The sequence below is a fragment of the Eptatretus burgeri genome, chromosome 1 (assembly GCF_056783735.1).
Source record: "Eptatretus burgeri isolate ZD-2024b chromosome 1, Ebu_testis_v1, whole genome shotgun sequence".
Classification (NCBI taxonomy): Eukaryota; Metazoa; Chordata; class Myxini; order Myxiniformes; family Myxinidae; genus Eptatretus; species Eptatretus burgeri.
In genome coordinates, this window is record NC_140961.1 from 155,748,825 (window position 1) to 155,809,772 (window position 60,948).

The 60,948-nt window shown below is 38.9% G+C and overlaps 1 protein-coding gene and 2 long non-coding RNA genes across 5 annotated transcripts in view; all 3 read left to right on the forward strand.

The window, feature by feature from the left end:
- LOC147035812 (uncharacterized) overlaps positions 1-14,338 on the forward strand; it is a 48,300-nt gene extending 33,962 nt beyond the window's left edge. Inside the window, exon 4 of the long non-coding RNA XR_015062763.1 lies at positions 13,651-14,338. This is a non-coding gene — a long non-coding RNA (uncharacterized LOC147035812). The remainder of the gene's footprint in view (positions 1-13,650) is intronic.
- Positions 14,339-22,806: 8,468 nt separating this feature from the next.
- On the forward strand, positions 22,807-25,324 carry LOC147035813 (uncharacterized). Its single transcript, XR_015062765.1, has 3 exons — positions 22,807-23,808; positions 24,870-24,922; positions 25,216-25,324. It is a non-coding gene; the product is annotated as an uncharacterized LOC147035813 (long non-coding RNA).
- A 4,247-nt stretch (positions 25,325-29,571) lies between these two features.
- LOC147035814 (extracellular calcium-sensing receptor-like) lies at positions 29,572-60,661 on the forward strand. Of its 3 annotated transcripts, XM_085847579.1 has the most exons (6): positions 35,589-35,947; positions 45,304-45,583; positions 45,705-45,978; positions 51,003-51,128; positions 59,008-59,131; positions 60,523-60,661. In XM_085847579.1, exons 1-5 carry the CDS (start codon positions 35,652-35,654, stop codon positions 59,088-59,090), a joined length of 1,059 nt encoding a protein of 352 aa, XP_085703705.1. In that variant the 5' UTR covers positions 35,589-35,651; the 3' UTR covers positions 59,091-59,131; positions 60,523-60,661. The 3 variants fall into 3 exon arrangements, with proteins under 3 accessions (XP_085703694.1, XP_085703705.1, XP_085703685.1); XM_085847568.1 differs by lacking the exons at positions 59,008-59,131; positions 60,523-60,661 and adding an exon at positions 29,572-29,740 and having other exon boundaries at positions 35,888-35,947; positions 51,003-52,189; XM_085847559.1 differs by lacking the exons at positions 59,008-59,131; positions 60,523-60,661 and having other exon boundaries at positions 51,003-52,189.
- Positions 60,662-60,948: the final 287 nt, after the last annotated feature.

Below are 60,948 nucleotides of genomic sequence, written 5' to 3' on the forward strand. Positions count from 1 at the left end.
AGAGAATTTAGTGATGTCGATGTTAATAGTAGTAGTTGGAGAGAATTTACTGATGTCGATGTTGGTAGTAGTAGTAGTAGTAGTAGGCTACTTTCAAGTAACGTGTTGCAAAGTGTGAACAACGTTCGTGTAGCATGCTTACAAAACGTTACTCATAGGTTAGAAATAAGTTTCAGGTACGCTAAACATTACCTCGACGTGTTTCGACTTATGAGTAACTTACAAGTAACGTGTTTCAACGTGTGTCAACGATCGCATAACGTGCCTACAGCTTATGGCCATCGTAGCGGAACGTGCGAGTCATACGCCGGCATACGTCGTCAAATTTCAAGCATGAGAAAATTCAATGAAAACCCAAAAGTTCAACATTTAAAGCCAGCGTACAACGACTTATGGCAGTGTTTTTCAGCGTGCTCTCAATGTTATCAAAACTTACCCATAACGTATTCGACGTGAACCAGCGTTTTAGACAAATTTTACAAAAATCGGCATAAGCTGGCTAAAACATCAAGGTGTGACTGGGCCTTTAGGCTGGGAATAACACAAACGCTACACTCGTGAATGATTTCTTCTGGAAAATGTTTGATAGTGTTCGTTTGTACATTGGAACACAAGAAGTTGAAGCGGTTGATTATGTCTCTGCTGTATCTGAAATGATGAAATTTACACTATATGCATTCAGTGATAGAATGGGAAAGGGGGCTCCCGAAGGTTTTATTTTTGATATGTGAACAGGAACAACTATAGACCTTGGATATGCTCAAAAGAAAGGAACGTATACTGATGATACAAAAGCATTTAATAGTTTTACTGTGGCAGTTCCTCTTAAAGGTATATTTGGATTTTGTGATCAGGATAAAGTTCTATATGGTCTTAAAATTAGATTTCAACGACAAAGGACTGATAATTAAAATAGATTACTTTTTGGTCTTGCTATTGCTTTTGGTGATCAGAATAAATTTGTAATTGATGAAATGAGTTGGTATATTAGTGAATATACTCCTAATCTTAAAACAGAAGAGATGTTGAACAGAATACTTAACTCAAAGAAACCACTCAGTGTATCATACCTCAAAAGAAGATGTCTACAGTTGAACTAAACCAACCCACTTACACGTGGAATTTGGGTGTTCTGGAAGGAAAGCCACGATATCTTTGGATCATTTTAGAAAAAAAACAGATGGTGATACTGCCACTGATAAGAATAATGCATTGAGCGATAATGCTAAGGTGAAACAACTTTGTGTTTCTCCAGATGGAACATTTTATCCACGAGATAGATTGGAAATTAATTGGGGGAAAAATGATTATGCTAAAGCATACAAGTCTTATCAAAAGGAGTGTGACAGCAATGGAAATAAAGAACCTATTTTGGATATGACAGCATGTAAAAGTTTGTATACAATCTATGCGTTTGACCTGAGTGCTCAAAAGGAAACTATAAAGTCTAATAAAGTGGATACTTCCCTATACATTGAAAGAGGAGAGAGTGAAGACATTGATACATATTGTTTGCTTTTGGAAGAAACAGAATTACAGATTAATACAGATAATGGTGTTATCATTTGTCTCACATAATTTTTTGGTTAAATAAATGAGTGGTGAAGTACCAACTGGGGTATATGTTAATCAAATCTGCAAGAAGGCTTCAAGAAAATTATCATTTCTCTGTCCAAGCATACCTTCAAGAAAAGGGTATTCGATATTTTAATAAATATGTTCTACAACATAAGAATGATGTATTTTCAATAAAAGATTGGCGTTATGCTGACATTGATAAACCGACAAATTAAATTTAATTAAAATGTTAAATAATGAAAAAATTATGAAGTTAAGAAAACGTTAATTATGAAGTTAAGCTCTTTTAGAAATGAAAATAAATTTTATTGGTTTCCTGTTGTAAGAAAAATTATTTCGGATTCAGGAATAACAAGAAATCCCGATGAATATATGTATGATATTCTAGAGGGTGTAAGTGGTTCAGGGGATAGAAAGGGACGAGGAAGGAGTTGAAGAAGAGAGAGAAGAGGAAGAAAGGGAGAAGGAGGAGAGGGAGAAGAGAGAGAGGAGGAGAGGGCGGAGAGGGAGGAAAGAGCGAGAATAAATAAATATGAAAATAAGGAAACCAGTGAGATTAAAAAAAAGATAGGGGGTATTACAGAAAATATATGAATCTCAACACACCGAGGAGCAAAACAAAGAATTGACAAGTCTATTCGCAATATTTTCGACAAGACTATTGACATCGTTTTCAAGGGAAAGATATTGACGTTAATTAAAGTTTTTCATTTTTTTTTCTTAAATAAATGGAGGACAGAGTGAAGACATTTCTGAGGATTCTTTATATTTTAAAAATTAAGAATCAAATGTGCATCTTGGAAACTAAAAAGGTTTTTGCACTCTTTAGGAATTTTTCTCATAAATAAATGAGTTATTGTCTCAAATGTTTAAAGAAAACTAATACTAAAATATTTCATATTTTAAAAGGAAAAATAATAGGGTCATACAAAAAGGTACATGTTCGGTGTGTGGTTCAAAAAAAAATCAATTTATCTCCAAACACAAACTCGGAGGAGATATACAAAAGTTTTTTTCAGGAAGTAAATTTTCAACTACTGGAATACCAGGGGAATTACATCTACCAGGGTATTCTTTCTGTCGTCCAGGCACAAACTTGGATAAAAGATTAGATGAGGCAGACAATCCTACACCATGGAGTAAACCCATCAATAGGGTTGATGAAGTGTGCATGAGGCATGATATTGATTATGGGAATACCACAACTTTGGAAGAAAAGCATGAAGCTGACAGAGAAATGTTGTATAATTTGTCTCTGATACAAAATCCCACCTTGAGAGAAAAAGTTGATAGGTTCATCGTGAAGAAGATGATCAGTGCTAAATTGAAACTTGGACTAGGAAATTTAAAAAACTTACAGGCTCGAATGATGTCATTAAGATTGAAGAGCAATTAGCTGATGAATTACATAAACCAATATTCACAAAGTTTCAGAGAAGGAAGGTTTATTCCAAGGAAGTTCATTATTTCTGGTCAGCTGATTTGATTGAACTCAATAATGATAAGGGGTGCAAGTATGCTTCAACCGTTATTGATTTGAGGAGTAGATATGCGTGGGTTGTCCCTTTAAAAAACAAAAGAGGTAATACTCTTATGTTGTCCTTTCAACAGATATTTCATAAAAGTAAGAGAAAACCTAAAAAATTGTGGACTGATGAGGGCAGAGAGTTTTATAACAAGATATTTATGAATTTTCTAAAAAATAACAGTATTACATTATACAGTACCTTTAATGAAGGAAAAGCCGTTGTTATTGAACGTTTTACTCGTACCTTAAAAGAGAGACTATATAAAAAAATTCACACAACTCTGTTCACAACAATGGTCAATTTTATTCAGGATATTGCAGATAAGTATAACGACACAATTCACACATCAACGAATATGAAACCATCAGAAACATTTACAAAATTAAAATATGAAAAAGAGATTAATATCAAAAAACCTAAGTTCAAAGTTTTTGATTATCATCAGAATATATAGAAATCTCATTTTGAAAAGGGTTATACAAAGCTGTGGACAAATGATCTTTTTAAAATTGTTGATGTAATAGATACAGTTGCATGGACTTATAAGGTATATGATTTAGAAGGGGAAGAGATTTTAGGTTCATTTTATTCACAGGAATTACGAAAGACAAAATTAAGCACATAATACTCATGGGAGCAATAGGTTGGCGCTTCACTCCCCTCAACTATACACCTTTATGGACACTCGAGGACCAAGTCTGAGGTGTATAACAGGGATAAATTAAAAAAAATATATATGTATATATATATATATATATATATATATATATATATATATATATATATATATATATATATATATATATATATATATATATTGTGTGTCAAGGGGGACGTTCTTCGATCTGTGAACCCAAACACAGAATCCTCAACTGAATAGTCAAGGCTTAACTTTTGTTTGTTGGTGTGTGCGCAATCAGGTACGTTCTAAGATCTCTGAACCCCAAACACAGTATCCTCAACTGAATATTCAAGGCTTAACTTTTCTTTGTTAGTGTGTGTCCAATGGGGGACGTTCTTAGATCTGTGAACCCCAAACACAGAATCCTCAACTGAATCGTCAAGGCTTAACTTTTGTTTGTTGGTGTGTGTGTGTGTGTGTGTGTGTGTGTGTGTGTGTGTGTGTGTGTGTGTGTGTGTGTGTGTGTGTGTGTGTGTGTGTGTGTGTCTGTGTGTGTGTGATGATATAACAGGGAGCATAATCAACCCTTACCCTCACATTCAAAATCTCAACCCCAATGCAAACCCGCCCTAACCCTCACATTCAAAATCCCAACCCCAATGCAAACCCGCCCTAACCCTCACATTGAAAATCCCAACCCCAACGCAAACCCACCCCAACCCTCACATTCAAAATCTCAATCCCAACCCTCACATTCAAAATCTCAACTCCAACCCAACCCTCGCCCAACTTCTTATCTTTTATTTAAATACGTATTTCAATAATATATATATTTTATGTTTTTTTTCTCTTCTTCCAATTCTGTCTTTTAAGGCTTTCAGGTTTGATAAAGTATAAAGGGGAGAAAGAACTTTCCTGCACTTTCTTCCCAGAACTTTCTTGATTTTGCTCTCATCAAGCACCATCCTACAAGGAATCACATCGATAGGTTGAGATCCCCAAGAGTCTTGGTAGAAACCACATTTCAAGTCTCCAAAATAAACCCAACTTTCCAATTCTCCAAGGTATAACCACATTCCTGTTGAGTTTCCAAGATATTTATCACATTGTGAGTTATCAAGCCAGAACCTACATTTAAAGTCTCCAAAAATATAACCATCTATCCAAGACTCCAAGGTAGAACCACAATTTCCAGAAATATTGTGGGTTTCCGTGATAACTCTCACATAGTATAACTGTGGATCATCAAGGAAAACCCCATTATTCCAATTTTATGGGTTTCAGTGATAGATCTCACATAATATAACTGTTGATCATCAAGGAAAACTCCATTTTTCCAATTTTTATGTTGTTCAGTGATTGATCTCACATAGTATAACTGTGGATCATCAAGGAAATCTCCATTTTTCAAAATGTCTGAAATTTGTGATTCTCCAAGGTAGGTTTCATATTTCGAAAAATCTTGGCAGAACCCTTTTCCCGAGTCTCCAAGGTAGTTATTTAAACCACCAAGGCAGATCTCATTTACTGATTTTTTTCAAAATTTGTGAGTCTCCAAGGTAAAATTGTGTTCTGGCTCATCAAGGTATAACTTGTTGAGTGGGTATTGTCTTGATAACTCGCAATGAGTACTATTTCTGTAAAACTCTTTTTCAGGATTTTGCTGGTCTCCAAGGTATAACTCTTTGGTTGGGTCATCAAGGACGAGCTCGTTCTGTGGGTCTTGGTCGCTCATAACGTCTTCAACCAAACGAACAATTTCGTCCCAAGTTATGGCAAAAGCAGTGTTTTCATTTTGTAATTCAGATACAATTTCCTGTGAGAGAAAATAATATTGCATTAATTAATATAAGTGATTTAATTATGAAATGATTATATGCTAAAATCAAACTCTGTAACTAGGAAAATAAAATCTTACCTCAATAGTTAAGAGGTTTGAATCCAGTTTATCAACTTGAAGGTTTAGTTCCATACAAGTAGTAGAACTCCAAAGTCATCCCACTCAAGCTCAGCACAGCACTCCATTCTCAGTAAAAGTAAAAACATACAAGCTGACTAACATATCTTGCAAAAACTTCATTTTGGCAAGATAAATATGTTTATAATGGAGTCTGGGTTTGAAGCTTTTTCGAGAAAGACTGGTGGGGGTGGTTTCCTTTGGAAATTCCCTGGGCAAGCCCAAGCAAACCTCCGTTGGGAAATTTTTCTAAAAACATACCATTCTAAAATTTTCTAGTGAATTCTTTGTGAGTCAGAGATAAACTGGAAATAATGTATGAGTAGGTGGGGCTTAGTAAAAGTGGGCGGAGCTTAGGGAAAGTGGGCGTGGCTTATAAAAATTTCTCATGAAAGTGGGCGTAGCTTAATAAAAAGTGGGCGCGGCTTATGAAAACTTGGCGTAGCTTGGGCAAAAAATAATCTGAGGCTCAGGTGGTAGTCAAACAAGAGCATTAAGAGAAGTTTATCATTTCATAATGACACAAAAGGGGTATCTTGAAAAATATAAATATTCAAACATTTTAATTTTAAATATTTTAGATGGGATTTATTGTGCAAAGAAAATTAAACTATTGAAGGAATTTGAGAATGAACAAATCTTTATAGGTTCAATGAGTGAGCTAAACAATATGCATTGTTTTTTTTAAAAAAGTGCTGCTGGCTTAAAGGGGAGGCTATTAAAATCTCCAACCACTTACATGTTTTAGATATTTTAACACTAAAGAATTCAACAGGTTGGGATAAAAAGGAGGTTTATTTTTTTAGGGGAAAAAAATATGAATCGCTGAGAATCCCCCATTCATTAACATGGGGGAAAGTGAGCCAGAATCAGCATATCCACCCTACTATCATCAATTTACATCCGATTAACTTGAAAGTTGACCAGGATTTACAAAGTCCATCTCTGAATTGGGAATGCAACTCTTTTTGAGGTCAAAGGTCAACTCAAGTTCAAACTTCGAAAATCATCAAATTTCATCTGAAAAATCATCAATTTATATCAAGTTAACCAGAACATAAAGCAGCAATTGCATAGTGCATCTTGGATTTTGGAAGCCATCTATTTTGAGGTCAATAGGTCAAAGGTTAACTCAAGGTAAAACTTCTAAAATCATCAATTTCAATATGAAAAATAATTAATTTTCATCCGATTGACCTGAGCTTTGATTAAGATTGCCAATTTTAATCGAATGAAATGTGCAATTTGATGCATTCATGGAAACCTTTGGAGAGGGGGGTGGATTTTGCAAGTATTGTGCTGTGCACTACGTCTTTTTCTTGTTTGTTACTTGCAAAATCTAAAATTTTTCAAGTATATTGGTCAGTCGATTTTGTTATTCTATCTTTTTGTCTGTTTGTCTGTTTGTTGTCTACAGGTCACAATTTTAAACCAATCTTCACGAAACTACACCACATGGGAGAGTTCATCATACGGAAAACGCATATTGTTTTTAAGGTCAAAGGGTCAACACAGGCCAAAGGCCAACAACTTTGGTGAGATTCCTAAAATCCTCAATTTTCATCCGATAGACTTGAAAGTTGAAGAGGATTTATATTTCAGGTCACTCAATTCAAACAACCAATTAATTGTGAGGTCACCATGGACTATAAGGTTAACCGAGGCCAAAAGTCAACAACTTAGGTGGAATTTTTAAATTCTCAATTTTCATCCTCTTGAGTTGAAATTTGAAGAGGATTTATATTTTAGGTCACTGATTTCAAGCAGCGAATCATTTTTGAGGTCAACATGGACCAAAATGTCAACATAGGCCCAAGGTCAATAACTGAGGTGGTGTTTCTAAAATCCTCAATTTTCATCTGATTGACTTGAAATTTGAATAGGATTTATGTTTCAGGTCACTGAATTCAACCACCAAATATTTTTTCAGGTACACATATTCCGACTTTCTAAAATTGTCAATTTTCATCCGATTCACTTGAAATATGAAGAAGGGTTGCATATTTTGTCATTCAATTCAACCCCCAATTATTTTTTTAGGTCAAATTTGTTTTCTTGATTTTGCAAGTATGATGCTCTGCACGATGTCTTATTCTTATTATTCTGTCTGTCTTTTTTACTTCTTGCAAAATCAAAGATTTTTCAAGTATGCTGGTCAGTCGATTCTGTTGTTCTGTCTGTTTGTCTGTTTGTTTGTCTGTCTGTTTATCGCCTACAGGTCACAATTTTAACCGATCTTCACGAAACATCACCACATGGTCGAGTTTGGCAAAATGAAGATGCCTATTGTTTTTGAGGTCAAAAGGTCAACATAGGCCAAAGGTCAAAAACTTTGGTGAGATTTCCAAAATCCTCAATTTTCATCCGATTTTCTTGAAATTTGAAGAGGATTTATATTTCAGGTCACTAAATTTAACCACCAATTATTTTGAAGTCCTAATAGGCGAAAAGGTCAACATAGGCCAATTTTCAAAAATTGTCAATTTTTATCTGATTCATTTGAAATTTGAAGAGGAGTTGCACAATTGGGTATTGAATTCAACCACCAATTATTTTTGAGGTCAAATTTGTTTAATGGATTTTGCAAGTGTTGTGCGCTGCACGACATCTTCTTGTTACTTGGCGAAATCTTCGATTTTGTCAAGTATGTTGGTCTGTTCCGTTTGTTGGTTTGTTTGTTTGTCCAGTCGTCTACAGTTGTTCTTAAATTTTTACACCTGATAAGTACACAGGTGTACTATCAATCCTGTGTACTATCAATCCACCTGAGACGGTCCGCATCCAAACGCCGTCTTAATCGGACTATACGTCGCAACGTGACGTCACACAACATGAAAACACATTTTTGGACATAACTCAGTGACCGGAAGTCGTAGCGACTTCCGGTTGACGCCATATTAAACTGCATTCAAATATCTAAATTATTATCAAATGCATCTTATTACAAATTACGCATAGTTTTCGCAAGCGTATGACGTAAAATTTTTGCCTATTGGCATCATTTAAAAAAATATATATTTACGATCATGTGCAGCCGAAACTACTGAAGCAATCGTTCTCAAATTTTAACACGTGATAGCCAATCTTGCTGAAATAGTCTGGAATCAAACCACGTCATAATCACACTTAATGTCACGATGTTACGTCAAAAAAAAGGTGAAAACAAGTTTTTGAACATAACTCAGTAACCGGAAGTTGTAGCGACTTCCTGTTGATGCCAAAGCAAACTTCATTGGAATATCTAAGTGTTTTAAAATGCATATTAGTACAAATTATGCACAGTTTTCACAAGCGTATGCGGTCAAATTTTAGAGCTATTGGCGTGATTTAAAAAAAGTTGTATTCATTCTACAGCTCACAATTCTTAACCTATTTGGATGAAATTTTAACAGCTGATAGAAATCCACAGGACAAAAAGATGTTCAAAATCAAGATCTGGATTCTGCATCACTTTATATTGTTACGTCTGGGGGGGGGGGGGGGGTATGCATTCAAAGGGTAATTCGGATGTTTAATTAGGTATGCCATGCTGTTCGAGTTTACCAGGATCTCAATGTAATAAGTAGCAATTCAGTGGTGATAAGTTGTCTAGTAAATGTCCATTTCTTCAAGGGTGAAATGATAATTGTCACGTAATTAGATAGGAGACGTGATAGGGTAAGTGTGTCTGCGTAAACCCTGTTAGTATTCCCTGAAGGCTTGCCGTGACGTCACAGGACAGTGCTGCGGATGGCTCCGCCCCGTGATCACGATTGGCGGAAGGCGACGGCGGAGGGCCAATAAAACGGCTCGATTGGAAGTGATGAGGACTCGAGGATAAAAAGGTTTTGTTCGGGAAAAAGGGGTGGAAGGGAGAAGATCGGTAAAGAAAAACCGTTTTGGTGTAGGCTGTTGTGCTGGGAGCGTGCTGTTTTGTTGCGCTGATTCGATCCTGGATTGATCGTGTCTCGTGGCCGAGCTGTGCCTCGTGCCTCACCTCAGTTGGCTCTGGGGTTCTGCTGGCTCGGAGTACGGGGTCGAACGGCGGACAGACCTGCCTCCCTCTCCTGCTCGCAACTTGACGCCAGAACTGGCTCCCTGGCGGCTGTAAGCGGACTTGCGCCGACACCAGGAGGTAGACAGCACCACGGTGTCTCCTGCCCCTGACGAGCGCAACGCCAGCTCGTCCGACGCCAATCCCGGGACTGTTGTGTCTACACCACGGGCCAGCCTGACCACAAGGACCAGCTACGTTGTGTGTGTGTGTGTGTGTGTGTGTGTGTGTGTGTGTGTGTGTGTGTGTGTGTGTGTGTGTGTGTGTGTGTGTGTGTGTGTGTGTGTGTGTTCACCTGGCGCCTTAGAGGGTTTGAGATTTGTATATCCATTGGAATTGTTTGTGTTTTCCCCACGCCCGAACCCACACCACCATCCTGTCGAAGCGCCCCGGATCCCTCCTCTTGCCGAGTCTTATTATTTCTGATTAGAGAAATAAACGTTATTAACTCAGTGAAAAGCGACTCGTGCCACCTTCCTCGTCCCGTTTGCGGTAGAGCGATTAAAACCGCCAACTTTGGGTTTTATAAAAAATAAACCGCCTCCATCGTTTCGGCTCATTCTATGTTGGCGGGACTGTTCAAGTCCCGTGGACGTCACATTGGTGTCAGGGTGTTGGATGTTCGAACCCCTCTAAATTATAATTGGTATCGGGAGAATATACCAGGACTGAAATCTCGCCACAAATTGGAATATAAAATTACGACAGAAAACCGCGCGAGCGCGGGAAAATTTTGGCGGGAGTTTTCAAATTAAATTTAATTGGTGGCAAACGGGACTTCTGCACCATGGCGGATGTGCAGATGTTTGAGGAGGAAGGCCACGTGTCTGGCAGCGAGTCGGGAGAAGAAGGGAGAGACGGGGGTAGGATTGGAACCTCCCCCATTCCAAGCGTGGACCGTGCTTCATCGCCCGTAACGGGGCCGGCAGCGCCGGAAACCGGTGCGATGACGATCCAGACAATGTTGGAACGTTTAATAGCAGACATGACAGCACAAATTACAAATCAATTCGTGACACAGAGGGCAGAAATGAGAGATCAATTGGGGGTAATGGGGGAACAGTTGGGTGCACGGATTGATTTAATGAGGGATGAATTGGGGGAAAAGATGGAGAAAATGAAAACTGAGATGCAGGAGTGTGTGGATGTTCAATTGGGGGAAATACAAAGTAAATTCGAGGATAGATTGGAGGAAACAAAGGTAGAAATTACATTGGAGGGGGAAAATATACGAAAAAAATTGGAAGATAAAATTGATGCAACGAACATTCGGGTTGATAAAGTGGATGAAAGCCTGGAACGTCATCGTGCCTGTGTGGATGCTTGTATGCAGCTGCAAGTAGAAGAGTGGGGAGAGCTGAGGAAGCAAGGGATGAATTTGGCGGAGGAGGTAAAAGGATTGGAGACTCGTTTGGACGAACAAGATAAAATTATGAGCCAAGATGAAGTCTTGGATAAAGGCCTGGTAGAGCCGTCTTTTGTAAGTAGAGTGTCCGGGTTGGTTGAGGAGCAGCTACAAACTCGCGACGGAGCCTTGCAGGACGTTGTGCGGGCCCAGAAGATCCTGCGGGAAGAGGTGAATCAGTCCATTCAACGTTTGGAACAGGAGGCAAAATTGACCCATGAGACCCTCACCACAAAACATCTTTGGCCACAGTTGGCTCCGAAATTGGATACGCAGCCACAAGGGTGTTTGATCCCTGGGCTGGATTCGGACAAAGGAGAAACTGGGAAGCGGGCCACCGTAAAAGTGATCCCCCTGGTAAATTTTGACGGGTCAGGGAGCCTTGAAGCTTTTCTGATGCAATTTGAGTGTATTTCCCAACTAAACGGGTGGAATGAGCGGGAACGTACAGGGAATTTGGAGGCAACGTTGCGGGGACCAGCCGCAGATGTATCTCTGAAACTGCACCAAGGAAAAAATTGAAACTTGTTGAACTGGAAGTTCTCCTTATGGGGAATGTCATTTTTTTCTGACAATATAGGTGCCTTTGTTATGACGTCATCTATGTATATGTAGAATGCTACGTCCAATTTGTATGAAAATTTTTGAGGGTCATCTTGGGATAAAATGGTTCACAGAAACAAATATTGAAGATGTCATCGGTCACGTGATTCTGCAGCCATATTGTTTTTTGTTTTTTTTAAACCTTCAAAGATATTCTTCGCTGTGGTGGCTGAACAGATTGAGGTGAAATTTTACACATATAACAGCCTATCCATGAGGAACAAAAGTTTTACAAATATGATGTCATAGATCGCATGGTTTGGCAGCCGTATTGGATTTACTGTAAAACCTATAAAAAAAAATCGTCTCCAGAATGGCTGGACAGATTTGGGGGAAACAAATTCACAGTTTCATGTAAATGTTCCACAAGCCATTAGTAAACAAGTTTGTGAAGGAATAATTGACAGGTCACATGGTTTGCCAGCCATATTGGATTGAAGAAAAATATTAAATTATGTTTTATCTGAAAACGTTTCATCAATCGACGTAAAACTTCAGAACTATGATGTTAACTTATTGTGGAATACATGTTTTAAATTTCAACTTCATCGAACAAATGGTCTGGCAACCAGAATATATATATATATATATATATATATATATATATATATATATATATATATATATATATATATATATATATATATATATATATATATATATTTATTTTAATCTGGGTTCTTTTTGATTCTGTTTTTTTTAAATTTATGTATTTTCTTTGGAATGAGGCTCACTTGGCTGTGCATGGATGGGTTTGTGGGTAGTAACATTGCACCTGACATGTGAATCCTATCCAGGTTCCTCCTGATGACTTCATATTTGTTTTTTTCTTGTTTGGGTTCCTTCTGATTACTCACATGCAAGACTGTACCCTTTGGTCTTCGATTTGATTTGAATTGAATTTATTTTAATCCCATCTAAATTAAATTGAATAATAAAAAAATCGTCATGGCTCAGGGGCAGGTGTCCAATGAAAGCAGGGTTGCATCAAAGCACTACGTCTTGGTACCCAGTCATCACTGACAGCAGTTATAAAGTGGCAGTTCTAATTATGTCTATTATTAATTACATAACACCAGTACACAAACACCATACAAAATACACCACACAAAAAGACACAAAACAATTCCTAGCTATGGTCCACAATCTGTCTGCTCGTTTTCTTGTTGTACCTTTTTTCACAATTTTTAGCCGCCGTTAGATTTCATCTCACCTCAAGCATTTCACGGAGATGCATTTATTGATGTTGTTCAAACTTGGCAGATAGATAAAGAATGGTGGCTTCAAGGTGCTGATAGATAAAGAATAAAAGAAATTGTTTTTGAGATCAGATCCAAGATGGCCGACTGGCAGCTATTTTGTTGCTTTCTTGTGTCCCCAACCATTTCTGAGACGTACATGGTCCAATTTTGTTTAAAAAATTTGGCAAAAGCACATTAAATGATGCCATGTATGTCCAGATCAATTTATTTTGCAATCTGATAAACGATGGCTGACTGGTAGAGTAGTGGCCATTATAGTTGTACATAAATATGGCCCAGCCCTTCATCTCCATATTGCAAAATTACTGAAACAATGGAGGCATGGAAATTTTATGTGTTTTCTTACTTGTTTTTACAAGAAAACAAGTACTCTTAACTCAAACAGCATGCCATGTTTTACATTTATATTGGGGAACTGACTTATAAAATAATATGAACTCCAGGATGGATCTCCATCTCCTTGAAGAACACCAAATGGCACCTCCAAGACAGATTAGAATATACCAAGAGTGAAAACCAGCACCAGGCACGTCGTTAGGTCAGCTGAGCAATCACTTGGACGTCACCAATTTTTTTATCATTATCATAAGTACAATGATAATTTTCAGGAAACATATCTTGTTATAATCCAAATGTTCACTAAACAGAACCATTTTTCCAGCCCCATTTACAGATATTGGCTTCTGGATAATGTTGAGAAGACTAAATCCCCAAGTTTTCGTGTTGTTGGGTGTGAGCCCTCAACTGTTACTTTGTATTTCTTGGATCTTATGGAACCCCACAAAGTCAATGAAAAATATATCAGCAAATCCAGGAACTGTCATATTGGAGTGTCGAGATTCATCACCTGTTTGGCCAATCAGTGCTTTTTCTTACCTGGGACTCTTGATTTTAACATGTTTATGCTTTTCGGTTAAAATCTCTGAACTTTCCTCATCATTCAGGGAGATAAGATTTATTACCTTCAGCATGCTTGTCTGCTGTCTCATATGTTTGGCCTTTGTTCCAGCCTATGCAAGTACACAGGGAAAATATTCCACTGCCTCTGAAATATTTGCTCTCCTTGGTGTGGCCTTTGGGATTTTGGGTTGTGTTTTTGTCCCAAAATGCTATTGTGCAATCAAATTCTGGAAAAGCAATAAGTAGAATACTTTTACTCCAGCATTCAAGTGCATAATATATGTTGTTCTTAAATATTATTTTTAAGATTCAGAATGTTGATATAGAAATGCAAGTCAAGGCAGAAACTGATTTTCCAACATTTGTGTTAATACATTTCCATTGTTTTCAATGTGCAAGTTGCATCTATTTGTTGAGCTTTTGAGAAAAGCTCAAATATTCACATTAAAATACGGCTGTTCTTTGTGGAAAATACATTATTTCATCTCTTCCAATGTGTCACTTCTACATTGTTTGTGATTATTTAAGTGAATAAAGATAATTATTCTCTTTATCATTCGCTGCTGTTACTCATAAGGCCAGAACGCAGTTCTCCACTATTTCCGGTCCTGTGCTGTACATATTTTGCTTCTTCACAAGTAATTCAAGCTTCAATGATATAATTCTCCAATATTTGCTTTCCTCTGGATGTTGGACACCCCACTGGCCTTCTATCCTTCATCCAGCATTATTTTATTCTTTTCACTTGTCCAACCAGGGACCTGTGAGTGTGAAGTTGCCCTGTTTGGATATTTGCCATGAAGGGTAGTACAGTTGACATTGGCATTAGATTTAGGAAAGTGTAATTCTTCTTTGTCCTCTCTGTAACACCAGACAAAGCTCAAAGGCAAGGTAAGAAGATGGGTCATTTGGATGTGTCGTAGTTCATGTTTGAGCCAATAACCCCCCAGGTCAGGTCAAGTGTAAGAACATGTGTTGCAGTAGCGTGTTGCCACATCCACTTTCCACTGATACTCCAGGGGCCTCTGCCTGGAGGATGTCCAGGCAGAGGCCTGGCCCATCCCCATCTCCTTGATATGCCGATCAAAGTGCTGCAACCATGAGAGACGTGGTCAGCCCATTGGCCCCCTTCCCTCATGATGCTCCAAAAAAAACTAGGCTCTGTATCAACTGTGAAATCAAGGTCAGAGATCTTGACACTCCCATATGATGTAACACATCTCTGACAAATCACCAGAATCCAGTCCATCCAAGCACTGAAAAGTGTGGAGGCCAGTACACACCCCTGACAGATTTCAGTCAGGTCAGGTCAGGTATGGGAGCATGTGCCAGAACAGCGCGTCGCTGCGTCCATTTTCCGCCGGTACTCCAGGGGCCTCCGTCTGGCCATGCCCCAGGCAGATGCCAGGCCCATCCCCATCTCCTTGAGATGATGGTCAACCTGCTGCAACCATGAGGCACGTGGTCGGCCCACTGGCCTCCTCCACTCATGAGACTCCCTCGCTGAGAGAATCTGGTGAGCAGGATCAGCGTCAGGAAAACGAGCCACATGTCCATACAGCCGCAGCTGATGCTCACGGACTATGCAGGTAACAAATCTCATCCGAGTCTCTCTCAGCAACCGCTCGTTGGACACAAAATCCGACCAGCGATAGCCAAGGATTCTCCGAAGAGACCTGGTACCAAAGGAATTAAGTCTCCGTCTCAGATCCTTGGTCAAAGTCCAAGTCTCGCACCCATAGAGCAAGACTGGAAGTACCAAGGACCTGAAGACTCGGACTTTCGTCCTCCCGCACAGGTACCGGCAGCACCACACCCCATGATCCAGTGAATCCATGACTCCCCAGGCCCGACCCAGACATCTATTGACCTCCGGCTCACAACCTGCGGAGACATGAATATCACTGCCAAGGTAAGTGAATCTATCCACGACCTCAACATCCTCACCACAAACAGACACAGACAGGACAGCAGCATCCAAGATGTCACGGAAAACCTGGATCTTAGTTTTGACCCAAGAAATCCGTAATCCCAACGGCTCTGACTCCTCATTCAGCACCTTGAGGGCCCCCAAGAGGATGTCTAAAGTCTCCGCAAAGATGACTGCATCATCTGCAAAATCAAGGTCCGAGATCTTGACATTGCCAAACGATGCACCGCAACTTGATCTCTCCGACATCCTCCCAAAAATCCAGTCCATACAAGTGCTGAAAAGTGTGGGGGCAAGTACACATCCCTGACGAACTCCAGTAACAACTGGAAATAAGTCAGAGATGGTACCACCACACTTCACAGCACTCTCAGTACCAGAGTAGAGTTCAGACATCAGATCGATCAGTTTCGTTGGCACCCCACGAAGACCAAGAATCCTCCAGAGGACATCCCGATTCACTGAATCGAACGCTTTACAGAGATCAACATAGGCTGCAAGCAGCCCCTGCCGAAACTCTCGTCTGCGTTCGGTGAGGACACGAAGTGCAAGGATACGGTCAATCGTTGACCTCTTTGGTGTAAAGCCTGACTGCTCTGGACGCTGGTGCTCAAGCAGATGGTGGCAAACCCAATCAATAGTTATCCCAGCAAAGACCTTGAAAGCAGCGTCACCTCTTGGTAGTTGTGACCATCCTGGTGATGACGCTTCCCTTTCCAGAGATGGACAACACGGCTTCTCTTCCAATCAGTTGGGATGATGCCTGTTTTCAACACAGATCACAGAACTGCATGCAATAACATGAGTTACTGCATTTCCTCAAGCCTTGGTAAATCAGCATGGATGCCACAATTCCCAGGAGTTATGCCCATTTTAACTGTGTAACTGTAGCCTGTGTTTCCACAAATTAAGGCAGTTCACATTTGATTGGAGGGTCAGCAATAGGAATAGTAACACCCCTGACAAGGAAATCAAGAGCTGGTGAGTCAGACTGGCAAAGCCACTCAAAGTGACTTGCCCAATGGTCCTTCTTCTCACACTCTTCAATCAAGAGCTCTGAACCATCCTTTGGAAATGCAGTACACCGAGGGACAAGATTGGAGTAATGTAATGCAATGGTTCATCTGGAAACAGAATGAGAATCAGTTGTCCACAGGTGATGATCTACCCTTTCTCAGATTCCTCACACACAGATCTCCTTGTCCACCCTCAGCGCATGTACAATTTTGCCCCTCAACTCATTGAACAGCTCAGCTCTGTCATTACACCAGGCTTTGTGACTGGTGGTATTGTCGAACAATTCACTTCTTCTCTGTCAGTGTTTGAATCATTTAATTATATGCATGGAGAAAGATGATAAAAAAATACAAGATAAAAGCAAAATCACACACAGTCCTCTTTCTAATTTCACATAGATCTGAGTCTCACTTATACTCAACAGAATGGGGAGGGGTGAGTTTGGGTAAACATCTGTTGATAGTTACTCGCAAAAGGTTTGAAAGATATGAGAAAAAGAACTGTGATGGCCAACTTCAGGAAGAAGGGTGGGTGATAACTCATGAACTTTTGGCAGTATGCCCCATATTGGCTTAATGGTTCGGGTGGTGTGCTTTGGATCTGAGGATCCTGAGTTCTTTGGATCTGAGGATCCTCAAATCCTGCTCAGCTTTTGAATTAATACCAGGTGGGGTTATCTCGTTCTGTCATCCTTCTGAGGTCGGCAAAATGAGTGCCAGCATGCTGGACTGTGTCAGAGTGGTGACACGTCCAGGATTGTGCTCAATAGCTAAGGAGACTGCTTAAGCAGCACCACCCTCTGCACAGAGTATGGTCCCAATCTCCTCCTCCTTTTGGCAGTGGTCATTCCAAGATGTACCAATCCCCAAAGCTCAAAAGTAACTTTACAACCAGGAGTAAGATAAGGTTTTATGATTGAAGATGCATGCTAACGTAAATAAACATTCCAATGATACAGAACAATGGTTATTCAAAGTTCACATTCCAGTGCTCCAGACATCGTCACACTTGTACACTCCAGCTAAAATAATTATTTGATACGTGGTGATTCCTTAATATTGAGTGTATATTTTAATAAGATTAAGAGCAAATTGAAAATTATATTATATTGATGAAGAAATATGGATATCAGAAAGGCTGATGGGAAGGGGACTTTGTTTTTTTTCCAGAAAGCTGTTCTAAATCCAGTGCAATAAAAAAAGTTCATACCTATTTGCTGAAAACACAAGAGTATATGTGCTTATCATTTAAGTGACAAAAGTGAATACATAATAAAGTAATTATTTATACTTCCACATTACCCCCTGTTGTCCTATTAGGGATAATTTTGAATAATTATGTTACTTGTTATTTCATCATATGCTGTTCCTGGAGGAGAGCATCATTTTTTTCCCACTAGTTCACCCACATTATTAGCAATGAAGGCCATCGGAGAAAGAAGCTGGAGGAGGACCATTCCAAGAACACCTCAGCTCGGTTGATGAGCAAATTTCCACTTGCTCCCAGGCATGTTCACCGACAGCTGTCACGAGCTGCAAAAGGCATGTCACTAGAGGTCTGAAGGCAAGCGGGCCAAGATGCAGATTAGGTAGCACTTAACAGGAAACACAGTCAAGTCACTCCTTGAATCACGGAGAAGGTAGGTCCTGGTAAGTATGGAGCTTGGACCTGACACTGGGTTGCATATGATTTGCTGTATGAGCTATCCGAGTCCATGTTGTGTGTCGTACCTCAATGGTAAGTACACAGTGCATCTGCAGAGTGAGGTCACAAATGTAGTTGGGGTCGCTCCCACAGGCAGAGGCCATGCAATGGTGGATTCAACTCTTTGCCTTGCCTGGTTTTGGCTTGTCCAACATTCTCTTAAGTGGCTTTCTTTCACTTGCTCTTTTCAACTCCCCAGGAAGCGGGTCGTGCTGAGATAACAATTTTAATGCACAATTTTCCAAATGTGGGTACACCCCTTCATCCAATCACTCAGTGGAATTACCTCAAATCTCGATTCGGCAAAATATTATAGATCACACAGTTCATTTGCTTTCAACACTCAGAAATAGACAACATCAAGGTTAAACTTTAAAAACAGTGGATACACTGATTATAATTTAACAGTTCATACACACCATCAATTCCTCACTTAATGTCATTTACCACTATAAAACAGTGTTCTGTTTAATAACCTTCTTGTATAAACATCCAGTTCATAATTAACAATATATTTTCTCGACAACACTGTGAGAGCAGCTTTTCCATTGAAGCAGTAGCATAGACTTTCTTAATTAAATATCAATTTTGAGTTAAATTCCACTCATCAATAAAGCTTGCGTGGCCTAATGTATTTTAACAAACTTACAAATGCTGGAGCAAAAGTGTCCAGCTTACGTTAAATGGCATATTCATTTTCAACCGAGATGACATGCTACAATCTGAAGAAATTCCAGCGAGGTAAAACCATTCTTTTATCTTATTTACTTTTGTGTTTAAAACATACTTTTAATGAAAATGATTTTATATTTCTTGGATAAGTTGTGTGCATTTAATTGGTACAATAAGGAGTCGGTGTACAAAAAAGTACAGTCTCAGAGTGAGTGCGTGGGAGCTGGTGAGGTGGGGGCACTGCCAGTGAACATCCCTTCAACCTTCCTTCCCCCCTACCCCAAATGTTCGACTTGTTAAATGAACTGCTTTGTAAGACAAAAGGCCCTTACATTTTTATGAGCTCTGGCATCAGATGGTCTCGCTCTAGATATCTCGGAGGAATGATATGCTATGCATTGGACTTAAATCCTTCCATTGTTTAGTCTGTTTTTCACCCTATCCAATATCTTGATGAGAACAAAAGGAGTCATACTGCTGTTGAATTATGAATGCAACACCATGAATTGTTTCATTATGAAGTCTGATTTGCTCAAGGCTGAAAATGCAACTTCTTGAATTGGTTCATTGTGTAAACGAAGTATCTGACTCAATGTTTCTCTTTCGATTGGTATAAGAAACCTGGACTGAGCAAAGCATAGAGCATAAGAAACTTGGAAAAATATAAAGTATAAACTTGATAGAAGACTGATAGTTCTTCCACAACACCAAGCACAGCATTAGACCCAATTGTTTATCTTCTTACATCATTACATCTACCATCAATCTGAAGGGTTTATTAATTTATTTATTTATTTTCTATTTTTACAAACACAATTTATCATTTGTCATTTGAATTTTTCTTGTCTGCAGTACCCTTAATTAATCAACAAGGTCCAACAACATGTTAACTAAGTCTCCAATATTATTTAGTAATGTTCAGCAATCTCATGATTTCAGTCTATGATAAGCATTATACTATCACACTTTGGCTTGCAATTCATATGAGGAAGAGTGGCAAAATATTATCCAAATAATATTAAAGTTCCATTTTGCACAATTATTGTAAGGCCTCCTTATCCATCTGGCTATCAAGCTCATCCTCAATTTGTATCTTTACAGAGGGAGTAGTTTCCTTAAAACATTTGGTAATTATTGCTGGCATGCATTTAATAAGACATAATACAATCAAGATAATTAAAGTAACTGTACAATTAAATTTTAAAATGGCAGCTACCCAACCACCAAACAAGTTAGATAACCACCTTGCTATTCCCAAATCATCATTAAAGTAACCATATAATTTTGCTCCTTCTTTCTTGATATTAGCTGCTAGATTAGTAATATGTTCTGATATGTCAGTAATGTAAGTACAGCAATCAAAACTGATAATTGCACATGCTCCTCCCTTCACAGCAAGCAACAAGTCTAAAGCCATTCGATTTTGCATGACAGTCCTCATCGCCACCATTTCAGCATTAACGTCAGCAAGGATGTCAGCAGTTTCATTAGCAAGTTGCTCTGTGCTGGCTGCTAAATCTTATAGTTTTCTTCCTGCTTTCCATTTCCTATATTGAGGGAGTACCACCATTCCAATCCATTCTGCCATAGTATGGTCCTTTTTCCCCTCTGATGTAAAGCTTTGAATGAGGACTTTTTTATCAGGCACATATGGATTACAACATCACCCAAGTAACAGCAGCCTGACCAATTTATAGGAAGCCAGGGATATGCTTTATAACCACATATGAAGTACATTTTGTTCCAGGCTACTCCTATTATGATAGGAAAAGTTTATTGAGCTCTTAATATTATGTAAGGAAACCCTGGAGCTCCTGGTATGATTAAGTTGCTTGCCAATCTTACATCTAAATAATATTTACAGGTGGACTCTTCCATATGAATGGTTTTATTGACTATATCTTTAGTTAAGCAAATAAATCCTTTCATCGTGGTAGTTACTGTGAAGTGTGGAGGCATTTTATGTTCATAAAAAGTTGGTCTATTACCATATATTGATTTTCTACAGTTATATCTGCCCCTTTTCCATAAATTCGTTGAAACCTTTTCCAATTTATGTTCTCCCTGATCTGTAATTATTTTCCTTGAGTAACCACAAATATCCTCTCCTTCAAAGGGATGTGTAGAAAGTGGTATTCCACTCTTTACTGAATGAGGAATATGGGTGAAAATCCAACAGCTACTTTCATTTACTACTTGTGCTTCTTTTAGAGATATGTCTAAATGGGTGTTTAGTCCGTGCAATCCATCCTGGTGCAAATGCGCTAGTAGGTTTGCTCAGATTTATCTTTTATTTCACCATCTATATTGATGCACAGTTTTTTTCTTAATGCTGATACACAGTGTTTGGTTGGCAATTTGAATTGGTATGCGTCAAAGCCTGATTTGGATGTATTACAACTTAGTGTGTGGGTACAGCAGTTTGAAAATAATTTTCTTGATGAACATATGCACAGGAATTAGTATAGGTACCATGTCCTGGTCCTTCTAGTCAGGGGAATTTTCCTGCCTCTATTAAGCAAACCAAAGTTATTGGCAGTAACAAACTTAATCCCAGCATAATCACCACCATCCTCAAAGACATTCCGAGGAAGAATGCTCTGCATGATTGTTTGCGTCACTTTTGTCGATCCTCTTGCAATGAGAGGAGTGGATCCATGTTGCCTTGCCTTTGCACTTTACTGCAATGTGAGTAGTTAAGAGTACCTGAAATGCTCCAGTCCACCTTGCCTGCAGGTCCTTTTTTTCTTTTGCAGGACTTAATGTACAAAAAGTCCCCAGCATTGAAGTTGTGATACTCGTTCACTGCTGGTTCATGTAAGGCCTCTTTGACCTTTGAATATAAAACTATTACAGTGTTTGTTAGTGAAATAAAAAATGGAAATATTGTATCATCCATTTGATTTATGTCCATCTCCTCATCGTTAATGGATATGAGTAAGATACCCTCATTGGCCTTCCCATTAAGATTTTGTGTGGTGAGAGCTCTGTTCTCCCATTTGGGTTTTTCCTCATTGTTACCAGGGTGAGTGGTATGGTGTCTGACCATTTGATATTTGTCTGTTCACAAATTTTGGCCAATATCTTCTTCATCACCCCATTCTGTCATTTCATCTCCCCAGCTGATTGTGGGTGGTATGGACAATGAAAATTTTGTTTCACCTGCAATGCCTTACATAACTCTCGTAATACCTCTGCTGTGAAGTGCATTCCTTGGTCTGTCAAAATTTTGCAAGGTATGCCAAATCAACAAATGAAATCTTTCATCAAACTTTTTATGACTCTGGTTGCATCTGCCCTTCTGTATGCATAAGCCTCTCCCCACTTACTAAACATATCACTTATTAATAGGACATACCCACAACATATAGGCATCTGATTGAAACCATTTGCATATGTACAAATGGGCCTGTTGGGGGCTGATGTGCCACCTGTACTGTCTTCTCGCCTTTTCCTGGACTATATTTCTGGCAAATGTGCCAAGTTACACAGTATTGTTCAGCTACTGATACGAAGCCTGGTACATACCATGGCTTTTCAATCGACATACACATCCCACCTTTACTGACGTGGTCAATTCCATGAGATAAACGAGCAAGCCATGGTAGTAATGCATGTGGCGCCACCATACATCCATAATGGGAAATCCATCGTTGAAAATCAACATCAAATGTTTATCCTGAGTTCACCCATTTATCCTTTTGCTGGTTGTAAATGGCTGTCTGGATGGCAGCTACATCTTCTAATGACAGGTTATCTCAGTGGTTGTTAGAGCACCTTGTGTGATTACTGGGTTTTGTTCTGACTTTGCTGCAATTTGCTCCTCCATCTGCCCTCGTGTTCCCTTTTGAAATACCATCCAGCCTTCTTGTATACACAGCAAATTTAATTACTGCAATCACTGATGGTAATAAAATTGCTTTCATTTGGTTATTGGATCACCGTTTTTAATTTGGCTGCCTGAAGATGTCAAAAACCCTCTTTCACACCTGAGTGTGCTAAAACAATGCACTACTCCGTGAGCATATTGTGAGTGTATAAATAGTCAATTCCTGGTTTTCTGCTAAACAGTATACTCACGTCAAAGAAAAAAATCTCTGCTTGTGCTGAATAATTTACTGGCAATTTTCCACTTTCCAATATCTCTGATTCCATGCAGATGGCATATCCAGACAATAATGAGCCACCTAATGCTCTTGATGACATTCCGTCCATGTATAATATCAAATCCGGATTAACCAATGGGACAGCCGTTAAGTCAACTGTGGTGTCACCACATACATCGTTATCTCCATGCAGTCATGTGGGTCACTGTCCTCTGCAGTTGGCAAAAGCGAGGCCGGGTTCAAAGGTGGACATCGCTGGATGGTAATGACAAAGGGTGCCAATAATAGTAATTCGTATGTTGTCACTCGATGATGAAAGATATTGTGTTTCTGTTTTCAAAATCACTGCTGGAAAAGCCTGTGATACAAGGAGGATCAATGGTTTTCCTAACACAATGGAGGTCGTGGATTGCACAACATGCAGGGCAGCAGCCACTGCCCTTAAACATGATGGAGATCCTTGAGCCACCAAGTCCAACTTAACACTATGGTAAGCTATCGGCCGCATCATATTTGTGTTAGTACAGATTGTGCGAATGCTCTCGTCCTGTGTGAATAGAGGTAAAAAGTATTTTCATAATCTGGCAGTCCTGATAAAAGTGCATTCTTTAATCCTAAAAATGCTGTTTCTGCTTCTTCTGTCCATTCCAATCGATTTGGGCTGCTTGGTAAGCTCATGTCCAACAGAGCACATGATAGCACTGCATAATCAACTCAACAATCAATTGTCGACAATAACCCACAGTTCCTAGAAATTATTTCATCTGCTTCATGGTTGCTGGCTTTGGGAGCGCCCATATGGCTGTTCCTCATTCTGCTGAAAGAAATCGCGTATTCCTTTTCAGGATGTGTCCCAAATATTTCACCTCTTCCTTACAGAATTGCAGTTTCTCTTCTGTCGCTTTATGTCCTTTGTCCTCCAATACCGTTAACAGTATGATAGTGTCCTGTTCAACATGCTTTCTTTGAGGGAGAGCATATCAAAAGATAATCGATATCCTGCATTAACACTGAGCGTCTTGGAAATGTAACATTGTTCAAATCTTCATGCAGTACTTGGGAAAATAACATTGGACTCTGTATATCCATGGGGAAGTACTATCACTTGTACTGTTTATGGTTGTACATGAATGCAAATAGATACTGAAACTCCTTATGCATTGGTACGAAAAAAAATTCACTCCATAAATCTACGACTGAGTAGTAGGCCTACTTCATGTTACATGGAATGCTAAATAGTACAGTAGCTGGATTTGGAACAATTGGATGAGCAGGTTTTACACACTCATTTACTGTTTCTAAATCCTGCACAAAGTACCATGTCTGCTTCCCAGGTTCCTTTGCATGCAGTATGAGCATGTTAAACAGGCTAACAATGGGAACTATGGTTACTTGTTCCAGCAAAGATTGGATTGCTTTTGCGATCTTGGCCTATGCCTCTGGTCATAAGGATTGTTGGTTCCGGGGAAACGGTTTAGACGAATCCACCGTGATTTAAACTGGTCTCTTACATTTGATTTGTCCGACATCGTTTGGGTGTCTTGTCCACAGGCAAGAAGGCACCTGATCAAGAAGGTCGAGTGCGACTCTGGAGACTTTAGAAGGTGGGGTTTTATTCACTGTAAAAGTGGAGGTGGTTACCTTTTCTCCTAACCCTGAGCAAAATCGGTACTCACCTAGCACATAAAGCGGAGCTCCTTGAATTTTCCCAACATACTTCACTTCACCAATTTATTTTAGATTGGTAATCATTGGTCCAATATCCTTTGCCTGGTATTCTTACAACACTGAAAGGGTTCCATAGTTCTTGTTGCCTTGCTGTTGGACACACCTCCAAAGCTATACCCTGCTTTCCTAACCACAGTGACGTTAGGTGTATGTCATACCTTGTCTGCAGATGTGGAAAAACCTCCTTTGCATATCCTGTGTCATCACTCATCACCCATGCCATCATAATATGCCATAGAGTGGAGATGGAACCTCTATCCTTGAATATCAATCTGATGGTGAGTTGCCCATTCCTATACTTCGGGCACAACGTTCATTGGATTCATTAATATTTCACTCATGTACACAGATGCAGTCGAGTCATCAAGTTTCCACCAATACACAATAGGTTCAACGGTCATTTGCAACAAATTCAAAATGGACTCATGCAAATTATGTGGCATTTCCAGATACACCCCGTCCAGATTGTATTTTATGGTGTAATTTAACTTGCATAGTAAATCTCTACCTCGGAGATTAAACGGAGAGTTAGTTGCTAAGAGAAAAGAATGATGCTCTGTCAATGGACCCACTTGCTCCTATAATCCTTTCGTCAGTGCGGTTACCATCAGAACTCCTGATACACCTACTACATTAATCTGTGCCCATGATAGAGTGACATTTGGAAAAATCATTTTGTCGTAACGTAGAGCGTGATACTTCAATTTCAATGAAGAAAGGTACCTTTTTATGTCCACCCAGATTTCTGAAAACAGCACATTCATAAAAGCATATTTTAATGGCATTTTCATTGCATTTTGTTTATCCCTGATTGCAATGTAAAAGATTTTTGTAATCTGTCCAAATAGTCTATAGGGTCTTCACCTGCTTTCTTCTCGCAAGCCTGAACTTTGTCCAAATACACCTCAGCTGGTAATGCTACAATGGCATTTTTAGGGCAATTATCTGTGCCGCTTTAGGTCCATCATCAATATCTTTCTGCCTTACAGTTAGTGGTGTCCACCTTGTCATTGTTTTCAGGGTCTGCAATTATCCTTCATGTACCGTCATTCTTAATAGTATGTGTAAGTCCCTGATATTCTTATTCTAATTTGTCCCTACATCACATATGGTTCTGTCTGATTGACGGCATTCCCTTCGCCACTTCCTTCACATCAGCATATGTCCATGTTCCATACATATATACTGGGTGACTATTATTTCCTGGGAATGCTCTCATTGGGGCATTAATAAGGGTTTTTTGGGGTTATTCTCTCTATTAGAGAGCAGAACATCAAGGACTAATGGTACTTTAGACCTTGTGCACTCAGCAGGTGTCAGAACATTTTGAGGAACAGGTATTTCTACCTGAACTACCCCTCATCAGGAAGTGGATTTTGTAATTCATCAGGTTCATTCTACTGCACCATTCCTTGTCGCCAGGAGCTGGAGAGGTTTCCACTTTGTAAATTACCTCCTCTTCAGTTATCTGAGGATATAATTATGGCTGCAGTGGGGCTGATACTTCAGCTATCTGATGATACAATTTGGGTTGCAGTGGGGCTGATACCTTTCCATGTTAAGGGGCATTTGAGTTGTTACTTTCCTTAGCTTATCCTGTACCTCTTCTCAGCTATGTTTTAAATCTGTCATTTTACATTTGTCCTTCCTCTCCATGCATTCTGAATTCCACGTAAAAAATACCCTGTAATTTACTTCTCCAGCCATTTTCTCCTTTTTTCCCCCTCTTTTCCAATTCTCATTTCAAATTTTCAATCCACTCCTTTCAAAAGTACCATCTTCTTGGAACGCATTTCTGTTTCCCTCTGCCACTTACACCACGTACCAACATCACTTTTTTATTCTGATCCATAATTATCATGCACGTACCATACACACGGAACTTTTGTGGATACAATCACCTGACTCACCGAAGCAAGTTTGTTACCCATCACGCTCACTCAGTGCAAATAACTCAAATAATACAACACATAGTACTATGTACAAATCAATGTAAATACAAAACAGATGAAAATACAACTATACAAGAGCTCTATCCTTTCAGAATCTGCTTGAAAGTAAACACAGAATTCCTTCAGCTTCAACTTCAACTGCTGGTTGAAAACAATGAATGACATCAATTAATATTCCAACGATAGGTGGAAATACCAATCTTATCTTTCCAACTTCAGGAGGAAAGCCAAATTAATTTGGGCATACACTTAAACAACGTGGGTGCACATAGTGTTTTTTTTTGTCTGATCAGGACTGGGAATCTATCCCAACAACCAAGATTTATCTCCAAGAGATGGGGCTCCAACCATCACCTGCCAACCCCCCCCCCTCCCGTCACCTCCCAAAAATCAAAATGGTTCGAACTCTTTTTAATTTGGAAACACGTTTACCAGTTGTTCGAAAGATGAGACATACATGTAGGGAGGGCAAACACACCTATTCCCTCGGGAAAAAAATTCCCACACCTGTTTGGTGAGCTGTCGTGTTTGCCGTTCCTCCAACTGCAGCCACCGATCTCTGCTTCATTGAGGAAAAGTGCCTCCTGCCTTGGCTCACCAAATTGTCAAATAATTCAGTTCTTCTCCATCAGAGTTTAAATCATTTAATCATGTGCATGGAGAAAGAGGATTAAAACAACACAACATTCAAGCAAAATTATGTGCAGTCCTCTTTCTAATTTTACATAGATCTGACTCACAATTATACTCAACAGAATGGGGAGGGGTGAGATGAGGGAAACATCTGATGATCGGTACTCACAAAGGGTTTGAAAGATATGAGATAAAGAATTGCAATGGCCAGCTTCAGGGGCAAGGGTTGGTGATTACTCATGGCCTTTTGACAGTGGTCATTCCAAGATCTACTAATCCTCAAAACTCGAAAGCAACTTACAACCAGAAGTAAGATAAGGTTGAGAGATTCAAGATGCACACCATCTTCAATAAACATTCCAATGAAACAGAACAATTGTTGCTTAAAGTTCACAGTCCAGTGCTCCAGACATCATGACATTTTTACACATGAGCTAACATAATTATGTAATATGTGGTGATTCCTTAATATTCAGTATTTATTTTAATAAAACCAAGAGTAAATAGAAAATTATATTCTGTCAATAAAGAAATATGGAAGTTAGAAAGGCTGTGGGGAAGGGGAGTTTGTTTTATTACAGACAGCCATTCTGAATCCAGTGCAATAATGAGAGCTAATACCTAATTGCTGAAAACACAAGAGTATATGTGCATATCATTTAAGTGACAAAAGTGAATATATAATAAAATAATTATTTATATTTCTACAGTATCCAGTGTCCCTTGCGATACAAAATTCTTCTTCACTTGACGATGGGCTCCAAGACACCCACTGACATCAATGATGGTCGTCATGAAGACACTCCGCAACTCTTCAAGATCCCCTGAAACATCCAGACCCCTTATACCCCCACTCGACATGTTTACAAACAACGCAGCTACTCTTTCATCCTTGAGTTTGCCAACATCCAACCAAGGCTGGGATGCTAACATTCTCTTGAATTTGAGCCATAGCTTCAGAATGGCTACAACAAGCCTGTGATCACTATTGAGGAAATGAGCATTCTGGTAGACACTGCAGTTCTCGACTAACCTCCAGCGACCAACAACAAACACATAGTCAATCTCCTTTGACACACCTCAAGTAATGGAATACCAAGTGCAGCGGTCTGTCTGTGGGCGATGAAACCAAGAACCATCCACCCTAAATCCACAACATATAGCAAAGTCAAGGAGCGTCGCACAATTCTGGTTCCTGTTTCCAGACCCACTGGGCTAACAAGTCTCAAAAACATCCATATCAACGCCTGTGGATGCACTGAAATTCTCCAAGATTGGAAGCATATCAAGCCTGTCACACCCAAGCAACCACAGAGTGGTGCACAGCATCAAATGTCTTCTTCTCTGTGAGATCATACACCTTAGTCGGAGCATATACAGAGACTAGGGCAATGACACCCAGAGGGAGATGGATCCTCAGTCTCAGAATAAGCTTAATGACTGATGTTTCCTTGATTACCATAAGATGCAGAGGTTATTGGACACATTTACAGCAACTCCCTGAGAATGTTGACCATCAGAGAGCCCAGACCAGTGGTAGTTGCAGGTACCAACCATGATCTCACCAAAATCTGGTCGCTGAGCCTCAGAAAGTGCTGTCATGCTGATGTTTAGATGTGAGAGCTCAAATGACAGCATAGACTCAGATGACACTCATTAAGTTAGGATATTTCAGGCACCCACCCAAAGGGACCACCACAGAATAACTCGAGGAGACTGCCATCTGCTGGATAACACCTCACCACCACCCTGTCATACAACACCCCAACCCGACCCAGCAGGGCTGTCCTGTGATTTCCCTGCAATCATCAAATAATGGCATTACCAAATGCTTTGCCCCAGTCCCGTCATCTGGTGAACTGCCTTGCTAAGGGCAGCTGCACAGGAGATACTCCCACTGAGTGAGTAGAGGGGTTCTTCTTAGTTTTATCTGTGTTTTTTTTCTGTGTATATTGCAGAATGAAGTGTTTTTACAGTGGCCGGAGTGCAAATCCTGCTTCCACCCAATTAGAAATGTGTAACCCACCTGAAGGAGGACGTCCGCAGACACAGTTGGACAGCACATCTGGAGGCCATCAGCCCACTTGGAGCTCCTCCACTCTTTGACAGGTTTTGCTTTTAATCCTGCTCGTGTCTAAACCCATAAACCCTCCTCACCATGTAACCTGGTTTCGGAGTCGGTTTAGTTACAGAAAACACGACCATGAAACAGTTTGGTACAGGTTTACATGTTACCTGTAGCAAGTCATCGATATTATCTGTCATGACTTGACAATATGTTAGAACAGATGTGTGATCTGTCTTGACACCCCACCTCCTCCTGTCCATATGTTGAACAATCAAATACCATGAGATGAGATAATGGGGCACACACCTGACACGTCCTCAACCATCGGAAACATGCTTTTACAGATCTTATTCAAACTTGGCACACAGATAAAAAAAATTAATTGCTTACATGTGCACTTCATTTTTTTTTACAACATCAGATCCAGGATGGCCGACTGGTGGCCATTTTTTTTTACTTAAACGTGTCCCCAACCATTTCTCCAACATGCATGGTCCGATTTTGTTCAAACTTGGAAAAACACAGTACACAATGGAATACACTTGCACCTGACATTATTTTGCAATCTGATCAACTTTGGTCTAATGGAAGACTGGCAGCCATTTTAGTTCTAAAATACACGATGTTGGACACATCCTCAGCCATTTATTGGACTTGCCTTCCATGATGATGTTCAAACTTGGCACACAGATAACGATTGATGGCTTACATATCCACGTCATTTTTCTTTTCGACATCAGATCCATGATGGCCGACTGGCGTCCATTTTAGTTGCAAAAAACAAACCTGATGTTGAACACATCCTCAACCATTTCTCAGTCAAGGATTTACAATGTTGTTCAAACTTGGCACACTCATAAAGAATGATGGCTTACATATGCAGGTCATTTTGTTTTGAGATCAGATCCAAGGTGGCCGACTGTGGCCATTTTGTTACATAAATGTGTCCCCAACAATTTTTCAGACATGCATGGTCCGAATTTGTTCAAGCTTGGCAAAAGCACAGCACATGATGACATACACGTGCTTCTCACTTTTTTTGCGAACGCATCAAAGATGGCCGACTGTAGACAGGCAGCCATTTTAGTTGAACAGAAATGTGGACAAATCCTTTAACTCCGCAGAGCAAAATTTCTAAAACAATCGGGGCTCTGACATTTTCTGACTTTTTTGCTTGTTATCCTTATTATTTCAATTATTTTTGCCAAAAACCTCAGGGATTATCAATATATATATATATATATATATATATATATATATATATATATATATATATATATATATATATATATATATATATATATATATATGTATATATATATGTATATATATATATATATATATATATATATATATATATATATATATATATATATATATATATATATATATATATATATATATATATATATATACACACAATAATATATTGGTATAATATAGCACACTGAGCAGTAAAATAATAAATTCAGTATCAAAGCCTGACATTTTGACATTTTGAGAATAAGCTAGCTCTCTTCCTTAGAGGCATGAAGAGCGGTGTGGTGGTGACACCGTTAAGTTCCATTGAGAACGGTTTTCATCGTGGATTGGTTCAAGTCCTCACAAATCATAGGGTTCGATGCATTCAAATTATTCTGCTGCTTTTGTTGTTGTTTGTAATTGACTGTCAGTGCTTTGAATGTGAGATGCAATTCAATGTTATGGTTGATGGAGTTTTCACAGGAGTGACAGGCCTCGATAACCTCACAATTCACCCTTAATGATCCTGTGCCAAGGATAGTGGGCTGATTCCATGAGGACGTGTGTGTGTGCGTGCGTGAGTGTGTGTGTGTGTGTTTGTGTGTGTGTGTGTGTCACAACCAAGGACAGCCTGTCTTGTCTCTTCACAGCACGTTGATGTTTGGTTCGTCATGTGGTTAGGCATTTGGACGTTTAGCCAAAATATATGGCTTCACAATCTTTACATGGTATGTTATGGATGATGTTCTTTTTGTCAATTTTTTTCCAGTGATCCTTAAGCTTTGACATCTTTGCTTGTAAGGATGCTTGTGGTTTCTGGATGATGTTAAATTGAACTGACATTGTGTGCAGCTTATGCTTTGAGATCCATAGAAGTGCCACCTTGTGTGTTGCTGTGGCTGGATTGTTGTTGCTGTGGTTCGCTTTCCAGTGACAATGTTTGATTAATGCATTTGGGTCGTGGTTTTCTCGCAGTTGTTGAGTGTTGTGCAGTATCTCCATCTGGCATTGTTCTCAGTCACGACAGTGTTACGGCAAATCACTCAACTACTGCAAGAAAACTACTACCCAAATAAAAACCACTACTCCCTGTCTGCTACAACCTCATTTGTTGTCTTTTTTTGTATACCTTGTTGAGGCTCGTATGAGAGCTAATACACAACTCACAGCAAGGGGGCATGAGACAAGAGGGGCAGGAGTGGAAGGGACAAATCAGTGGTGAACAGACACATCTTGCACCATCTGCTCTTTCTGTGCTCCTCCTCCTCCCCCCCCCCAGGTTTCTGCAGGGCACAAACGTTCCACCATCAGCCCACTTCTGGTGAAATGTTCCACTCATTCGTTCCACTTTTTCCCACCTGTGGAATCAACTTCCACTACCCTTCCCATCCAAAACCATGACCTTTTCTGGCAACGTTAACTCCCCATCCCCCAAACCCACCTCCTTCCAATTTTCCAGTTTTTCCTTCCTGAGAGTTGCTTCTGTATCCATCTTGTCTACCCCGTGCACCCCTTCCCCAACCCCTCTTTCTTCAACACTTCCCTTTTTTTGTCAAAGTCACTCTATTCTGTCCTTCAACACTGTTTTTGGTGTTCCCCCCATTTTTCAACAGATCCATTTCTTTTGTCGCATCCGGATAGATTCTGTGTTCTATATCTTCCAGAAGCCGTGACTTTGTATACAAAATAAACTGGAGAGCATCTGAAAATGCAAAGCCCACTTTGTATTCAGACTTCTTCTTCCGTATGCGAAACTTGATGAAAACAGGTGAAAACAGAAAAAAAAAATACAAAAAAAATTTACGATTTTAGGCGACCTTGATCTTTTAACCTCAAAAGAAGCAGGCTTCTGTGACCCAATATGCAAATCATGCTCAAATTTCAAGTCAATCTGATGAAAATTGCCAATTTTATATAAACTTGACCTTTGACTTTGTGATCTAAAAAACAATTGGCTTCGAGCTTTTGGTTGGTGAAGCATTCCAGTGACCCAATGTGCAAATTCTTTAAATTTCAGGTCAATCGGATGAAAATTGACGATTTTATGCAACCTTGACCTTTGATATTTTGATTTAAAAAAAAGAACTTATCAGCTTCCAGCCTTTGATTGGTGAACCAATTCAATGACCCAACATGCAAAATCTTTAAATTTCAGGTCAATTGAATGAAAGTTTATGATTTTATGTGATGCTGAACTTTGACCTTTTGACAAAATTATTAATTTGTCTTCTCCGTATTCTCTTAATATAGCTTTGTTGAAAATTTGAAGACAAAAGCTTAAATCATAAAAAGTTATGGCTGGGACAGACACACTCGCACATCTCGTTTTTACACACAACAGTTCCAAATAATTCGATCTCACACACACACACACACACACACACACACACACACACACACACACACACACACACACACACACACACACACACACACACACACACACACACACACACACACACACACACACACACACACACACAATAAAGAAATTATAAATAAAAATAAATACAAACTTACACACATAAACACACACAGACAAACGAAAAACAAACACACAAACATAAACTCATATGTACAAACACACACACACACACACACACACACACACACACACACACACACACACACACAAACACTTATACTCTCACAAACACAAAAACAGTCACACACAAACACACACAGCAAAACAAAAAACAAACACACAACAAAAACAAACATAAACTCATACGTACAAACACACACACACACACACACACACACACACACACACACACACACACACACACACACACACACACACACTCACAAAATAAATAAATTATAAAAATAAAAACAAACTCATACACACATAAACACACACAGACAAACGAAAAACAAACATAAACTCATATGTACAAACAAACACACACACACACAAACACACACACACAAACACACACACATACAAACACTCATACACTCATAATCTCACAAACACAAAAACAATCACACACAAACACATACAGCCAAACAAAGAACAAGCACACAACAAAAACAAATATAAAGTCATACGTACAAAAACACACACTCACACACACACTCATACACTCACAAACACAAAAACAATCACACACACATACACATACACACACTCACACACACACACACACACACACACACACACACACACACACACACACACACATACACACACTCATACACTCATAAACACAAAAACAATCACACACACAAACACACACACATACAAGCACTCATACACTCATACTCTCACAAACACAAAAACAATCACACACAAACACACACATCCAAACAAAAAACAAGCACACAACAAAAACAAACAAACTCATACATACAAACACACACACACAGACACACAGACACACAGACACACACACACACACACACACACACAGACACACAGACACACAGACACACAGACACACAGACACACAGACACACAGACACACAGACACACAGACACACAGACACACACACACACACACACACACACACACACACACTCATACACTCACAAACACAAAAACAATCACACACACAAGTGATTGCAAAATTGCGTCTTCTGCTGTGCAGGGGACAGACTAGAAACGATATACTCGATATACTTTGACCAATCTCAGTGGCGTATTGTTTCGAGCATCCACCCGGAGTCTGGGAGGTCTGCAATTCGAACCCTGGCTGAGTCATACAAAATACTTTAAAAATGATTCGTGCTGCTTCATTGCTTGATGCTCGGCATTCAAAAAGGACGGACAACAGAAAAACAACCATAAGTTCGTAAAAATATCACAGGCTTTGATGGGTCTAATGGCCTCCTCCTGATGTGAAGTTCCTCGTAAGGGACCTCAAGTTATATTACTCCACCAATGCAACATACTTGAAAAGGCACTCACACACAAAGAGATTCAAAAGCCATTGATGCAGTTTAATTATGTGATGAGACAAAAGCTCTGTCCAGAAGAATGAATTTTGGGTCAAACCCCAAGGATGTATTGGAATACATTTTCAATAACAATCGGTCTTCTATGTTTCGAAATGCATTTATTTATCTGAGAATACTACTGACACTGACGGTCACAAAATTGAAACTAATCAAAAATTATTTCCGGTCCACAAGGACACAGGATGGGTTGAATGGACTTACAATTTCAATTGAACGTGAACTTGCACAAAAACTGCATCTGAAGGAATCCCTGCATCATCTTTGTCTCAGCTTTCAACTTTCTACGAGTCTCAACTTTGCATTAAAACAAAAATAAATCTGTATCTGTGTGGAAGGCCCACTTTCTGGCTTGAAATTTAAATAGTTACTCAGTTTGAATTGAACTGTTGTACTTTGCCTTTTCCTTGTGAATTCTTATCACCTCTGGTAGATCCCTGAGAGATGTTTCTGTAATGCTCAACATAAACGATTCCTAATTTAATTGCACAAAAGAGAAAACGCATTTTTGTTGATACATCTTAGTAAATAGTTATGAATTAAGAACTGTTCAATTTAATAACACCTTTGATCATTCCCAAAATAATCCACAAGTGGGGGTCCCACAAGGCTCATGCTTTCATGAAAGAAGCATGCGGAGTATTTATTCTCCTGTACAGAGAGATATTGTTTTAGTTCATCAACACTCAGAGCATTGAGTTTATATTTCTCACATGAGAGTTTAATTTTGTTGTTTTTTGTGACTTGTAATGGATTGGATTAAGATATTTGAGAGAATTGAAAGTGTTCCTCTTTGGGCATTCCAGCTTTTAAACATGTTTTCATGGATTCCAACTTCTTTGTTGTTTCTGTGTTTCGTATTTCTGCTTCCTCCACATTCCAAGACATTTTTTTGCAGTGCATGTGATATCAACATTGATCACATGTCCAGTGGAATATTTCTGCATCGTCAGTTAATGCTCGGTGGTTTGTTTCCTTCACACAGGAGAGCAAACATTGCTCCATTGAATCCAAAGTTTGGCCCTCAACCTGCTGTCTGTGCTGAGTAAGTATTCTTCAACCTTCTTTCCAATAATCTTATTTCTTTGTTGTTTTTGTTGTTTTTTTTTTAAATCTGCCTTTGATTCAAAAAGGGATCCAAGGAAATAGCACCTTATTCCAATGTATTCACCAAATTAATCAAATAACATAATTTTATTTTCACCTATTTATCTCTTTTTATCAATACATTGTGAATATTTCTGGTGATTTCATTATCGTTTAGATTTTTTAATTCAATGGTTTTGCTGTTTTCTCCCATCAGGAATTGTTTGTTGTGCTTTTACTGTTTAGAAACCGTTTTCTTGAGGAAAGGAAGGGATAAAAATTTACTTTGTTTTGGAATTATAACTCTTGTCCTCTTACGTTATTCACTTTTCCATGACTGTTCATCACGATACTCAGTATTTTAATAATTTTAATCTTCTCACGGCACTTAATGTTTTTATTAACTTTGAGATCAATTTTAAATTACTTGTATGACATGAAATTCAGTGATTTAAAAATCACAAATGAAATTTATACATTCAGGTAATATGAGTATTCTTACCTCTGTCAGCAAAGGTGGATGAAGGTTATATTTTCACCCCTGTCTGACTGTTTGTTTGTTTGTCTGTCAGTTTGTTTGTCTGTGAGCAGGATATTTCAAAAAAGTTGTGAAAAAAGTTGTGAAAGGATTTGGACGAAATTTGGTGAACAGGTTGGGTGTGTGACAAGTACTAATTGATTAGATTTTGATGAAAAACAGGATAAGATATAAAAAAAATTTAATTCTCTAAGTGATTCTTCACCATTGAGAGGTTGGACCAAAAATGATATATAGCATGATATTTCAAAAAGTTGTGGACGGATTCAGACAAACATTTGTGGATGAGTTGAATAGGTGACAAGAACAAGCCGATTCAATTATGGTTTCGGTCTGGATCCAGATCTGGACTATCATTGGGATACAAAATGTATACTGTTCAGCCTGGCAGAGGTATGTGCTCCACCAAGTGCCGTTATAGTTTTTTTTTTTTCCATTATGTTTTGACACAATATAAGTTATGGTGATCATAATATAGTTTTTCTTATTAAAATATTTTTTCAAGTAAAATAGATATCAGGATTCCCAATTCACAACAAAAGCAACAATAATCAAACAACATGGCCTTGCTGTTCACCGGGGTGACTTTCTTGAAAATATCAATGAACTGCAAATCTGCAAACTTAGGGGGTAATGGGCAAAAATAAATTTTGTAACCTCGGATTTTAAATTTGCCTAAACTGTACTCTTAATTAACATGTTTATGGATTGGTTTTGTGTTATTTTTTTTTTAGGAATAAATGAGTTATTAATAACATAAAATAAGAAGAAAAATTAAAATAAAATAAGAAGCCTGTGTAGAGCATGATAATTGAAAAATCCATAAGACAAATTTGACCTAAAAATAATTGGTTGTTGAATTAAATGACCAAATATGCAAGTCCTTTCAAATTTCAAGTGAATTGGATGAAAATTGACAATTATAGAAATTTTGCCTATGTTGACATTTTGGTCTCAGTTGACCTCAAAAATAATTGGCTAGTTGAATTCAGTGACCTGAAATATAAATCCTCTTCAAATTTCAAGTCAATGGGATGAAATTTGATGATTTAAAAATACCACATTAGTTGTTGACCTTGGGCTTATGTTGAACTTTTGGTCTATCGATGGTAATTTTACAAAATAATATGGGGGTTGAATCCCATAATCTGAAATTTAAATCCGCTTCAAATTTCAAGTCAATTGGATGAAAATTGACGATTTTAGAAATCTCACCTATGTTGTTGACCTTTGGCCTAAGTTGACCTTTTGACCTATTGACCTCAAAATGAACAGGCTTCTTTCTTATGACAAACTCTACCAAGTGGGCAAGTTTCATGAAGATCGGATTAAAATTGTGATCTGTAGGCGATAAAAAGACAGACAGACAGACAGACAGACAAACAGAACAACAAAATCGACAAACCAATAGACTTGAAAAATCTTCGATTTTCCAAGTAAGAAGTTCAGTTCGGATGAATACAGACGATGTTTATTGCAAACATGTTTAATTACAAGGTATGAAAATATATATGATTTTAATGTTAATATTTTCTTTCTATATGTTTCTTTCTAATATCACATCATTTTTTTTCGATCTGAGAGAAACTTCTCTTGATAATGATTGATACTCATGTTCCACATGATTGAAGAAGTTGAGTTTCAAGGTGTCTGACACAATGCCCTCTTTACTGCCACGTTTACATCTTTTGTTGTACATAATCAATAAAATTTAATTTTCGTGCAAGTAAGGTAAACATTGTGCTGATGTTTAATCGTTAATTATGTCGATTCCCGACAGAGTTGATGTTCTTCTTGTCGCTTGAGATTCTCTTGACAATGAACACAACCTCCTCAAATTGTAAATTGTAAGTTCGAGGTGTGGATGTGACAATGCATGATAACAAGGAATAACAAGGAAATTTGACACAGGAGGCCATTCGGCCCATCAAGCCTGGACTACACCAACACCAGGATTGATAAATATATCAAACTCACGATTTAATTTGATTTTTGGAATTGAGAGGAGTTGTGATAAGAAAGATGTGTCAGGCTCAAGCAGATCACATGGGTGCTAAAAAAACAAATGGGAAAATTAATTAATTAATTTATTTATTTGCCGGGGTGGTTTCTGGGTGAAGAATATTCAGCATTGAGCACACAATATCTCTTGACGAGATCATCACACTCATCACAGAGCCAAACTCAAGTTCAACAATCACTCATCTATACTCAACTTACTTGCCATTGCTGCCAATATCCCTACAGCTCTCGATCCCCAAACCTTCCAGGTATCCATCTAATTTCAATGTAATAGTATCTAATGTTTCTGCTGCCAACTACCTTTCCAGCAAGAACATCCCATGCATTAGCTACTCTCTGAGAGAAAGACCCTTTTATTACTACCGTCTTTACTCTACTGGCAATGTCCGTCCCTCGGTCCTATCACGATCAACTTTTGCTGAAAAACTCTCTGCGCTTATTTTATCAATAACCTTCTTCATCCTTTACGTCTTTATCATATCCCGTCGTAACCAACTCCTTTATAATGTATAACATGCTATCTGTCTCCTTCAGCTGATCCTCAGAGTTGAGCCTAGCTCAGCCTGGAATGGTGCTGGAAGCCCCACAACGAACCCTCCCGATGGGCAGCGATGTCATTCCTGAGATGTGGTTACCAAACTGTACACAACATTCTAGATTATGTTCTCATTAAATTACAGTGCAGTGTTGAAATTATCTCTTTTAATATATAGTTGATTCCCACACAAATACAAACTAAAACTCTGTTTGCTTTACCCACAGCTGTTCCCACCCCCACATGATTCTCATGTGTGAGATGCTCAAAGGCTGCCTGTTGCATTTTGTATTCTCTTGTTTCATTATTATTGCTAATCCTCAGCGCTTTACAATTAATATATTGTCCCACATGCAGCGGAAGATTGGATTTTGCAATCACGTGTGTGTGTGTGTGTGTGTGTGTGTGTGTGTGTGTGTGTGTGTGTGTGTGTGTGTGTGTGTGTGTGTGTGTGTGTGTGTGTGTGTGTGTGTGTGTGTTTGTGTGTTCTGACCATAACTTAATTGTTTTTTTTATCTCTGAATGAATCTGGACGTTACTGAATCTAATCACCCCCTTTCTGCTATCTACCTTACCTCCAAACTTCGTGTGATCTGCAAATTTGGAAAGCCTACTCTTCACCCAACTCTCTTAATCGTTGATATATATTATGAATAATAATGGTCCGAGTACTGATGCCTGAGGTACCCAACTACTTACGTCTTCCCAGCAAGACATCCTCCCACTCACAGCCACTCTTAACTTCTGATCACGAAGCCAGTTTACAATCCAATTGGCTGCCTGACAAGCAACTCCATAAGCCCTCACCTTGGCTGACAACCTCCGATGTGGAGTCTAGAATGTTATTCTAGAATGAAGTCTAGAATATTATTAAATACCTTCTGAAAGTCTAGAAATGCGACATCCACTGCCCTTCCATCATAGAACCAATGAGAAGCTACTTCTCCAATAAATGTGTTAAACATAACCTCCTTTTGGGAAATCCATGCTGACTGCCTTTAATTACTTGCTTGTACGCAAGACAAAGTCAAGGCTCTTTGAAGAGCTACAACAAAGAAGAGATCAGGACAAAAGCAAAAATGCCCAGTATAAAGAAGATGTGGGGGGGGGGGCATTGTGGGGGGGCACCAATAGCAGGGATTAAGGACAAACTCGAGGGAGACTGCCAAATATGAAATGTGGTGAGGAATGAGGGTAAGGGATTATGCACTGGGTGGAAAACGTGTGCAGAAGCAAACTCTCAGGAAGGATAAACTTGGAAATTTGGAAAGAGGTGGGCATTGGGGAGTGAGGGTGGTTTAACAGAGGTAGAAATATCATGTTTTATATGAGGTATGATCTGAGATGGTGGTGAACAGATGTATTGAGGACCTGGAGGGAAGGAGACTGAAGAGAATGTGGAAGTTGGTTCCACAGGTGGGACAAAAAGGAACAAATGATTGGAGGTGAGCATTGATTCCGTATTTTGGGAGTTTCACCAGAAGGTGGTTGCTATAAGATGGGGGGTGGGGGAGGGGTAGTGGTTCAGATGTGCCAAGGAAAGACTTTGTATGATGGAGGGTTGCCAGTCGGAAACTGGCTTTGGAGGCCATCTTGGAATTGTAGTTTGTAGTTTGCCCACCACTGCACCTTCAGCACAGACTGTACTCACTATTCCCTCACAACTGCCCACACTCACTCCAACCTCACCTCTGCTTGTACCCGCTACACCCGCTCCACTTCCGGCACTTGCTACACCCTCACTCACTACACCCTTACCACTGCCTGCACTTGCTAGACAATCACCACTCCCAATTTCTGATCTGTATATCAGAGCCAGGTGGGACTGCTGAAATTACATTTTCGATTAATAATGTCAATAGAAAGTATGCAGGGTTGACGTAATTTTTTTCACCTTGACTTTTTTTTTAAGGTCATGACAATTACATGTATAGACATTTTAACATTTTTCACCATAACTCGACAAAGATTTGTCCGATAAGAATGAAGTTACCCTCCGTAGATAGCAGAGAGCAAGGTGCATTTAAAATTTACATATATCATACCTCTCCAAGTTAATGGTCCAGGTCTTCCACCCAAATGAAAACAAAACCACAATTTAGGTTTTTCTCCCTTTTTAATCCAAGGGGTTTTGGAATTTAATTTTCAATCAATATTGAGAACAAAAAGTATCTGGGGTTGACATTTTATGACCTTGAACAAATTTTTTAATTCTATGACAAAAAAACAAAAACATTTTTCACCATAAGTTGACCAAGGTTTGATGGATCAGAACAGAATTGCCCTCTCTAGATAGCTTAGGGAAAAGTGCATTTATTCTTCATTTACCTCCTGCCCATCCAAGTTAAATGCCATAGATCCATCGGAGTACTAAACCATCATTTAGGTTTTTCTCCCATTTTACTGCCAATGTTTGAGCTGTATTTTGGAGCCAGTTGGGCATTCAGGAATTAAATCTTGCAACTTTTTTTGCATTTTTTTCAAGTTTTGCAATTTTTTTGCATAAAAATTATGTGGAGTTGACAATGTTTTGATCTTGACCTAATTTTAAGGTCAGACCCCAGTTATAGTCATTTTAACATTTTCACCAGAACTCGAGGAAGGTTTGCCTGATCGGAAAGAAATCGCCCATTCTCAATAGCGGAGTGAAAAAGTGCATTTACATCTCATTTAGATAATACTGCTCTGAGTTAAATGTCAAGGGCAAATGATGGTCTGAAAAAAAATACGATTTTTGTCATCACTCAGTTTTGTCGATGTGGAATCTCAAAGACTGCTTGGCTTTCCAAGATGTTCTTTCATCATAATATTGGATCTGCATTGAAGTCGTGCACCTGATATTTGACATGTCCTTGACCAACTTTTTCGGATTGTGACCTTATAAACAAAAAAACTCCTTTTTCTTGACACTTTGGATGGATCTGGATGAAATTTTGTGGACATATTCAGTGTCTTACAAGGACAAAGTGATTAGATGTTGGTGAAGATCCAGATCCGGATCCGACGACTAGAATTTTGAAACTGATTCGTCACCATTGAGAGAAAGGGCAAAAATGATATATAACACAATGTCTCAAAAAATATAGACGGATTCAAAAGAAACTTGGTGGACAGTTTGGGTGTTTGACAAGGACGAATTGCTTCGATTTTCGTGTAGATCCGAATCCGGATCTGGATACGAGAATTATTTAATTTATAAAGTAATTCTTCACGATTTAGAAATTGGGCCAAAAACGATATAGTACATGTATGGCATGATGTTTCAAAAATGTTTTGGGCCGATATGTTCTTGTGGATCAGGCATTGCGTGGCGGAGGTATGCGCTCTTCCGATTGTCCTCGTTAACCATGAATAATTGATCAGCATCTACACTAACACCAACATTATCATGCATAAATGCATGTCTTTGAAACACATGATTATAGAACACACGAGACGACCCGTGAACCCGTTGGGTTCCCGTTGTGACAGCGTTTGATGAAAAAAAAACATTTCAAGAAAAAAACAGAAGATAGCTCCAACAAACTATACCGCTGAGGTTGTTTGCATTGATCAAATAATCCCGAAGAGTACTTGACTGAATCGGGAAATTTTTTTTTTTTTTTTTGCCCGATTTGAACGAAACCTGATTTTTCACACTGCATGTGAATGGTGAGCAAGGGGGCCCTATATTTTTTGCACTATCGTGCACCGTTTTAGCTGTGTTTTGGGAACATACATATATATACATACATAAAAAATATATACATACATACAAGATGAGAGTTTTAGTAATCTATATATTTAGTAATCCACTTATACACAAGCAGGATTATACATGACTTTGTGTTGACATAAAAATGATTACAATTCCTATCCAGTTTTAACAAAACGTTGTGTATTTAACAAATGGTGAAACATAAGAAAGAGGCTGTTTAACCAAAGCAGATAGAATTGTAAAAGGCAAACAACAAGAACAACAAGAGGGCAACATGAAAATTTCCCACAAGGCCAACTTTATAAGGAAACAGGATATTGTTGATTGGTGAATACTGTCCTCATCTCAGATGGAATTACAGTGACATCCGAAACCAGTTTTCTGCTTGCCCAGCTGTTGAGTTTGGATGGGCGACCTGATCTGGGTGGTGTCTGGGTGATATGATACATCTTCCACTTGTTAATGATGGATTTCACTGGACTCAAATGGATAATGAGTTAATTTGAAATCTTCTTGCCACGCTCTCCTGAATGGTGCTTATTCTCCACTTTAGTCTGACATCTTTGGAAAGCTTCTTGGTCTTCATATTTGCCTTAGTAGTTGACCAAGTGAGTTGCATGTTAAAAGTCCTTCGATAAGTGGGGAAGCTTAATTATTAAGTGAGGTCGCTGATTGCATACAGGTGACACCTATTACACTTATTTTGTAAGCTTTCAAACAAATAATTTGCTCCTGAAGTGATTTAGGGGTAATTGAGGAAAGGGGTTGAATACTTATGGAACTGAGAATCATTTGATTTTTTTAATTTTAATCTATATTATTCATATTTTAGCTGCATTTTTTGGCTTTAGCACTTTGGAGTAGTTTGTGAAGACTTTATATTAAGTTAGATTTGAAAGCATTATGAAATAAGCTCAGAGACATTAAGTTGTGAAAACTTTGGGAGGGGTGAATACTTATAATGGCCACTGCAGCTTTTTTTATTGCCAACACTGCAGTAATTCTTCCGCTAATTGTGTTCTTCCTTTTACTTGGATTGCTTCCCTGCAATCCATCGACTGAGCAGCTAACATGTGCACTACATCCCATGTCAATAGTTAATATTTGTAACAATACACAATGCAATCACCATTCTGCACTTGAACTGTTTGGAGCCACAAAGTTTCTCTTTTTTCTCTCTCTTTTTCTCTTTCCCTCTCTCCAAAATTTGTGATTATATTGGGAGAAAGATAAATTTTCAACTAAAATAATCACCAATCGGCCATCTTGGATCCGATCTCAAAACAAAATGACGTGCATGTGTAAGGCAAAAGATCTTATCGGATTGCTGCGTTTGAACAACATTGGGAAAGGCATGTCCAATAAATGATTGAGGATGTGTTTGACACCAACTTTTTTAACAACTAAAATGGCCATCAGTCAGCCATCTTGGATCATATCTAGAAAGAAAATGAAAAGCATATGAAAGCCATCACTTTTTTTATCTGGGTTCCAATTTTGAACAACATTGGTGAATGCATGTCCGAAAAATGGTTGAGGACGTGCTCAACATCGGGTTTTTCCAACTAAAATGGCCGCCGATCAGCTATCTTTGATGGCATTGCGAAACAAAATGATGGGCTTATGTGTTCCATTATGTGTTCTCTTTGTGCCAAGCACAAATAAAATCAGTCCATATAAGTCCGAGATTTGGTTGCAGACGCACGCACACACATACACAAAAATTGAGATCAAATCCATACGCCTCTGTTTTGGACTAAGTCCAATAGGGGGTAAAAAAAATGTGTCTAATGAGTTGGGAATGATGAAAGAACAAATATTATAAAAGAATAAATGAAAGAGAAAGCAGGCCTGTTGAACAAATGAAAGACAAAACTAGCCAAGGCATGTGCAAAATAAGAAATAACCAAACAAAAACATGATGATGGACACACATACAAAAAAAAATTAAACATAGAGTAGACAACAATCGATTGCAACAGATAATTCTGCAACCAGGTCACTCAGAGATGTGAGATGAACTCAGTTGTTCTAATTTTATAATTCAAGACTGTTCGTGGTGTTATTTTAAATTCTCTACTCATTTTATAATTTGGTTCTTCTTCGTCTTTGTGAAGTTCTTTAACATTTAGTTTAAAATGTGAAGTGCTGTCATCTGACGTAAATTGTTTAATTGATTGATTGATTTATCATCATCATCAATTGGGACCATACTATGTGTAGAACATTGGTACTGCCTGATCAGTCTCCTTGGCTATTGGGCACAATCCTGGACAGGTCACCATTCCAAAACAGGATACCAACAAGCTGGCACTCATTTCACCGACCTCAGAAAGATGACAGGCAGAACCAACCCCACCTGGTATTAATTCAACAGCTAAGTGGAATTTGAACTCATGTCCTCAGATCCGAATCCCACCCCACAAATCCAAACCATTAAGCCAACAACAGGCATATTAGTTGATTATATCACTTGAAATACCTTTGCATTGTGATTGTCAGGAACCTTGTTTTCTCTTTCAGTTTCAATGTCCATGGTTTTCACAGTATTTTGACAATGATTTATGCAGTTGATGAAATAAATCAAAACTCCTCTATTCTTCCAAATATATCGCTTGGATACATGATTTACGACTCTTGCTTTAACATGCACAAGACGTTAACTGCTGCACTCAGCTTCCTCGGGCAGAAGTTCAGCAACATTGTTCAAGAAGTTTGTCCTATTCATGCTGTGGTTGGAGAGTCTGGTTCACAACATTCATTGACAATTGCTCGTTTCTTCGCTCTCTTTTTAATTCCACAAGTAAGACTATTTATTGAAAGAAATTATTTCATTTTACATTTATTGTGATTTCTATTATATTTAAAATTATTGTCGAGTTTTAGGAATTTAAACCATCTTACCATGCACTCTTTTGATTCAGATAAGCTACTTTGCCTCATGTCGGTGCTTGAGTGACAAACATCAATTTCCGTCATTTTTGCGAACAATGCCAAGTGATACATTCCAGTCAATCGCCATAGCAAGGATGGTTATACACTTTGGCTGGGTTTACATTGGTATTATTCAAAATAACGAAGAATATGGGAAAGAAGGTATTGCACAATTTATTGCTGAATCAGAGGATTATGGATTATGTTTTGCCTTTCAAGAGATTCTGCCCCAAAAAGAGGACGTAAATGAAATAAAACATCTTGGTAATTTCCCAATATGATCCTACTCATTTTAAAAAGATATATTGTAATCATATGGCAAATTCCACTCTTTTTATTATTTTTAATAAATAAAAGTAAATTGACATAGGAGCAAAATATATTTGCATCTTTAAAGGTTGCATAAATTACACAGTCATAGACGGCAATGTAAGACCTACAGCATTTCTCTGCCTGTCAGCCTATTTATCAGGTTTGTAAAATCCCTGAGTGACAGGAAGAAGAATTGTGACTTTGTCATTCCAAATCGTATTATTGCATTCCAGATGGAACAATCAAAACTGAAAATTCTGCAATGTTTGTGTGCTGGTCGGCCTATTAATGGTGTTGCTGAGACTCGTGCTTCTAAAATGAGCTTGCAATGTAATTCGCTCACCTGTAATATTTTGTGAGACTGTTCACTCTTGTCAATATCCCATCCTTACTTTTTGTGAGAATGATTGCATTTGTTCAAGTAAACTGTGCATTGCTTACATATCTTACATAGCACTGCTTGACCATTGTATTTCAGCATGCGTAAACATGCACATTATTTACCTCTGCCAGGAAATTAATAGGCAAATATAAAGTACTTTGCAGAGAAATAACATGTCCAAATACTGCTCAACGGAAGGGTGTTGAAAGTAACAAAAATGTGATTTATGTTATGCAGTGTTCAAGTATATAATTAAATTGAAATAAAATAGACTTTCATGGTCGTAGAAAAAAAAATAGGACCACTGGACCTGCAGCTTATCTGGACCCTGACTGAAAGTTGTAACCCAAATTTGGAAGCATTCTGACTGGTGGGTCTGGAGAAGAAAGTTTTTGAAGGAATTTATGTGATTTTCCCAAACATCTACCAAGTCTGCCATTTTGATAAACTTCCAGTCATGTGATCGGTAAGACCTCCACGGTTTAACATCAGGACCCTGTCTTAATGTTGTAACCAAAAGTTGGGTGCATTATGACTGGTGGTTCTGGAGAAGAAGATTTTTGAAGAAATTTGCTAAGTCGGCCATTTTGACCTAACTTAAAGTCACATGAAAGAACAAGCTTCGCAATTCCTGTGACCAGTCAGGAGAGAAACGTTGCTGCTAAATTTTAGCTGGTTCTGCCCACCGGTTTGGCCAGATAAGTCGAAATGGGAGACGGACAGACAAACAGTTCATGTTGACAATACCTTATCTGGAAAATTCCAGATAATCTAAAAATCCAGAAATCTACTGCTGCAGATGCCAGTGTCTTTTACACCACCATATTTTATACATTACATTATTTATTTATGCCTCTTCATTGTGTCCTTTATGACCTCTTTAAAGACAGGAAGTTTCCTGTTTGTAATTATTTTCAATTTTGTTTTAGTGCCAGGCAGGAAGAAGGTGTAATATATACAGTATATATATGTATATATATATATATATATATATATATATATATATATATATATATATATATATATATATATATATATATATATATATATATATATATATATATATATATATATATATATATATATGAGCCTGGTGTTGGCGCAGTGGTTAGGGCAGCGGCTTGGGATCCAAGAGGTCCTGAGTTCAAGCCCCGTTGAGCCACTGAATTAATACACCAGGGGGTTGACTCAGCCTGTCATCCTTCCGAGGTCGGCGAAATGAGTACCAGTATACTGGGCCGGTGTATACCCCGGTTAAAATAGGTGTACCATATCCCTGTGTCGTAAGAGGCGACCAGGGTTGCGTCAGGAAGGGCATCTGGCGTAAAACATGTGCCAAATCACTATGCGGATCATAATGGATGATCCGCTGTGGCGACCCCTAACGGGAGCAGCTGAAAGAATAAGAAGAAGAAGAAGAAGATATATATATATATATATATATATATATATATATATATATATATATATATATATATATATATATATATATATATATATATATATATATATATATATATATATATATATATATACAGTATAGACTCTACTTTGTGCTTGTGCGATCTGGAGAAATCCTGAGCCAATGTCCACCTCTCCCCCACCTCTCTCACTTTCCCCTCCCTCCGCTCCCTTACCCCTCACACTTCTCTCTCACCTCCCTGCTTTCTCTTCACCCTCTCCTCTTTCCTCCCTCCCCTCTCTAACCTCCCTTCTCTCTCCATTCTCTATCTCTCCTCCCACTCTCTCTCCCACCCCTCTTCCTCTCTTCCACCTTCCCCTATCCCCCACACCCTCCATCCTCTCCTCTCCCCCGCCTACCCTTCTCTCCCACCATCCTCTCTCTTTTTCACAGCACTCTCACTCTAGTCCACCCCTCAACCTCTCTCTCCCCTTCATCTCTCTCTCTCTACCCCTTCCCTCCTCTCCCTTTCCCCACCCTACTCTTTATCTTCCCCTCTCCTCCTTCCTCCCCTCCCCCTCTCTACCCTACCTTCTCTCTCCATTCTCTATCTCTCTCCTCCTTCTCTCTATCCCCCCCCTTTTCCTCTCTCCCACCCCTCTCTACCCCACACTCTCTATCCTCTCCACTCCCCCCTACCCCCTCTCTCCACCATCCTCTCTCTCTTTCCCACCACTCTCTCACTCTATTCCCTTCCTCCTCTCTCTTCCCCCTCTCTTCCCCCTCTCTTCCTTCCACCCCTCTCCCTCTCTCCCCTCCCCTCTCTCTCCCTTCTCTATCTCTCTCCTCCCACTCTCTCCCACCCCTCTTCCTCTCTCCCACCTTCCTCTCTCTCCCACCCTCTCTCCCCCACACCCTCCAACCTCTCCTCTCCTCTCCCCCCTGATACCCCTCCCTCCCCCCATCCTCTCTCTTTCCCACCACTCTCTCTCTATCCAACCCCTCGACCTCTCTCTCCCCTTCATATCTCTCTCCCCCCCTCCCTCCTCTCTCTTTCCCCACCCGACTCTTTCTCTTCCCCTCTCCTTCTTCCTCTCCTCCCCACTCTCTCCCCTACATCTTCTCTCCCTTCTCTATACCCCTCTCCCCCTCCCCCCCCAACTCAATATTTCCATCATTGAAGCGACGGGTGGTATTTCCTCGGAATAATAATAATTAAAATTATTTTGATAAAATTATTTGTTCGTTTTCTCCATATTCTCAAAAAAATGCTTTGTTCAAAGTTTGATGAAAATAGCTCAAATATTAAAAAAAAAGTTATGGCCCAGACAGCCACACAGAAGTGATTGTAAAACCCAGTATATTGCTGCGCTGGGGGGCAGGCGAATGAAGTCTCCCTCTATTGGCCTATAGCATCGGGCAAAGGTTATTGCTGTTGCACGTTTTGTTTCTATGATTAGCGACCCAAATTTTAATGGTTCGACAGATTTTTTTTTAGACATTCAAGAGTTCTGAACCACCTTTTGGAAATTTTTGTTTTACTTTTTTCTTCTTGCACTCTCAACACTCCAAATTTCCTAACTGTATCAATTTCTGAGCTGTATCTCCGAGACGGCTGAAACTTTACGAATAAAATTTTGCATTGAATAATGTGAATAGAAAGGAGGCAGGGTTGACTTTTTTTTTTGACTTTGACGTAACCTTTAAGGTGAGGATCTAATTATAGTTATTTTAAGATTTTTGACCATAACTCGACTGAAGTTTGTCTGCTCAGAAAGAAATTGTGCTCCTGCGATAGCCTAGTGCAAGCTGCATTTATGCTTGATTTACATCATTCCACTCCAGAATAAAGGTCAAGTTATTATACCGTTGGAAATAATAAACCACCATTTAGGTTTTTCACCCTTTTTTGCCAATGTCATCGAACTTTCAGCATTGAATTTTGCATCAATAATGGTAAAACAAAATATGGAGGGTTGACCTTTTTTACCTTTACCACACCCAAGTGTAGTCCTTATAACATTTTTCACCAAAACTCTTTGAAGGTTAATCTGATCAGAACGAAACCACCATCTTAATAGATAGCCTCGAGCATGGCACATTTACTCATTGTTTGTATCATACCCCTCCAGGTTAAAGGTCAAAGTCAAATGGTGGTCTGAAGAGAAATAATGCAGTGTTTTGTCATCACTCAATATTGCCAATGAGGAATCTCAAGAGACTGCATGGCCTTCCAATATATTCTTGCATCATCACTGTTGACCTCCACGGCATTTTTACGACTGATATTTGATTAGTGTCCTTGACTTACTTTTTAGGTTTTATGGAATTGGAATTCCAGATAAGGTATTGTCATCATGCACTGTCTGTCTGTCCATCCATCTCTCTCCTATTTTGTTTCGACTTCTCTGGCCAAACCTCTCAGCCGATCCGGCTGAAATATGACAACATTCCTATCCTGACTTGTAATGGGGATGTAAAAGCGCAATCCGGTCACTTGATGAAGTTGGTCAAAATGGTGGACTTCGTAAATCCCTACAAAAATCTTTTTCTCCAGACACAACAGTCAGAATGCTACCAAATTTGGGTTACAACATTAGGTCAGGATAAGGATGTTAAATTGCAGAGTTCATGCCAATCACATGACCAGAAGTGTGTCAAAATGGCTGACTTATTAAATTATTGGGAAAAATGACAAATTCCTGCAAAAAAACTCCTTCACCAGACCCAAAAATCGGAATGCTACAAAATTTGGGTTGCAACATTAAACCAGGTCCCAGATAAGCCATTGGTCTAATTTACTAAAAAAAAACACCTTTACATCAAAACTTTAATTTTCCTCAGATTTTCATGATGTTCAGTTTTTTGGATAGATTGAAGATGGGGAGACATTTTCTTTATTTTTACTCTATCCATAAATGTTGAAGGTCAAGGTCATGTGGTGGACTGAAAAAATATGGCCCTCATTGGATCACAGGCCAAGATGAATTAGTGGGCGATAGCTAAGGGTAAGCCTCTCGTGGTCGGTGGAGGTTTACCCTTGTCGATCAGTTTCTGATCACAGATATCTAATACTGTTTGTTCCAAGCTTAAATGAATAATATTGATATGCAATGCAGAAACATCTTCTGGATCAGTTTTCTTGAATATGAATTTATTCTGATTTATAATATATATTTTTTGATCAAACAGGAGAGGAGATTGCAAACACGAAAGCAAAAGTCATCTTGGCTTTTACTTCTGTACCGGATTTCATGCCAATCATCAAAGAAATGTTACAGAGAAATATCACAAATAAGCAATGGATCGCAAGTGAAGGTTGGATTGATTCCTCTGTCATTTCAGTCCAGGATACTATCAATATGTTTGAAGGCACAATTGGTTTTGCTTTAATTCGGGGATACATTCCGGGTTTCCATGACTTCCTCATTAATCTACAACCAAGGATTCTGAATGTGAATAAAGATACAAGTATTCAAGCAAAATTGCATAAACTTTCTTCGAGAAATGATGATAGAAGCAGGAACAATTATTATATTCCCCTGGATGAGAAGGATCCTTCAACTATTTACAATAAATCAACAACATTTGTGAGAAGGACAAATGGAGTTTCCATTGAAATGGCCAACAATGAAACTATTAATGTTGTTGATTTGTTTAAAACAGCATTATCAACATATCACTTACAACCTGAATCGATCAAGCAGATAAATCACAAAAATTTAAAAGAAAAACAAACAAACAAAAACTTCACCCTTAACCAAACTGTTTCCATCGTAAGGAATCTCGAATCAACTGCTTCAGACATGCTTCATACCAAAACAAAGCTTATCTATGAGGAAGAAACTGCATCAGTTAACATATTCTTGTTAGAATTTTGGGAACAGACGTTTGGTTGCATGTGGATTCCAAATGATGATACTTCACAGCTGTGCACAGGAAGTGAAAATTTGGAGGCAGCTGACACATTGCTTACTGATGTATCTCTTTTCCGAGTCAGTTACAACACATACATGGCTGTGTACGCGATCGCAAAGGCTTTGCATAACCTTCAATACTGTGTGCCAATGAAAAGCATTTTACTAAATATTACTTGTGGAGATATTTTGAGTTTTGAGCCTTGGCAGGTTAGAGTGATGCTATATTTTACTTTTTTCTTATGTAGAATGTGCTATCCCTCTCAACCCCACCTCAAAGCTTTGTGGAAATAGCCCAGGAATCAAAGAAGTAGCCCTATGGTGAACCATCATATGGCAACAAGTCCTTCCTCAGATGTGGATAAAACTGTACCCAAAATTTTAGAGGATGCCTTACGTAATTCCTGCACAATGTGAGCATTACCTTTGTTTATTTGTAATTTATTCCCCTGCCAATAAAACTCCCCCCTCTGCCATCCCCTCCCCTCTGTATAAATTATTTTGGATTTCGGAATATCGTGAAATCCAGAAGAATATATATATATATATATATATATATATATATATATATATATATATATATATATATATATATATATATATATATATATATATATATATATATATATATATATATATATATATATATATATATATACTACACTATGGGGAGATTGGTCCAGGGTTGAAAGGTATGTTGATGAGATAGATGAAAAGGAACACATTGAAATATTAAATAGCGAGGAAATTTGGGAAAGGTTAGAGAAATTTAACCAAAACTTTTCAAAGATTGATATAATGATTGAAACAAGATTTTGTGTGAAGGAGAAAAGACTTTGAAATTAGAAAAGTAGAATGATAAATATTTTGAAAAGGTAACATCGTGAAATGTGGGAATAGATGTTGATACAAACTTAATGGTTGATAAGGTGCTAAGTGAAGTCGAAGGAAAAGAAAAAATGAGAAAATGGGATGAATAATTTTCAAGGTGAGAAATGAAAATGAAAGTGTTTTGGGTTAAATATATATATATATATATATATATATATATATATATATATATATATATATATATATATATATATATATATATATATAATATATATATATTGTTGAGGACCCAGGGTTAGGGGCGACAAGAGCACAAGGGGGGAAGGGGGAAGAGCTACCTTGGGTTCCCACCATAAATCGCAGGCCGTCACACACGAATAACTTTGTGACACGGCTGGGCGCTAATCGATTGTGAACGCCAATAACTCGACCACGTGACTTGGGGTTCTCCGTGTAATAAATACCGTTTACCTAATGGTCACGTGATCTAATTACCAGGGGACATGCCCTCGGTTTAAAATGCCTTGTTCAAGCTGGATCACCTTACTGGATCAGATGCAGCGGAGAGTTGCTGCCCAAGGATGTACCGGTTAGAAAAACTGATTGTTGGGGGATAACGTTCTGGCTAGACTAGGATATGAAACATTTGGGAACAATGAAGGAAAAGACGAAAGCGAGCCTGGAACATTTACAGACAAGCATTTATTTGCAATTAAGCGAGGAAAGGTATGTGGCACAGTAAATGGTGTTTATTATTCTGAACAGCAGTGCAAGCAAGGAATTTGTGGGGTGTGACAAAAGGCAAACAATTTACATAAGCAGACACAGAGCAGACTTATCCCATCAGAACTTCTACAGTCTTAACTTATGCTATGGCAGGCGACATCACATCACACACACAAAACCGAGGAAGATTAGATAGCCAGAAAGAAAGAGAGCAGATGAGGATAAACAGGCAAGCAATATCTGGCACGGTCTGCCAACCAATGCAACCCAGAACGCATCTGGGAGATCGAGAGAGAAATTCTTGTGTCTAAGGTGTGGGGGTGTGAGGTTTGGTGTAGTGCCAGAGGAAACTGTTATTGCAAATCAGTAATGGATGCTCTTTTGTGCGTCCGAAGGGGACGAGATAGAGGGGTGGAAAGAGAGAGAGGAGCAAAGATGTGTGATGCAAAATATTCCTAGCCTAGTCATGCATAAGTCTGTGATGTAGCATGTACCTCAGTGGGATGCTCCGCTTAAGCATTCTCACTTCAAGAGTCAGCGCGTTTTCTCTGGCTTAGTCACCTTGCCTGGGCTTGTGGAAACGTGCACTCCACACTTGTCATCCGGAAGAAGAACGTCTCTCGCACACCAACCACAAGTAAAGATCCAGCGATGGGCAGCCAATGAGGAGCAGTGAAGAAGAGGGCAAAGCAAAGAGGCAAAGGAGAGAGCGAGGCAGAGAGGCGGAGAAGAAGGTGGATAGCTCCGTGATCCACCTTTTATTATCCCCATGCGAAGGGTGTAATGATGACCTGAAGTGACATGCTGTGACCCAAATCCTGCTTCTCTATTGGGTCACAGCAGTGACAGCCATGCCCTGCCAGGCTCTTGGGGTCGGAAGCGGTCGCATTTGCGCATCCGGCATGACACGGCCCGAAGCTCCCTACCAAACTCCCAGATTGCTCTTCCCACAACCCACCCACCCCCCTCCTCACCGCCTGTCTTGGCATGTTCTGGCGATTGTACGAGGGTTGTGTCAATCCCGCGTGCCCACCAGCACACCCCTAGTGAGATGTGGTTGATGGTACGGACATCCCTTGCTTGTCCCCTCATCACGAGGTCCGAGTATCCTGAGCTGTGCAGCACACCTCTGTTTATTGGCAAATTGTATTGAAACAGAGGTACAAGGAGGTGCTGGAATACTTTTCCCATGTGCGGGAGGTGTTGGTGGTCGAGGTGGTGAGTTTTTGTTAAGCGAGGGGTGAGCTAGGTGAGATGCCATTTGAAATTGGCGCACAGATTTGAAAGTAAGGGCGCACCAAGTAGTGTTTTCATTCTCATGGTGATGTTCTCACGGGAGGCTGCGTGGTTTGTTTGTTGTGATTATTTTGGTTCCAAGCCACAGGATGCATTGCATTGTGAATATGTAATCACATTTTGCATTGCATGTGTGCTTGCTTGCTTGGTTTATTTCCACCATGCCTGAAAACAAATGGTTGACAAAGAAATCAGAATAGAAGACAGAGATATAATTAGTCCTTCTCGTGGAGCAACTTAGTTAAATATAGCATAACAATTGTGCATTTTGTGTAGAAAGCACCAAATTTGGCACACTAGTCGACTATCATATTATGAACAGATTGGATATTGGGCCATCTCAAATTCAGCTGCTGATGGCTGTGGCAGCCATTTTCCACTGGCATCAAAAATTTTGAGATGGCCCAATATTCAAATCTGTTCATAATATGTTAGGCTACTAGTGTGCCAAATCTGGTGCTTTCCTCACAAAATGCACAATTGTTATGCTAAGTTGCCCCACTATACCAATAACACCCACTTCATCCCATTAACCCAATAGACATAAGGGGAAGGTCTGACTGCATAAAGACGAATGAAATAACTGCCTTGGGATCACTGGATGTTGGGTGCCATTACCTTAAATGCATGCAGTTTTGCAGAACCTCAACAATATATATATATATATATATATATATATATATATATATATATATATATATATATATATATATATATATATATATATATATATATATATATATATATATAAAATATATGCATTACAGACTGTGCAAATATACTCTATTGAAGCAATTAGAGCTTCGTTAACACATCTGTACATTTCCTGGGACCAACATTCCAGTTGTACTGAAATCATATTCCCTATCCCCCTTGCTGTTGCCTTTCAGAAAATTTCTGAAGAAAGAAAGATAGCTTTTAAATGATAGGCAATTCATTTTTCCTGAATAATGACTTAAGTTTTCATTGAAAGGCCAACCTGTTTTTAACATATTAAAGAGACAGATTGATCATCTTTCAATACAAAGGAAATATATGATTATGTATATTAAAATTACTAGTACATGCCCGTAAAAAAAAAAAAAAAAATATTCAAACCGCAAGCAACAAATAACAACCACACAGGCCGTTTCTTCGCTCTCGAGTGCCCGTACGTGCGTGGCCCGGAAGTTCGAATATTATTCACAGTTACGATTACTCGCAATTTAGTTTTAATACCCAATTATTCAATTAGCGCCAACGTATTTTACCTTTTCGCAATGTCGTGGCAAGGAAAAACAAAAAGAGAAGAGAAGAGAGAAAAAAATAATTACTTCCTGGTTCGGAGCATCCCAGCACTCTGATGTTACCAAAATTTATACACTGTCTAATATGAAAACGATCATAACTTGGGGCATTGTGTTTATCTATAAATGCGCATAAGAAATCGAGAAATTATTAGAATACACGAAGTCATCATTATCCGGAAGTCCGTACGTTGTAACCCGTAATGGATCCGGAAGTCCATACGTTGTAACCCGTAATGGCGAATGCGGCTGAGCTTCCCTTCCCCATCGGCCACGCCCACGCAACAACGTGTCTTTTCATTGGTTTGGTAAATAAATGGCCATAACTTGGGAAGCACTTGTCCGATTAATATCAAACCTTGAAAAGGCACATCCTCAGGTCCCCAGCCATATACCTGGCAAGTTTCAATTACATCGAACCAGCGGTTGTCGAGAAACAGCTGTCACAGACACACACACACACACACACACACACACACACACACACACACACACACACACATTGCTGGAATTATAGATGGATAATAGATACATGATCAACACACAAAATCGCACCATGTTTGAGTACATTTTCCATGACAGATTTATAACGATGCATTTATTTTAATATCAAGTTTTTTTATTGACAGAATTTTATTATTGTTTTTATCACTCTCAAGCCCATTATGCCAATTTTGGAGAAATTGCATCGATACCACCTCAAACAAAAATGTCAATGTATGACATATTGTTTTTACGTCATCGTTGGCAAATAGTGGACTTTATTATCAGTTTAAATGTCGATCAATTTAAGTCGTGGACAAATCATATACGTATGTGATGAGAAGATAGATTATATAATTTAAAATTAATTGTGGATAAGAGCCCTCATCAGCCCCGCCACAGCTAATCAAGTGGGCGACAAACTGTTTTTGTTTTCAATTGCTTCTGTGTTCCTTTATTTATTTACTTTTGAGCTTGAATGTGTCTGTTGAAGCCAGACATTTTTCCATTTGAGCTTTTCTCATTAAATCTTCATCATACCTTTATTATGAGAATATCAACTCATCATCATCTGATTGAGTGAACTCGGGTACTCCTTTCGATTGCTTGACATTAGATTTTACTTGAGTTGCTACATTAGCACTTGCAACTCCTGCAGGTGTGGGCAAGAATATGGGGAACACCAATTGATAAAATGTGCAATATTTTTTGACTGTCATTTTCGTCAAGTTTACTCCTGAGGTTTGGGAGATGTAAGAGTAGTACACCAAGAATGAGAAATGGAATTCTTGATGTGCAGTGCCACTCCGCTGTGAGGACGGGGTTTAGGTTGATCAAACCGGAAGAGACAATAGCCAGGCAGTGCAACAAGGAGTCTTGAACATCCTATGGGAGGAAGGATTCTGTTAAACAGATGATGTCCAGTATATTGGTGGTGGTCAGGATTGAGTGGTCTGCCAATTTGGAAAGGAGACCTCAGATGTTTGAGGTCCACACAGTTTTACAGATGGACAACTGGAATGCTGGAACGTATCTTCTGTATTTTAGTTAATACTTCTGGGAAATAGCTGTGCAGTTTAAGTCATATCAGTTTCAGACTTGTTTTACAGGAATGTAACTCCGACATAAATTGGTTATTACCAGTATACGTATACAGGAGCTGAGAAAGTAGTTCTTCACTCGGGTAAACTTTTTTTAAATAAAATGGGAAACTCAACACCTAGTGAATAGTACAAAAAAGTTCTTATTTTGTGTATTGCAATGACAATGACTGACTGAACTGTAAACCGAGGTTGAAGTGCAACTTATTTAGTTTCAAAGAACTTCATGGTAAAACATACTGTGAGTTTTATTTTCATCACAATTTTCGTTTTGTTTTCACTTTGGAACATAAAAATCCCTTTGGGGATTCAAGATCTCCTTGCCATCAAGTACATCTCACCATGTGTGAATGTGAACTATTGAGTCGTGATGCCGACAACCTTGAGGCTTTGTCCTTGGGACTGATTGGTGGTCATGAAAAAGCAGACTCTGACTGGAAACTGAATTCGCTGAAAGTCATAATGCAAGCCTGTTTGTGATGGGATAATCAGTGTCCTTGGGATCATGGCTTGCTATTCCTTGTTTGCTCCATTGCCGATGGTGATATTTCGGCAATTTTGGAGCAACAGTTTGTTGAACACTCGACTTTGGTTGCAAAGAGCATGACTTTGGTTGGTCGAGGTTGTATAAATTCATGAATGGCATCCTATTTTCAGAAGGGCTTGAGGCTGTTCAGGAACTCTGTAGTGTATGTAGCTGTTTCATCATCACTTATGGCTTTGTCCAAGTATATTTAGGAAGTGGTCTCCCCTGAGAAGCTTTGTAAAAGTACCCAGTTAATTGTTGTTGTTTTTTTTTAAACTGAGTCATTTTGTGGAGAAAGCACCCCCTCCCTCCTTCCTCCTCTCACCCCTTCCTTCACCCCTTCCTTCACGCCTCCGCTCTGCCTCCCCATCTCTCCCCTCCCTCTCCTTCCTCCTCTCCCCTTAATATTCCCATCACCGAAGCAACAGGTTATATTTGCTGGTGAATAATAATCCTGGACTTCTTTCTGAAAATTACTTTCAAGATGCCATCTTCTCGATGGTTTACGAAATCCTCAATAACACAAACTTGATCATCTGTCCGAAATTGTGATGTCATATAGACTTTGTATTATATGTCTGATGAAGTGTACCACTTCATCATTCATTGCATTCACATAAGTTTTAGCTTTTGTTTTATCTCAGGAATGTCGAATTTGTCAACAACCTCGGTGATTTGGTGAAGTTTGACAAGAATGGAGATCCATCTGGAAACTCGTATGAATTTATTAACTGGCAATTTGATGAGAGTGGTCAAGTGCAGTTTAAAGTTGTTGGTGATTTTAAGTCATTGGCTCCTCCAGAGAAGCAACTCCACATTATCAGCAAAATGATGATATGGAATGATGGAACACGCAAGGAAAGTAGTTATTCAGAAGTATCTGAAATGTATTTATATGTTTACATGAAACAGACATTATGTACGAGTTTGATGGCAAATTCGGTTTGTAAGTTTGTACGCAAATAATTTTGACCTTGTTGAAAACTAAAATTAAGTTGTCATGTTCGTGAAATAATTAATTATATTCAACAGGTTCCAAGATCTGTATGCAGCAATCCTTGCAAACCAAGTACACGAAAAGTGAGACAAAAAGGGGAACCTTTTTGTTGCTTTGACTGCGTTCCCTGTGGTGATGGAACCTACTCCAACAATACCGGTATGCCCTTCGATTTTTTTCAATTTTATTGAAACAGTGGTGAGGCTCTTGGAGGAGCAAGAACACAGAATAGATAAGAAAAAAGGACGTAAGAGAACAAAAATATCAGAAAAAGAGGGGGAGGGGACATACCAATAATCAGGTTTTAGGGACAAAATAGAGGGAGAGTTGGAGAAATAAGGAACATGGGGAAGAATGAGGTCAAAGGGAGCATGAACGGGGTGAAGAAGATGTACACAGCAGCAAATTCCCAATCACAGCAGTTGAAGGAATAACTGGAAACATTGATAGAGGTGGGCTTAATCGAGATATTCAAATACTTCTTCTTTCGGCTGCTCCCGTTAGGGGTCGCCACAGCGGATAATCCGTATGATCCGCATCGTGATTTGGCACATGTTTTATGCCAGATGCCCTTCCTGACGCAACCCTGGTCGCCTCTTACGACAAAGGGATATGGTACACCTATTTTAACCGGGGTATACACCGGCCCAGTATACTGGTACTCATTTCCCCTACCTCGCGAGGATGACAGGCTGAGTCAACCCCCTGGTGTATTAATTCAGTGGCCCAACGGGGCTTGAACTCAGGACCTTTTGGATCCCAAGCCACTACCTAACCACTGAGCCAACACCAGGCTTATAATCGAGATATTCAAATATATATATATTTATATTTATAGTTTCAGGCTTTGGCATGCTCATGAGGCTGTCCCCTCAAAATGTAAGGTCCCAGAAGATAAAGAAAATAGGGTGACATTTCATGAGTTAAAAGTCAAAGGATTTGAATTTGAGTGAAAAAAGTGAATTTATTTTGCAAACAAGAGGTGTCATTAGATTAGAGAGATCAATGAATCTTTAAAAGTGATGCAAAATATTATGTTCTGGTGAAGTGGAATTACATTTCCAGAAAAATAAACATTTTATTTTCTAAAAATAGCAATTAAAATATACCAAAAAAAAGATTAATTTTTCTTTTGAATAAATAGGGATAATTAATACAAAAGACTGATATATAGGTAATTGAAGAGGGAGCTAAAAAGGGAAGAAGCAAATAGAAAAGAGGATCAGGAGGACAGAAGAGAGGAAGGGATGGAGAGAGCGAGATAGCGAGAGAGAAAAGAGACACAGGAAATCACATAGTTGCAAATCAAGGCTTAAACAGCTCAAGTGGATTGTATGAAAGTTCAGAGAACAAAGCAACTGAAAAAAATAACCTACATCAACTACACATACCACTTTTACTCATTGGGGATTGCAATGATCATTGCTTAGCTTTATTTTTAAATGGAAATACAATTCTGGGGCTCACATGTACAAATAAATATATGACAAGTTTATTAAATGTCTTTCCAACAGACTGTGAAAGGAGATGTTGTGTTGAATTGTGTGCAGATTCCCCCAACTGCTATTCCTGTCCAGAGATGTTCTGGTCGATGAAGGAAAGAAATGGTTGCGTGCGGATGCCCATCGAGTTTTTGGACTTTTCAGACCCCATAAGTGTTATCCTGCTGGCATGTACTGCAGTGGGACTTGTGTTCACAATACTAATGGGCATGATGATGTATCAGTTTCATGAGATGCGAATTGGAATTGGACTTTTACTTTTGGCACTGACAGGTTGCTTTGTCTGTACTATTAATTTTGTAGGTGAGCCAACAGATGCAACCTGTCCAATTCGAAAAACACTTGCATCCACTTCCCTTGTGTTTGTCATTTCTTGTGTTATAAGCAGGACCTATGAAATACTTTTGCAAATAAGAGGTAAGTTTTCACAATGCTGCCTTAAATGAAGCAATTATTAATCATTACAATATGAAT

Coding starts and splice junctions, on each gene's coding strand:
- LOC147035814 (XM_085847559.1), top strand. CDS start 35,652: ATGGATTGGATTAAGATATTTGAGAGAATTGAAAGTGTTCCTCTTTGG. Junction 35,948..45,303: donor CAACCTGCTGTCTGTGCTGA/GTAAGTATTCTT, acceptor TTTCTCTTTCAG/TTTCAATGTCCATGGTTTTC. Junction 45,979..51,002: donor AAATGAAATAAAACATCTTG/GTAATTTCCCAA, acceptor TTGATCAAACAG/GAGAGGAGATTGCAAACACG.